At 52.7% G+C, this 72,089-nt stretch overlaps 1 protein-coding gene across 1 annotated transcript; it reads right to left on the bottom strand.

Annotated features, from left to right (window-relative positions):
• Window positions 1–35,781: 35,781 nt before the first annotated feature.
• LOC135967595 (SH3 domain and tetratricopeptide repeat-containing protein 1-like) lies at window positions 35,782–68,904 on the bottom strand. Its single transcript, XM_074018076.1, is given in 9 exon segments — window positions 35,782–36,161; window positions 36,867–36,989; window positions 40,084–40,243; window positions 41,437–41,486; window positions 41,488–41,615; window positions 45,225–45,567; window positions 45,569–46,881; window positions 48,603–48,644; window positions 68,829–68,904. Coding segments are annotated over 9 exon segments (2,472 nt in total). The 3' UTR covers window positions 35,782–35,924.
• Window positions 68,905–72,089: the final 3,185 nt, after the last annotated feature.

Below are 72,089 nucleotides of genomic sequence, written 5' to 3'. Positions count from 1 at the left end.
CGTTACATATAATTGAATTGTAAATCTTCTAAATTCAGAAAGAAAAAGTATGGAAATAATTCAGAAGCCCTTGAGTTTTTAGCAAGAAGAATCTGCAGTGAGGGGGAGACTCTTTTTATCCTCCGAATTCCCAGCGTGCTTCTTCCACACACGATCCTTGCTTGTGTCTCTCTCCAAGCCTGTCTGTGAATAATCCACTCATCCTTCCAAGCTCAACTAAAACGCCATGTGACAGAAACAGTTGGTTCAACATCCATTTCTTCCTCCTCTTCTGAACAAGGCTCTGCACTAAATGCTTCGTTTCCCAGCTGTCTTTGTGCACCCATGTGGCCATGTTGGTGCATTCTGGCCCATGTGATGTAAGTGGAATTGTTGAGTAAGACATCCAAAAGGACTTAAAAGAAGCCAAACTACTGAGTACGACATTGTTTTATTTTTTCTTTTTCCTGCTGCTTTGAATGCAGCTGTGATTGCAGGAACAAAGCTGCTCTCTTGGGGTGTGAGGTGATCTAGAAGATACAACCACCTTCAGTCAAAGTGCCTGAATGATAGGAGAAGCTGGGCTCTCTGATAAGATCACAGATCCAGTGCACAGGGGAGGACTGCCTGCCTTCAGATTCCTTTCATGTGAAGAGACAGACCTTTCTATGTGTGAGCCTCTGTTAGCTTGTGTCTTCTGTTTTATGCAGCCAAACTTAAGCCTAACTGCCACACACCGTCTACTTCTATTTTAGGATTCTCTCTCTAATCTCTTAGGTAATTGTGTCCCCCCAGAAACCTATGGAGAGCTGAAGGGGTTTTAGGATCATGGAATTCACCCTCCTCCTTTGGTAAAAGAGGACAAAAGCCAGGGAGTTATGTGATGGCTGAGGCATGCGATTGTAAACCAAAAGGTACCTGAGACCAATCTCAATCCATTTAAAAGGTAATTCTGCCAAGGTTAAGGACATGCTTGGAAGAAAAAAACACGGAATCACAGAAACAGTCTGTGGTCTGTGCCTTCCTCCCAAGATGATTTTGAGGGCTCCAGTAGTTAAAGGGGAAGGGTGGGCTGGAGGGAAGGGTGGGCTGGAGGAAAAGCGTGGGCTGGAGGGAAGGGTGGTCTGGAGGGAAGGGTGGGCTGGAGAGGAAGGGTGGGCTGGAGGGAAGGGTGGGCTGGAGGGAAGGGTGGGCTGGAGAGGAAGGGTGGGCTGGAGGAAAAGGGTGGGCTGGAGGAAAAGGGTGGGCTGGAGGGAAGGGTGGGCTGGAGGAAAAGGGTGAGCTGGAGGAAAAGGGTGGGCTGGAGGGAAGGGTGGGCTGGAGGGAAGGGTGGGCTGGAGGGAAGGGCGGGCTGGAGGGGAAAGAGGGAGCCTGTGGTCGTCCTCAGGTTGCAAGAGAAAGAGAGCAGGTGGGGAATGGTCAGTTATGTCTTCATCTCACATGCAGTAAATCAGTCCTTTACATAAGATAAGGTGAACATAGAACAGCTTCCTGTGGAGATATGTAACCCTTTATCTGTAGCTATCCGCTTAGGAACAAAAGGAAAGGCAGTTTCTTGCATGATTCAGCTTCCAGCTTAATGCTTTTTTCTTTTTGGCTGTGAATTGGGGTCCTGAGGCTTCATTTTTCCCTGCACACTATATTGTATGTGAAAATTGTTGTCCAGGACCTAAAATTGTTTACTTACTCTAGCTACATCCCTTAGCTCAATTTCCATTTGGAGTGGCTTCTGGAAGGCTGGAATTGAAATCCACCAGTGCCCATTTCAAGGTGTTCCCAACATCGCCTGGAAAAAAGGAGCCCAGATACGCTTCCCTGTGGATGCAGGTCAGTCATCATAATGCACAGAAAGAGCATTGACCTCAGCCTGGAGCCATTGTCCTGAAAGGGGATTCTTCCCAGCTCAGGCCTGAGACTGATCCCTGAGAAGCGGCCGCTCCATCCCTGAACCCTTCCTGCTTGTGTCTCCTCACTTCCTAGTCATCACGGCATTCAGGTTCAGAATGCCACAAGCCCATCCCACTGGAAGCTGCCGAGGTGCCTCCTACCACACAGGACACCCGGCACGGCAGCAGCATCAAGGGACGAGCAGGGAAGAGGCTGCAGTGATTTTGGGGAACAGCCTGAAAATCACCTGGAGCCTGGTGGCAGGTGGTCCCACCTCCTCCCCAATATTGGTTCCCAGAGAAAATGGCAATATGAGCAGCTCATGTCATCATTATTAGCAGAGTCTTTTTATTCTTTCCTTAAATTTTGCCATTAAATTGAGCTCTATAATAGGCCCATTTTCTTTTCTTTTCTTTTCTTTTTCTTTTTTTCTTTTTAAGACAGAGTTTGTTCTGTTGCCCAGGCTGGAGTGCAGTGAGACAATCTCAGCTCATGGCAAGCTCTGCCTCCTGGGTTCACGCCATTCTCCTGCCTCAGCCTCCTGAGTAGCTGGAACTACAGGCGTCCGCCACCATGCCTGGCTAATTTTTTGTATTTTTAGTAGAGACGGGGTTTCACCGTGTTAGCCAGGATGGTCTCGATCTCCTGACCCCGTGATCCTCCCCCCTCGGCCTCCCAAAGTGCTGGGATTACAGGCGTGAGCCACTCCACCACGCCTATAGGCCCATTTTCTGCTTTTGATGCCACCAATACATGAAATTCCAGAGCTGCTTCTGTAAAAAAAGTTTCATTTTCATTATTTTATAATTCATTACATTAATTCTATTCTTTTATTCTCTTTGTTTTTTTTAGAAGAACTTCAGCGAGAGAGGGGCTATCCCTGCTGCCTTGTGGCTGCAGAAGGAGAGAGAAGGAGCCTCTCCAAAAAAGGGTTTCATGAAAGCCCTGAGGCGAGATACTCACTTCAGAGGGTTCAGGACAAGGACACTCACTTTGTTCTGTGCGGTGTGGAGACACGGGTGAGCGTTCCTCAGTGGCACCAACTGGTTCCCTCTCGTCCTCAGCTGCCAGTGCCCTGGGGCATGTCATTTGGACAGAACACTTTTCCATGTCCTGCCATCCATTCCACGGAGGCCGGAGAAAAGGGTCTGGAGGCAGGAACATAAGGCTGATTCACCCTGACTTCGGAGAACCAAATCAAATGGAAACTCTTGAGCTATGACAGGAAATATCCTCTCCATTTACACAGGACATACACCGAGTACATGTCATTGTAATTGTACTTCCTCCTCTTCATTTACATAGGGTGCACACCAAGTAACCAATGGAAACCTCTAGAGGGGATTCCAACCCCACAGACTTCAGTAACGGGCTCCCTGTGCTCAGGCGCTCCCACCCTGTGGAGTGTGCTTTCCTTTTCCGTCAATCTCTGCTTTGCTGCTTCATTCTTTCCTTGCTCCATTTTTGCGTTGTGTCCAAGTCTTTGTTCAAGGCAGCAAGAACCTGGACACCTTCAACCAGTAACATTATCTTAATATCTTGTTTGAAAACTGAATTCTGTTTTTCATCTGTTCACCTAGTTTTCAGAAAATGACAGTGAAATACAACTTGGAACTTACCACAGCTTAATACGAGGGTCATTATGAGCTATACATCAGGTTTGATGTTTAAAAGTTTGCAACATTTTTGTTGCTCTTTCATTTACAAACTACAGTAAATATTTTATTTTTTATGTTTAATTATGAAATATATGACACATAAGAGTCTATAAAATTTGGGTGGGCACGGTGGCTCATGCCTGTAATGGCAGCACTTTCGGAGGCTGAGGCAGGTGGATCATTTGAGGTCAAGTGTTCAAGACCAGCCTGGCCAACACGGTGAAACCCGTCTCTACTAAAAAAATACAAAAAGTTGGCTGAGCATCATGGCAGGCACCTGTGATCTCAGCTACTCGGGAGGCTGAGGTGGGAGAGTTGTTTGAACCCAGGAGAGAGGAGTTGCAGTGAGCTGAGATCATGCCATTACACTCTAGCCTGGGCTACATGAGCAAAACTCTGCCTCAAAAACCAACCAACAAACAAAACTGAATGCATAATACCAAAGATTAATAATTGCACTGATGTCATCATCCATTAGTATCAACTGTCTTGAAAGGCTACAATATGCCCTTCCTTGATCACCTGGGTCTCCCTTCTTCACCCAGACATAGGACTAATGTGTTAATGTTTGTCTTGCTTTTCATAAGGTTTATCATTTCTGTGTATATTATTAAGCAATGTCATATGTTATGGTTTGTGAACTGTATATGGAATAGCAGTGTATTTTTCAGTAATTTCCTTTGTTTACTCTAATTTTTCATTGTTGATGCTTCTAACTGCAGTTCATTTTCACAGCTGTATCATATTCCACAATATGACTATGCCAGCTTTTTTCCTTGATAGAGGTGTGTTTGGATGGCTTTCGGGTGTTTTCTATTTCTACAATCACAGCCTAAATATTCTTGCCCCGTACGTGTCTCTTGGAGAAGACAGTGCAAGGGCATTTCTGGGGCAGACATGCCTGACAAGGCAAGTGTGAGGCCACAGAGGGGCGTGTTTACTTTTTTATGAAATACAGTCTCTTAGCAGGAGCAACAGCAGTGGATCCTTTGCCAGCAGTTGATCTTTTCCACCTTTTGGATTTTTGTGGCTCTGTTGAATTTGTTTCTTGAATTATTGCATGTATCCACAGTACTTTGTTGACTTAAGTTTTGTAACTTTTTGTACACGGACTTATCTTCCTTGGAATTTTATGTGGGGAGATGTTTTGAGGACAGGGTTGTATTGTTTCAGCAAAGATGTTCACTCACATGGGGTAGAGGTGAAGTGAGCAGCCGCCTGGTTCCATGTCGATTTGACCCATGCTCTCCAGGTCTTCCAGCATGAACTCCTGGAGGACTGTTTCTCGTCGGTTCTCAGGGTCAGGGTTTTCCCTCCACCCAGCAGCAATGCAGGGACAGCTGCTCTCCTCGCTGCTCCTGTTCTGAGGTGGGCTTTCATTTTAAGTCTAAGATGTCAGATTTCTGACCTGATTTTGGAGAGACATACAGTTTTGTTTCTGATGCCTCATCCTCTGTGGAACTGTCTAAAGGGAAAAAAAAATTCCACTTTAGTTCCTGCCAATTCTTTATTGACTGCTGTGGATTCTATCCCTCATTGCCAGCTCAGTAATGCACTTACAAAGATGCATTTTGGTAGGTTTTATCCAACATCTCAGTTGTTTTTGTTGGGAAAGCTATTTAGTGTCCCTTATGTTGAAAGTTTAAGTGCCTGGCCACACCATAGGAGAGAGAACTGCTCTTACCCCTTTTCATCATCTTCGTGCTGGGTCCGGGCCTTCTTCTCCTCTATGATTAAGCTGCCACAATGGGCCGGGTACTGTGGCTCATGCCTGTAATCTTAGCACTTTAGGAGGGCAATGTGGGTGAATCACCCGAGGCCAGAAGTTCAAGACTAACCTTGCCACCATGGTGAAACTCCATCTCTACTAAAAGTACACAAAATTAGCCCGGCATGGTGGTGCATGTCTGTAATCTCAGCTATTCGGGAGGCTGAGGGAGGAGAATTGCTTGAACCAGGACCCGGCAAGTGGAGGTTGCAGTGAGCCAAGATCATGCAACTGCCCTCCAGCGTGGGCTACAGAGTGAGACTCTATCTAAAATATATATATATATCTAGATATATATATACACACACACACATACGTATATGTATATTTGCATATATATGTATATGTATATTTATATATATATACGTATATGTATATATATACACACACACATATATTTGAAGTATTATCCAATGAGAGCAAGTGTTCCGGAAGACCTCATCTAAATACAGAATCTGAATGCGGGCCCATGTCACACCTGCCATTTTTTTATCTTTGCAGCTGGGCTTTTCTCCTCTTCTCTGCTGGACTCTGCTATTTCCCACAAGGTGTTCAGAGAGTCTGCCCTGAATCCTACAACCAGGAGATGAGAAGCACAGAGTGACACCAGCAGGAGAACATCAAGATGTGGTGACAGTTGTCCTCCTCATGCAGAGTCCAGAGCAGTGCACTCCTACTGCTGGTGACCTAGCTAAGCCTGGGGGCCAACATGCCCGATGATAGTCTGGGAGTGCTGCAGTCAGGGTCCCCACAATGGGCACCCAGCCTGTGCCCTTGCACTCTGCATGAGCGTGACCATTGTCACCTCAGAGCCCCTGGGTACAGATCAATGTATCCTACCAGAGCTGCATGTGAGGAAGGATCACGTGAGTCCCGGGAAAGAGCTGAGGCCCTGCAGGGGGAGGTGGCCAGGACCGAGATATGATGACTGTGTGGAGAATCGTCTGTGGGTGTGAGTGGCACTGTGCGGTCAGAGCCCGGGTTCTGCTGCTCTCCCTCCTCAAAGATCAGGGCCCGAGCAGGGGCTGGCGCATGTGTGGCACCTGGAACTGTAGGGCCACCACCCATGTGTGAAGCCGTCATGGGGACCTGAACACGGTGTCGTGTGCAGATCCCACCCATCCATTGGCCCCAATTCCTGGCCAGCTTCTGCCAAGGTGAGAGGGTGGAATTTGGAAGGTGGGTGTAAGCTGAAGCCTGTCCCCCGGTGGCTGACACATAGTGGTGACACTCTCTGTGTGGGGGAAAGAGAGATCAGACTGTTACTGTGTCTATGGAGAAAGACGAAGACATAAGAAAGTCCATTTTGATCTGTACTGAGAAAAATTCTTCTCCCTTGAGATGCTGTTAATCTGTAACCCTAGACCCAACCCTGTGCTCACAGAAGCATGTGCTGTATTGACTCAAGGTTGAATGGATTTAGGGCTGTGCAGGACGTGCCTTAGTGAAAATGTGTTTGCACCTCCTGGGCTCCAGGCTGCCAGCTGCCTGCCCAGGGTCTGAATGTCCTACGGTGACCTGTTTCCTCACCTGGCCCAGAGGACAGATAGGGAAGGCTTGTTTTGAGGATTAGGCAGGGTAATCCCAGTCAGCCCTCATTAGCTTGCCTATCCTCCAGGTCTTTTTGATTTCCTTTTTCTCTTCTTTGTTATGAAATTCTGGAGAATTGTCCTCCAGCATGTCTTCAGCTGGGGAGGTGGTAAGACTGGACCATGCCCTTGACTTCAGAGTCCCTTCTAGCTGCCCCCTCCTCCTAGGGTTTTTAAAAGCATATACTTAGCAACATACCCTGCACCTGAGAGAGCTGCAGAGAACCTCCTGCGTGTCCAAACCAGAACACTTTGTTCCCTGACCCCAGGCCCTCATCACACCCCAAAGCCCAAATACGTTCATGTGGCCAGTTTCACACAAGAGTCTGAACTCAATGCTGGCTTTCTGGGGTCTACACAGGCCTGTATGATGGGGCTACCTCCATTATACCCCTGTGCCTCCCCCAATCCATTAGGGGCCTCAACTCCAGTGATCCCTAACTGGGAGCAAGGTTCCCCAGGCAGGGAATGCAGCCCTCCCCAGGATGCTGGCCTGGCCATGTCCCAATGGACATCAGTCCTGGAGCAAGAGGTTCAAGACAGGGAGTTTCACCCCCATTTCACCAGGTGTGGTGACCTTTCTGAGTTCCTAGTCTTCAAGATGGGATTTTTACACTGCCACAGTGGGGGAAACGGAGACACAGGGCTGGTGAGCGGTAAAGAAAGAAAACCTCTGTGACTAGGAAATGTGTCCCTTGCCCAGCACAGCCACTCCAGGATAACACCCTTTGGGATGTACCGCTGAGCTATTCCTGGCACGTGGCATGGCACTGTGGTGGAGGTCAGCAGCTTGTGGAGTTGGGGGTGGGGGTGTTGGCAGGAACAGGTAATTTTGGACCCACCATGGGAAGGAAGGGGACATTGCCCCTTTCCCCACACCTTGCACACAGCAGCAATTTTCTTCTCTGATGTGTGTGGGCACCAATGCCTATGTGGGTGTGGGTGCGTCCTCTCCTTTTATTGAAGAACCTTCCTGCAGCCATTGGGGTGGGTATGGGCACCACACATGCCTGGCAGCAGGGTGGTGCCTGTGGAGGCTTGGCTACTATAAGTCTCACTGCCACCTCCCCAGGGGAAGAAGACCCTGTGCCCTAGTGCCCCTCATACCCAGTCCCTCACTTTCTTCACTTGGCATCTCCCTGCCTGATTCTTCCAACTCAGCCCCTGCCAGGTTTCTCCAGGCCCTGTGGGCCCTGGGATGGGATCAAAGGAGGCAGCAACTGTGCTGCCTGCCTCTGCCTGAAGTCAGGGATCCCTGGCCGCTACTGACATCTGGTGGGCAGGGTAGGTGGGGAGGTCAGGGGTCAGCTTTTCCACTCCCCAGCCTGCACTGGTTAAGTCACCAGGTGTAACTGGTCTGGAGGCTGATCTGTGTCCTCCACAGTCCCTTGATGCATTATATTGAAGCCAATCCTTGTGTGAATGACTTCACCTGTTGTTACCGCCCAGATCAAACCAGAACCGGAAGACTGTTGCACTTGGGCCCGGAGTCTGGGACAGAGACTGCCATGACCGCTCTGTTCTCTTTCTTCTGTTGCGCTTGGGCGCAGAGCCTGGGGCTGAGGCTGCCATGGCCACCCTGTTTTCTTCCTTTTGGGGTCCCCAGGAGGCTCCCAGGACTGAATGATTCCCATAAAACACAGTGGCCAGGATGGGAGGGCTGGAGGTCAACACCCCCTCACCCCTGCCACCACAACCAAGAAAACCCCATGGAGGTTGGCCCCGAGATGTGGGTCCCTGTGGGATGCAGGCTCCCACAGATACTTCAGTAGATGAGCACGGGTCGTCCTGGCTGACAGGAGCCTGGTGGGCACTGGGTGTGTGGGACCTGTTTAGGTGGGTTGGACAGCACTGGGTCTAACCAGGGAGCCAGGGACTGGTGTGGCCAAAGACGGCAGCAATATGTTGCCAGAACCAAAACTACAGTGCCGCCAGCCCAGCTGGTAGGGAGAAGGAGGCCTGGCTAGCAGGACCACCCACCCCTATCCTGGCCCCAAGCCCAGACTGCCTGCCTGTACTGGACATTGCCTGGTCCAGGAGGCCTGGGCATAAGGGTCAGGTGGTGTGTCCCTGGGTTCCAGGCCTTGGTGGTCCCTTGGGAGCTGAGCATCCTCTAGGCAGGAGGAGGGCCCGCGGTCCACTGTTTGCATCGGCCCCTGGGGGTGTGCCCCCACCCCAGCTTCTCAGCGCACAGGGGGACGTAGCCAGGGCTCCTCCCCTGCTCTGTGGCTCCAGCTCTGAGCAGCTCACTGGGTGACTCTGACAGCTTCCTCCCCAAAGCTTGGGTCCTCCTCTGTGGGAATGGGGTGTCCCAGGCCCCCTGCAGGCAGGAGCCCACCCCCAGCGCCTCTGGTGGGCCCTCCTGGGCTTTCTTACCTACTGGCTTGTGAGACCCGGTTGGCCAAACTTGGTGTCCTATTTTTATTTTGGCCTTTTTCTTAGTGTGTGTTTTCTGGAACTACTGCTGTGTAGATCTTCTATTTGACTTTTAGGTAGAGAATCTTGCCCACCCAGAGGTCCCCCACCAGAGAGCCTCCACTTCGGTCCCCCGGGCTGGTCTTGCCTGTGCTCCGCTTGGTGTGAATGTTGAGTGTGATGGATCCACACGGCTGCTTGACCCTGCATCTCCTTCCTTCTTGTTGCTGAGGCCGGTTCTGTTCTCTTTCTCCACCTGAACTGCACTTGAAGCCAAGACGAAGGATGAGAAGTGGTTGCTACGAAGGACCCTCCTGCAGCGAATCCCCTGTGAGTACGCTGCGCTGGCGCAGCCTGTCCATTCCTTCTCTAAGCTCATTCCAGAGGTCGGCAAGGGGCAGCCTGTCCCTGCCTGTTCTTGTGGCCCGTGAATCAAGAACAGATTTTACATTTCCAAATGGTTGAACAAATAAAAACCTAACACTTCATGACACTGAGAAATTTCCATGTCCATAAGTAAAGTTTGATGGGGGTGCAGTCATGCCCATCTCTTCACAGGCCACCTGCAGAAGGCAGCTGTCGTGCAGCCATGGCAGAGTTGCATCCTGGAGGCAAAGATAAGTTGGCAAAGCTGAAAATACTGACTCCTGGCTCTTTAGGGAAACAGTTTCCAGTCCCTGGTTTAAGGGCTGTGTGGCAGGACCCCAGGATCTTGGTCAGATTGTTCCTCTCTCAGGGCCTGCTGTGGCCTTTGCTAGTATGTCTGCAAAGTCTGCGTGCTATGGTGCCTCTCATGGGGCGTTGAGCTCTGTCGTGCTAGATTTCAGGGTGTCTGCCTCATGGTCATTTGTCTCACCAACAGAGACCCTGTATCCAGATTCAAACTAGCAGGAGCAGTTGGTCTTTGGCAGCAAGCATACCTTTGAGCTGAGCTGCCACCCACCCTGAGGTGGTCCCATGACACCCACTGTCTGGGTCAAGTTTGGGGCAGGGCTGGTGTCCTGAATTGCCCTGCGATGTGGATCGTAAGAGCCAGTGGGGAGAGGGGGTTGATATTACTCCCCATATAGTGGGGAGTTCCTCACCCCTTGCGATGTGGATCATAATAGCCAATTACTCCCCCCTGCAATGTGTGTCCACTACTAGCAGTTTCTTTTGTTCAGGATATTAGGAAGAATTTCACAGGTTGTGTGTACACAGCCTGCGACAGGAGAACGAATACCATCCTCTACACCTCCGGATATTAGCAACCATATCACACAATGGGTGTACGCTATTTGGGAGATTTGGGGTAATGTCCTCCTGTATTTCCCTGAATATTCGGAGACATATCAGAGGGCGGCTGTACACCCACTACTATCTTGGCAGGAACATTGTACTTTACCTACTGGAAATTAGGAGCAATATCACAGACTGGGTGTCAAGCCACTGTCATACTGGAAGTAATATCATGCTCTCCCCCACAGGTTATGAGGAACAATATTACAGTGGGGTATGTACCTCCTCCGGTAGTGGGAGTAGTATCATCATCTCTTCCTTTAGATGACAGGAACAATATCACAAGGTGGGTGTACACCCCGTGAGTTTTTGGAAGCAATGTCATTCTGTCTTCTTCTAGGTTTTACGATTCACATCACAGGCGGGGTGTACACCCCTTGTTATATTGGATGGAATCTCATCCTCCTTCAACCTGTATCTTTAGAACAATATCCCTTGGGGGCTGTACATCACTTCAATATTGGTAGTAATACCATCTTCTCCTCTCCTGGATATAAAAAACAATATCACAGGAGGGGTGTACACCCCTTGCAATGTTGGTAGTAATATCACCTCTCCCCTGTGCTTATTAAGGACAAAATCCCAGGGTGGCTGTACGGTTCCTACTTTTTTGAGAGTAATATCCATTCACCCCCTGGATATCAGGAACCATATCACGGAAGAAGTGTCCACCCCCTTCGATATTGTCAGCCATGTCATCTTCTTCCCGCTTGGATATTAGGAACGATACCCCGGGGTTGGGGGCGGTGTACACCCACTGTGATATCGAAAGTAAAATCAGCCTCTTTCCCGCTGGATATTAGGAACTCTATCACAGGTGTGTGTGCACCTTCTGGGATATTGGGAGTACTATCAGCCTCTACCCCGCTGCATATGAGGAACAACATACAGGGGGCAGGGTGGTTACACCCCCTGCGATATTGACAGCAATATTCTTCTCTTTCCCCTGTACATTAGGAACTACATCACAGGGGTCTGTACACCTTCAGTGATATTGGGATTCAGGTTATCCTCTCCCCAACTGAATGTCAAAAACGATATCACAGAAGGGTGTTCACCCCCTGCAATATGGCCAGTAACATCATCGTCTCTACCTTTAGATACTAGGGACAACATCACAGAGGGTGTGACACTGCCCCGCGGTATTGGGCATAATGTTATCCTCTCTTCCTCTGGATATTAGGAACGATATACCTGGTGGTGGGAGGTGCAGTACATTAAGAACAATATCAGGCCGGGCGCGGTGGCTCAAGCCTGTAATCCCAGCACTTTGGGAGGCCGAGACGGGCGGATCACGAGGTCAGGAGATCGAGACCATCCTGGCTAACACGGTGAAACCCCGTCTCTACTAAGAAATACAAAAAACTAGCCGGGTGAGGTGGCAGGCGCCTGTAGTCCCAGCTACTCGGGAGGCTGAGGCCGGAGAATGGCGTGAACCCGGGAGGCGGAGTTTGCAGTGAGCTGAGATCCGGCCACTGCACTCCAGCCTGGGCTACAGAGCAAGACTCCGTCTCAAAAAAAAAAAAAAAAAAAAAAGAACAATATCACTGGGTGGGTGTACTCCCCCTGCAATATTGGGTGTAGTATCATCCTCTCGTCCCTAGCATATTAAGAACAGTATCACAGGAGGGGTGTACAGCCACAGTCTCTGCGCTATTGGGAGCAATAGCATCTTCTCCCCCTCTCTATATAAGGGACAATATCCCAGTGTGGGTGTACATCCCCTGAGATATTGGGCATAGTGCCATCGTCTCCCAAAGTGGATATTAGGCATAGTGTTCTGGGGGCTGTATGCCTTCTTCGATATTGGGAGCAATATCATCCCCTCCCCTCAGGATTACAGGCAAAATATCAAAGGGTTTTTACAACTGGAGCGGTATGGGCAGTAATATCATCCTCTCCCCATCCAGATGTTAGGAACTATATCACAGGTGGCTGTACACTTCTTGCGATATTGGGAGTCATATCATCCTCTCCCATCGTGGATATTAAGAACAATATTACAAAGTAGGTGTACACCCCCTACGATGTTGAGAGAAATATTATGCTCTCCCCTTCGGGATATTAGGAACAATATCGCAGGAGGTGTGTGCAACCCCTGCCATATTGGCAGTCATATCATCCTCTCCCCCTGAATATAAGAAACAATATCACAGGAAGATGTACACCCCCTGTGATATTGGGAGTCATATCATTTTCTTTCCCTCTGGATATTCGGAACAATATCACAGTGGGTGTGTACACCCCCTGCGATATTGCCACTGGCATCATCGTCTCCCTCCCAGGATATAGGAAACAATATCACAAGGTGGTGTACACCCCCTACAATATTGGGAGTAATGTCTTCCTCTCCCCTGCTGGCTATCAGGAACAATGTCACAGAAGGAGTGAACACCCCCTGCTCTATAGGGGGTGATATCCTCTCCATCCCTGAATATTACGAACAATATCACCCGGCAGTGTACACCTCCTGCAATATTGAGACAATTTCTCTCGCTGGATGTTAGGAATCATATCACAGGGGTGGTGTACACCCACTGCGAAATGGGAAGAAATATCATCCTCTCCACCTTTGGATGTTAGGGAGAATATCACGGGGGAGGTCTACACCCACTGCGATATTGGGAGTCATATCATCCTCTCCCACCCAGAATATAAGAAACAAGACCACTGAGGGGATAGACACTCACTGTGATAGTTTCAAAAATGTTATCCTATACCTCCTGGCTATTGGGAATAACATCATAGAGGGGTGTACACTTTCTTCGATGTTGGGAGTAACATCATCTTCTTCCCGCCGGATATCAGGAATAAGTCTATTAATTATTAATATTAATAAATATAAAAATTAATCATAATTATGGATATTAATAATCATAATAAAGATATTAAAAATTAATACTCGTTAAAAACTTTAATTATTAATATTAATAATTAATACTAATATCATTATTAATAAAATAATGATATCAGCAATTAATGTCGCTGAAATAATTACTAAGAGATGTTGGTAATAAAATAATGATTCTTATTAAGAATTAATAATATTGTTAAATGACATTAATATTAATAATCAATTTTAAGCGTGCATAATCATATATATAAAAGAGTTATCCAAAATTAATAATGGTATCTTATTAATTAATAGTGTCATTGATAATTATTAAAATCGATCATTGATGTTTAATAATTCACCATATTATTACTGCTAATACCGCAAGGGGTATACACCTACCTGTGATGTCGTTCCTAATATCAAGGGACGGAGATTATGATATTAGATTTAATAACGCAGTAGGTGTACACTAACGCTGTGATAATAATCCAAATAACTATGGGGAAAGAGTATGACATGACACCCAACATGACAATGAACGGACAGCCACCTGGTGATATTCATCCTAATATTCACGGAAGAAGCGTATGATATTAATCGCAATAGCCCAGGGAGGGTACAACTCTTCTGTGATATGGTTCCTAGTATCCGGAGGGGGAGAGGATGATAATAATTCCAGTATCACAGGCTGTGTTCACCCGAAATGTGATATTGTTATTAATACCCTGGAAGGGAGAGGATGATATGACTCCCGATAGAGCAGGAGGCATACACCCAGCCTGGGATAGTGTTCCTAATATTCATGGAGAGGAGAGGCTGACATTACTCCCAGTATGGCAGGGGGGTGAGCCACCCCCCGCGAGGTGGGGACCAATAGCCACCCCCTCTCCCCCCCTTGGCTATTGGGAGCCACCTCGCAGGGGGGTGAGCCACCCCCCGCGAGGTGGGGACCAATAGCCACCCCCTCTCCCCCCCTTGGCTATTGGGAGCCACCTCGCAGGGGGGTGAGCCACCCCCCGCGAGGTGGGGACCAATAGCCAGCCCCTCTCCCCCCCTTGGCTATTGGGAGCCACCTCGCAGGGGGGTGAGCCACCCCCCGCGAGGTGGGGACCAATAGCCAGCCCCTCTCCCCCCCTTGGCTATTGGGAGCCACCTCGCAGGGGGGTGAGCCACCCCCCGCGAGGTGGGGACCAATAGCCAGCCCCTCTCCCCCCCTTGGCTATTGGGAGCCACCTCGCAGGGGGGTGAGCCACCCCCCGCGAGGTGGGGACCAATAGCCAGCCCCTCTCCCCCCCTTGGCTATTGGGAGCCACCTCGCAGGGGGGTGAGCCACCCCCCGCGAGGTGGGGACCAATAGCCAGCCCCTCTCCCCCCCTTGGCTATTGGGAGCCACCTCGCAGGGGGGTGAGCCACCCCCCGCGAGGTGGGGACCAATAGCCAGCCCCTCTCCCCCCCCTTGGCTATTGGGAGCCACCTCGCAGGGGGGTGAGCCACCCCCCGCGAGGTGGGGACCAATAGCCAGCCCCTCTCCCCCCCTTGGCTATTGGGAGCCACCTCGCAGGGGGGTGAGCCACCCCCCGCGAGGTGGGGACCAATAGCCAGCCCCTCTCCCCCCCTTGGCTATTGGGAGCCACCTCGCAGGGGGGTGAGCCACCCCCCGCGAGGTGGGGACCAATAGCCAGCCCCTCTCCCCCCCTTGGCTATTGGGAGCCACCTCGCAGGGGGGTGAGCCACCCCCCGCGAGGTGGGGACCAATAGCCAGCCCCTCTCCCCCCCTTGGCTATTGGGAGCCACCTCGCAGGGGGGTGAGCCACCCCCCGCGAGGTGGGGACCAATAGCCAGCCCCTCTCCCCCCCTTGGCTATTGGGAGCCACCTCGCAGGGGGGTGAGCCACCCCCCGCGAGGTGGGGACCAATAGCCAGCCCCTCTCCCCCCCTTGGCTATTGGGAGCCACCTCGCAGGGGGGTGAGCCACCCCCCGCGAGGTGGGGACCAATAGCCAGCCCCTCTCCCCCCCTTGGCTATTGGGAGCCACCTCGCAGGGGGGTGAGCCACCCCCCGCGAGGTGGGGACCAATAGCCAGCCCCTCTCCCCCCCTTGGCTATTGGGAGCCACCTCGCAGGGGGGTGAGCCACCCCCCGCGAGGTGGGGACCAATAGCCAGCCCCTCTCCCCCCCTTGGCTATTGGGAGCCACCTCGCAGGGGGGTGAGCCACCCCCCGCGAGGTGGGGACCAATAGCCAGCCCCTCTCCCCCCCTTGGCTATTGGGAGCCACCTCGCAGGGGGGTGAGCCACCCCCCGCGAGGTGGGGACCAATAGCCAGCCCCTCTCCCCCCCTTGGCTATTGGGAGCCACCTCGCAGGGGGGTGAGCCACCCCCCGCGAGGTGGGGACCAATAGCCAGCCCCTCTCCCCCCCCTTGGCTATTGGGAGCCACCTCGCAGGGGGGTGAGCCACCCCCCGCGAGGTGGGGACCAATAGCCAGCCCCTCTCCCCCCCTTGGCTATTGGGAGCCACCTCGCAGGGGGGTGAGCCACCCCCCGCGAGGTGGGGACCAATAGCCAGCCCCTCTCCCCCCCTTGGCTATTGGGAGCCACCTCGCAGGGGGGTGAGCCACCCCCCGCGAGGTGGGGACCAATAGCCAGCCCCTCTCCCCCCCTTGGCTATTGGGAGCCACCTCGCAGGGGGGTGAGCCACCCCCCGCGAGGTGGGGACCAATAGCCAGCCCCTCTCCCCCCCTTGGCTATTGGGAGCCACCTCGCAGGGGGGTGAGCCACCCCCCGCGAGGTGGGGACCAATAGCCAGCCCCTCTCCCCCCCTTGGCTATTGGGAGCCACCTCGCAGGGGGGTGAGCCACCCCCCGCGAGGTGGGGACCAATAGCCAGCCCCTCTCCCCCCCTTGGCTATTGGGAGCCACCTCGCAGGGGGGTGAGCCACCCCCCGCGAGGTGGGGACCAATAGCCAGCCCCTCTCCCCCCCTTGGCTATTGGGAGCCACCTCGCAGGGGGGTGAGCCACCCCCCGCGAGGTGGGGACCAATAGCCAGCCCCTCTCCCCCCCTTGGCTATTGGGAGCCACCTCGCAGGGGGGTGAGCCACCCCCCGCGAGGTGGGGACCAATAGCCAGCCCCTCTCCCCCCCTTGGCTATTGGGAGCCACCTCGCAGGGGGGTGAGCCACCCCCCGCGAGGTGGGGACCAATAGCCAGCCCCTCTCCCCCCCTTGGCTATTGGGAGCCACCTCGCAGGGGGGTGAGCCACCCCCCGCGAGGTGGGGACCAATAGCCAGCCCCTCTCCCCCCCTTGGCTATTGGGAGCCACCTCGCAGGGGGGTGAGCCACCCCCGCGAGGTGGGGACCAATAGCCAGCCCCTCTCCCCCCCTTGGCTATTGGGAGCCACCTCGCAGGGGGGTGAGCCACCCCCCGCGAGGTGGGGACCAATAGCCAGCCCCTCTCCCCCCTTGGCTATTGGGAGCCACCTCGCAGGGGGGTGAGCCACCCCCGCGAGGTGGGGACCAATAGCCAGCCCCTCTCCCCCCTTGGCTATTGGAGCCACCTCGCAGGGGGGTGAGCCACCCCCCGCGAGGTGGGGACCAATAGCCAGCCCCTCTCCCCCCCTTGGCTATTGGGAGCCACCTCGCAGGGGGGTGAGCCACCCCCCGCGAGGTGGGGACCAATAGCCAGCCCCTCTCCCCCCCCTTGGCTATTGGGAGCCACCTCGCAGGGGGGTGAGCCACCCCCCGCGAGGTGGGGACCAATAGCCAGCCCCTCTCCCCCCCTTGGCTATTGGGAGCCACCTCGCAGGGGGGTGAGCCACCCCCCGCGAGGTGGGGACCAATAGCCAGCCCCTCTCCCCCCCTTGGCTATTGGGAGCCACCTCGCAGGGGGGTGAGCCACCCCCCGCGAGGTGGGGACCAATAGCCAGCCCCTCTCCCCCCCTTGGCTATTGGGAGCCACCTCGCAGGGGGTGAGCCACCCCCCGCGAGGTGGGGACCAATAGCCAGCCCCTCTCCCCCCCTTGGCTATTGGGAGCCACCTCGCAGGGGGGTGAGCCACCCCCCGCGAGGTGGGGACCAATAGCCAGCCCCTCTCCCCCCCTTGGCTATTGGGAGCCACCTCGCAGGGGGGTGAGCCACCCCCCGCGAGGTGGGGACCAATAGCCAGCCCCTCTCCCCCCCTTGGCTATTGGGAGCCACCTCGCAGGGGGGTGAGCCACCCCCCGCGAGGTGGGGACCATAGCCAGCCCCTCTCCCCCCCTTGGCTATTGGGAGCCACCTCGCAGGGGGGTGAGCCACCCCCCGCGAGGTGGGGACCAATAGCCAGCCCCTCTCCCCCCTTGGCTATTGGGAGCCACCTCGCAGGGGGGTGAGCCACCCCCCGCGAGGTGGGGACCAATAGCCAGCCCCTCTCCCCCCCTTGGCTATTGGGAGCCACCTCGCAGGGGGGTGAGCCACCCCCCGCGAGGTGGGGACCAATAGCCAGCCCCTCTCCCCCCCTTGGCTATTGGGAGCCACCTCGCAGGGGGTGAGCCACCCCCCGCGAGGTGGGGACCAATAGCCAGCCCCTCTCCCCCCCTTGGCTATTGGGAGCCACCTCGCAGGGGGGTGAGCCACCCCCCGCGAGGTGGGGACCAATAGCCAGCCCCTCTCCCCCCCTTGGCTATTGGGAGCCACCTCGCAGGGGGGTGAGCCACCCCCCGCGAGGTGGGGACCAATAGCCAGCCCCTCTCCCCCCCTTGGCTATTGGGAGCCACCTCGCAGGGGGGTGAGCCACCCCCCGCGAGGTGGGGACCAATAGCCAGCCCCTCTCCCCCCCTTGGCTATTGGGAGCCACCTCGCAGGGGGGTGAGCCACCCCCCGCGAGGTGGGGACCAATAGCCAGCCCCTCTCCCCCCCCTTGGCTATTGGGAGCCACCTCGCAGGGGGGTGAGCCACCCCCCGCGAGGTGGGGACCAATAGCCAGCCCCTCTCCCCCCCTTGGCTATTGGGAGCCACCTCGCAGGGGGTGAGCCACCCCCCGCGAGGTGGGGACCAATAGCCAGCCCCTCTCCCCCCCTTGGCTATTGGGAGCCACCTCGCAGGGGGGTGAGCCACCCCCCGCGAGGTGGGGACCAATAGCCAGCCCCTCTCCCCCCCTTGGCTATTGGGAGCCACCTCGCAGGGGGGTGAGCCACCCCCCGCGAGGTGGGGACCAATAGCCAGCCCCTCTCCCCCCCTTGGCTATTGGGAGCCACCTCGCAGGGGGGTGAGCCACCCCCGCGAGGTGGGGACCAATAGCCAGCCCCTCTCCCCCCCTTGGCTATTGGGAGCCACCTCGCAGGGGGGTGAGCCACCCCCCGCGAGGTGGGGACCAATAGCCAGCCCCTCTCCCCCCCTTGGCTATTGGGAGCCACCCTCGCAGGGGGGTGAGCCACCCCCCGCGAGGTGGGGACCAATAGCCAGCCCCTCTCCCCCCCTTGGCTATTGGGAGCCACCTCGCAGGGGGGTGAGCCACCCCCCGCGAGGTGGGGACCAATAGCCAGCCCCTCTCCCCCCCTTGGCTATTGGGAGCCACCTCGCAGGGGGGTGAGCCACCCCCCGCGAGGTGGGGACCAATAGCCAGCCCCTCTCCCCCCCTTGGCTATTGGGAGCCACCTCGCAGGGGGGTGAGCCACCCCCCGCGAGGTGGGGACCAATAGCCAGCCCCTCTCCCCCCCTTGGCTATTGGGAGCCACCTCGCAGGGGGGTGAGCCACCCCCCGCGAGGTGGGGACCAATAGCCAGCCCCTCTCCCCCCCTTGGCTATTGGGAGCCACCTCGCAGGGGGGTGAGCCACCCCCCGCGAGGTGGGGACCAATAGCCAGCCCCTCTCCCCCCCTTGGCTATTGGGAGCCACCTCGCAGGGGGTGAGCCACCCCCCGCGAGGTGGGGACCAATAGCCAGCCCCTCTCCCCCCCTTGGCTATTGGGAGCCACCTCGCAGGGGGGTGAGCCACCCCCCGCGAGGTGGGGACCAATAGCCAGCCCCTCTCCCCCCCTTGGCTATTGGGAGCCACCTCGCAGGGGGGTGAGCCACCCCCCGCGAGGTGGGGACCAATAGCAGCCCCTCTCCCCCCCTTGGCTATTGGGAGCCACCTCGCAGGGGGTGAGCCACCCCCCGCGAGGTGGGGACCAATAGCCAGCCCCTCTCCCCCCCTTGGCTATTGGGAGCCACCTCGCAGGGGGGTGAGCCACCCCCCGCGAGGTGGGGACCAATAGCCAGCCCCTCTCCCCCCCTTGGCTATTGGGAGCCACCTCGCAGGGGGTGAGCCACCCCCCGCGAGGTGGGGACCAATAGCCAGCCCCTCTCCCCCCCTTGGCTATTGGGAGCCACCTCGCAGGGGGGTGAGCCACCCCCCGCGAGGTGGGGACCAATAGCCAGCCCCTCTCCCCCCCTTGGCTATTGGGAGCCACCTCGCAGGGGGGTGAGCCACCCCCCGCGAGGTGGGGACCAATAGCCAGCCCCTCTCCCCCCCTTGGCTATTGGGAGCCACCTCGCAGGGGGGTGAGCCACCCCCCGCGAGGTGGGGACCAATAGCCAGCCCCTCTCCCCCCCTTGGCTATTGGGAGCCACCTCGCAGGGGGGTGAGCCACCCCCCGCGAGGTGGGGACCAATAGCCAGCCCCTCTCCCCCCCTTGGCTATTGGGAGCCACCTCGCAGGGGGTGAGCCACCCCCCGCGAGGTGGGGACCAATAGCCAGCCCCTCTCCCCCCCTTGGCTATTGGGAGCCACCTCGCAGGGGGGTGAGCCACCCCCCGCGAGGTGGGGACCAATAGCCAGCCCCTCTCCCCCCCTTGGCTATTGGGAGCCACCTCGCAGGGGGGTGAGCCACCCCCCGCGAGGTGGGGACCAATAGCCAGCCCCTCTCCCCCCCTTGGCTATTGGGAGCCACCTCGCAGGGGGGTGAGCCACCCCCCGCGAGGTGGGGACCAATAGCCAGCCCCTCTCCCCCCCTTGGCTATTGGGAGCCACCTCGCAGGGGGGTGAGCCACCCCCCGCGAGGTGGGGACCAATAGCCAGCCCCTCTCCCCCCCTTGGCTATTGGGAGCCACCTCGCAGGGGGTGAGCCACCCCCGCGAGGTGGGGACCAATAGCCAGCCCCTCTCCCCCCCTTGGCTATTGGGAGCCACCTCGCAGGGGGGTGAGCCACCCCCCGCGAGGTGGGGACCAATAGCCAGCCCCTCTCCCCCCTTGGCTATTGGGAGCCACCTCGCAGGGGGTGAGCCACCCCCCGCGAGGTGGGGGACCAATAGCCCAGCCCCTCTCCCCCCCTTGGCTATTGGGAGCCACCTCGCAGGGGGTGAGCCACCCCCGCGAGGTGGGGACCATAGCCAGCCCCTCTCCCCCCCTTGGCTATTGGGAGCCACCTCGCAGGGGGGTGAGCCACCCCCCGCGAGGTGGGGACCAATAGCCAGCCCCTCTCCCCCCCCTTGGCTATTGGGAGCCACCTCGCAGGGGGGTGAGCCACCCCCCGCGAGGTGGGGACCAATAGCCAGCCCCTCTCCCCCCCTTGGCTATTGGGAGCCACCTCGCAGGGGGGTGAGCCACCCCCCGCGAGGTGGGGACCAATAGCCAGCCCCTCTCCCCCCCTTGGCTATTGGGAGCCACCTCGCAGGGGGGTGAGCCACCCCCCGCGAGGTGGGGACCAATAGCCAGCCCCTCTCCCCCCCTTGGCTATTGGGAGCCACCTCGCAGGGGGGTGAGCCACCCCCCGCGAGGTGGGGACCAATAGCCAGCCCCTCTCCCCCCCTTGGCTATTGGGAGCCACCTCGCAGGGGGGTGAGCCACCCCCCGCGAGGTGGGGACCAATAGCCAGCCCCTCTCCCCCCTTGGCTATTGGGAGCCACCTCGCAGGGGGGTGAGCCACCCCCCGCGAGGTGGGGACCAATAGCCAGCCCCTCTCCCCCCCTTGGCTATTGGGAGCCACCTCGCAGGGGGGTGAGCCACCCCCCGCGAGGTGGGGACCAATAGCCAGCCCCTCTCCCCCCCTTGGCTATTGGGAGCCACCTCGCAGGGGGGTGAGCCACCCCCCGCGAGGTGGGGACCAATAGCCAGCCCCTCTCCCCCCCTTGGCTATTGGGAGCCACCTCGCAGGGGGGTGAGCCACCCCCCGCGAGGTGGGGACCAATAGCCAGCCCCTCTCCCCCCCTTGGCTATTGGGAGCCACCTCGCAGGGGGGTGAGCCACCCCCCGCGAGGTGGGGACCAATAGCCAGCCCCTCTCCCCCCCTTGGCTATTGGGAGCCACCTCGCAGGGGGGTGAGCCACCCCCCGCGAGGTGGGGACCAATAGCCAGCCCCTCTCCCCCCCTTGGCTATTGGGAGCCACCTCGCAGGGGGGTGAGCCACCCCCCGCGAGGTGGGGACCAATAGCCAGCCCCTCTCCCCCCCTTGGCTATTGGGAGCCACCTCGCAGGGGGGTGAGCCACCCCCCGCGAGGTGGGGACCAATAGCCAGCCCCTCTCCCCCCCTTGGCTATTGGGAGCCACCTCGCAGGGGGGTGAGCCACCCCCCGCGAGGTGGGGACCAATAGCCAGCCCCTCTCCCCCCCTTGGCTATTGGGAGCCACCTCGCAGGGGGGTGAGCCACCCCCCGCGAGGTGGGGACCAATAGCCAGCCCCTCTCCCCCCCCTTGGCTATTGGGAGCCACCTCGCAGGGGGGTGAGCCACCCCCCGCGAGGTGGGGACCAATAGCCAGCCCCTCTCCCCCCCTTGGCTATTGGGAGCCACCTCGCAGGGGGGTGAGCCACCCCCCGCGAGGTGGGGACCAATAGCCAGCCCCTCTCCCCCCCTTGGCTATTGGGAGCCACCTCGCAGGGGGGTGAGCCACCCCCCGCGAGGTGGGGACCAATAGCCAGCCCCTCTCCCCCCCTTGGCTATTGGGAGCCACCTCGCAGGGGGGTGAGCCACCCCCCGCGAGGTGGGGACCAATAGCCAGCCCCTCTCCCCCCCTTGGCTATTGGGAGCCACCTCGCAGGGGGGTGAGCCACCCCCCGCGAGGTGGGGACCAATAGCCAGCCCCTCTCCCCCCCTTGGCTATTGGGAGCCACCTCGCAGGGGGGTGAGCCACCCCCCGCGAGGTGGGGACCAATAGCCAGCCCCTCTCCCCCCCTTGGCTATTGGGAGCCACCTCGCAGGGGGGTGAGCCACCCCCCGCGAGGTGGGGACCAATAGCCAGCCCCTCTCCCCCCCTTGGCTATTGGGAGCCACCTCGCAGGGGGGTGAGCCACCCCCCGCGAGGTGGGGACCAATAGCCAGCCCCTCTCCCCCCCTTGGCTATTGGGAGCCACCTCGCAGGGGGGTGAGCCACCCCCCGCGAGGTGGGGACCAATAGCCAGCCCCTCTCCCCCCCTTGGCTATTGGGAGCCACCTCGCAGGGGGGTGAGCCACCCCCCGCGAGGTGGGGACCAATAGCCAGCCCCTCTCCCCCCCTTGGCTATTGGGAGCCACCTCGCAGGGGGGTGAGCCACCCCCCGCGAGGTGGGGACCAATAGCCAGCCCCTCTCCCCCCCTTGGCTATTGGGAGCCACCTCGCAGGGGGGTGAGCCACCCCCCGCGAGGTGGGGACCAATAGCCAGCCCCTCTCCCCCCCTTGGCTATTGGGAGCCACCTCGCAGGGGGGTGAGCCACCCCCCGCGAGGTGGGGACCAATAGCCAGCCCCTCTCCCCCCCTTGGCTATTGGGAGCCACCTCGCAGGGGGGTGAGCCACCCCCCGCGAGGTGGGGACCAATAGCCAGCCCCTCTCCCCCCCTTGGCTATTGGGAGCCACCTCGCAGGGGGGTGAGCCACCCCCCGCGAGGTGGGGACCAATAGCCAGCCCCTCTCCCCCCCTTGGCTATTGGGAGCCACCTCGCAGGGGGGTGAGCCACCCCCCGCGAGGTGGGGACCAATAGCCAGCCCCTCTCCCCCCCTTGGCTATTGGGAGCCACCTCGCAGGGGGGTGAGCCACCCCCCGCGAGGTGGGGACCAATAGCCAGCCCCTCTCCCCCCCTTGGCTATTGGGAGCCACCTCGCAGGGGGGTGAGCCACCCCCCGCGAGGTGGGGACCAATAGCCAGCCCCTCTCCCCCCCTTGGCTATTGGGAGCCACCTCGCAGGGGGGTGAGCCACCCCCCGCGAGGTGGGGACCAATAGCCAGCCCCTCTCCCCCCCTTGGCTATTGGGAGCCACCTCGCAGGGGGGTGAGCCACCCCCCGCGAGGTGGGGACCAATAGCCAGCCCCTCTCCCCCCCTTGGCTATTGGGAGCCACCTCGCAGGGGGGTGAGCCACCCCCCGCGAGGTGGGGACCAATAGCCAGCCCCTCTCCCCCCCTTGGCTATTGGGAGCCACCTCGCAGGGGGGTGAGCCACCCCCCGCGAGGTGGGGACCAATAGCCAGCCCCTCTCCCCCCCTTGGCTATTGGGAGCCACCTCGCAGGGGGGTGAGCCACCCCCCGCGAGGTGGGGACCAATAGCCAGCCCCTCTCCCCCCCTTGGCTATTGGGAGCCACCTCGCAGGGGGGTGAGCCACCCCCCGCGAGGTGGGGACCAATAGCCAGCCCCTCTCCCCCCCTTGGCTATTGGGAGCCACCTCGCAGGGGGGTGAGCCACCCCCCGCGAGGTGGGGACCAATAGCCAGCCCCTCTCCCCCCCTTGGCTATTGGGAGCCACCTCGCAGGGGGGTGAGCCACCCCCCGCGAGGTGGGGACCAATAGCCAGCCCCTCTCCCCCCCTTGGCTATTGGGAGCCACCTCGCAGGGGGGTGAGCCACCCCCCGCGAGGTGGGGACCAATAGCCACCCCCTCTCCCCCCCTTGGCTATTGGGAGCCACCTCGCAGGGGGGTGAGCCACCCCCCGCGAGGTGGGGACCAATAGCCAGCCCCTCTCCCCCCCTTGGCTATTGGGAGCCACCTCGCAGGGGGGTGAGCCACCCCCCGCGAGGTGGGGACCAATAGCCACCCCCTCTCCCCCCCTTGGCTATTGGGAGCCACCTCGCAGGGGGGTGAGCCACCCCCCGCGAGGTGGGGACCAATAGCCACCCCCTCTCCCCCCCTTGGCTATTGGGAGCCACCTCGCAGGGGGGTGAGCCACCCCCCGCGAGGTGGGGACCAATAGCCACCCCCTCTCCCCCCCTTGGCTATTGGGAGCCACCTCGCAGGGGGGTGAGCCACCCCCCGCGAGGTGGGGACCAATAGCCACCCCCTCTCCCCCCCTTGGCTATTGGGAGCCACCTCGCAGGGGGGTGAGCCACCCCCCGCGAGGTGGGGACCAATAGCCACCCCCTCTCCCCCCCTTGGCTATTGGGAGCCACCTCGCAGGGGGGTGAGCCACCCCCCGCGAGGTGGGGACCAATAGCCACCCCCTCTCCCCCCCTTGGCTATTGGGAGCCACCTCGCAGGGGGGTGAGCCACCCCCCGCGAGGTGGGGACCAATAGCCACCCCCTCTCCCCCCCTTGGCTATTGGGAGCCACCTCGCAGGGGGGTGAGCCACCCCCCGCGAGGTGGGGACCAATAGCCACCCCCTCTCCCCCCCTTGGCTATTGGGAGCCACCTCGCAGGGGGGTGAGCCACCCCCCGCGAGGTGGGGACCAATAGCCACCCCCTCTCCCCCCCTTGGCTATTGGGAGCCACCTCGCAGGGGGGTGAGCCACCCCCCGCGAGGTGGGGACCAATAGCCACCCCCTCTCCCCCCCTTGGCTATTGGGAGCCACCTCGCAGGGGGGTGAGCCACCCCCCGCGAGGTGGGGACCAATAGCCACCCCCTCTCCCCCCCTTGGCTATTGGGAGCCACCTCGCAGGGGGGTGAGCCACCCCCCGCGAGGTGGGGACCAATAGCCACCCCCTCTCCCCCCCTTGGCTATTGGGAGCCACCTCGCAGGGGGGTGAGCCACCCCCCGCGAGGTGGGGACCAATAGCCACCCCCTCTCCCCCCCTTGGCTATTGGGAGCCACCTCGCAGGGGGGTGAGCCACCCCCCGCGAGGTGGGGACCAATAGCCACCCCCTCTCCCCCCCTTGGCTATTGGGAGCCACCTCGCAGGGGGGTGAGCCACCCCCCGCGAGGTGGGGACCAATAGCCACCCCCTCTCCCCCCCTTGGCTATTGGGAGCCACCTCGCAGGGGGGTGAGCCACCCCCCGCGAGGTGGGGACCAATAGCCACCCCCTCTCCCCCCCTTGGCTATTGGGAGTCATTGTGGTCTCAGAGCCTGTTTTGCATAATGTGAGTAGTATCGTCTCCTCCTGTGGAAATAGTAAACTTTTTCGCAGATGGGTTTGCACCTTCATTGTATTGCTCAGGTAACAATGATATAATTAATTATTAAACATCGAGAGTCGATTGTAATAATTATCAATAATACTGTCAATTAATATTTTCCCATAATATTGATAATTAGTTTAAGTAGATTATGATGTATGTCAAAAATTAATTTTTAATAATTATGTCATTTATTAATATTAATTTTTAATATTAATGATTGCTTTTCTGCCAGCATCAGTTAGTATTGTTTTAAGTAACATTAATTGTTGATATCATTATTTTATTATTAATAGTGTTATTATTATTAATACTAATCATTAACTTTTTTAAGCAGTGTTAATGTTTAGTATCTTTATTGTCATTGTTAATGTCGATTATTAATATTAATTATTATATATATTAATATTAATAATTAATAGACTCATTCCTGATATCCCGTGTGGAGAAAATGATATTCCTCCCAATATAGCAGAAAGTATACGTTCCTCTGTGATGTTATTCCTAATAACCAGGCGGTAGAGGACGACATAATGGAAACTACCGCAGTGTGTGTACATCCTTTCGGTCATCTTGTTCCTTCCATCCATAGTGCGAGAGGATGATATTACTCCTAATATCGCAAGGGGCGTGGACCTCCACTGTGATATTTTCCCTCACATCCAGCCGGGAAGAGGAAGATATTATCCCCAAGATCACAGGGTTGTACATCCCCTTGTGATACTGTTCCTTATATCCTGGGATGGGGAAGATAATACTAGTGGCAACATCGCTGGGGTTTTACACACCCACTGTGCTATTGTTCCAAATAACACGATATGACGCCCAGTATCACAGGGTTGGTACATCCTCCTGTGATATTGTTTCTTATATTCAAGGAGAGAGAATGCTATTACTCCCATTATTTCAGGGGTTGTACACACGTCCTGTGATATTGTTCCTAATATCCCGAAAAGGAGAGCATATTACTCTCAATATCTCAGCGGGTGTACACCTCGTTTCTAATATTTGTCATAATATCCAAGATGGGAGAGGATGATAAGACTCCCAATATGCCAAGATGTGTACAGCCGCCTGTGATATAGTTCCTAACATCCAGGTGGGGATAGGATGATATTACTGCCCATATCGATATTTAGCCTACGATCCTGAGGGGAGTGAATGATGTTACTCCCAATATCGAAGAAGGTGTACACCCCCCTGAGACACTACACCCAATATCCACGTTAGTACTCCCAATATCCCAGAAGGTGCACACACACCTGTGATAGAGTTCCTAATATCCAGCGGGAAAGAGGCTGATTTTACTTTCGATATCGCAGTGGGTGTACACCGCCCCCAACCCTGGGGTATCGTTTCTAATATCCAGGCGGGAAGAAGATGACATGGATGACAATATCGAAGGGGGTGGACAACTCCTCTGTGATATGGTTCCTGATATCCAGGGGGTGAATGGATGTTATTATCCAAATAACGTAGGAACTGTACAGCCACCCTGGGATTTTGTCCTTAATAACCACAGGGGAGAGGTGAGATTACTACCAACATTGCAAGGGGTGTACACCCTCCTGTGATATTGTTTCTTATATCCAGGAAAGGAGAAGATGGTATTCCTACCAATATTGAAGAGATATACAACCCCCATGGGATATTGTTCTAAAGATACAGGTTGAAAGAAGATGAGACTCCATCCAATATAACAAGGTGTGTACATCCCACCTGTGATGTGAATCGTAAAACCTAGAAGAGAGAATGACATTGCTTCCAAAAACTCACGGGGTGTACACCCACCCTGTGACATCGTTTCTGTCATCTAAAGGTAGAGATGGTGATACTACTCCCACCACCAGAGAAGGTACACACCCCCCTGTGATATTGTTTCTCATAACTTGGGGGAGAGCATGATATTACTTCCAGTATGACAGTGGCTTGACACCCAGTCTGTGATATTGGTTCTGCACATCAACTCTGTGCCCCTCGTTTCCCATGCGTCCTCCCCACACTTTTGGAACCTCGGGGAAGGCTTTGTCTTTGGGTACAGATGAAGAGACGAAGGGTCTGAGAGGTGAAGCAAGTTTGTTACTGGAAAGTGGTTCCGATCCAGACCCCAAGAGAGGTTTCTTGGATCTCACAGAAGAAAGAATTCGGGGCGAGTCCATAAAGTGAAAGCAAGTTTATTAGGAAAGAAAAGGAATAAAAGCATGGCTACTCTGGCCGGGCGCAGCGGCTCACTCCTGCAATCCTATAACTTTGGGATGCCGAGGCAGGTGGATCACCTGACGTGGTAAGTTCGAGACCAGCCTGGTCCAACATGGCAAAACCGTGTCGCCACTAAAATACAAAAGATTAACTGGGCGTGGTGGCAGGTGTCTGTAATCCCAGCTACTAGGAAGGCTGAGGCAGGAGAATCGCTTGAACCCAGGAGGTGGAGGTTGTAGTGAGCCAAGATCACGCCACTGCATTCCATTTCGGCCAACAGAGCGAGACTCCATCTCAAAAAAAAAAAAAAAAAAAAAAAAAAAAGAAAAGAAAAGAAAGAATGGCTGCTCCATAGGCAGAAAGGCACCAAAGGTCGCTGGTTGCCCATTTTCATGGTTATTTCTTGATCATACGCTAAACAAGGGTTGGACTATTCATGAGTGTTCTAGGAAAGGGATGGGCAATTCCCAGAAATGAGAGTTTCTGCCCTCCCTTCTTCTGAGACCATGTAGGGAAACCTCCAGATGTTGCCATGGCATCTGTAAACTGTCGCGGTGCTGGTGGGAGTGTCTTGTAGTAGCTAATTCGTTATAATTAGCACATAATGAGCCGTGAGGACAATCAGAGGTCACTCTCGTGGCCATCTTGGGTTTGGTAGGCTTTGGCTGACTTTACTGCAACCCGCTTTATCAGTAAGGTCTTTAGGACCTGTATCTTGTACCGACCTCCTATCTCATCCTGTGACTAAGAATGCCCAGCCTCCTGGGAATGCGGCCCAGCAGGTCTCAGCCTCCCTTTACCCAGCCCCCATTCAAGATGGAGTCGCTCTGGTTCTCGTGCCTCTGACAAGTTGGCCTGGGTTGAGTGTTCCCTAGTGTGTGGTGGTTGGAGCTGTTCCTAGGAGTAAGAGGTATTGTCAGTAGGAAACAGGCCTCTGTTAGCCCGGGGGCTGGCACTCTGCCCCATTATATCGGCCTCATTTTAGTGGTGACAAAACTGGGGCTCAGAGACATCAACTCCCTCATCCCGAACCCCCAGACTGTCAGTGGTGGGCTGGGGTTTGAATGTGGGGCTTGAAGACCCATCATCTCCTCTGGTCCCCCAGACTCTTTTGCCCAAGAGGAACAGGATCCCAGGATCCAGGCCCCTCATGGCACCAGCCAGGGTGGGCGTAGATGGGGAGGCAGAGGTCCAAAGCCCCCCGGACTCTGAAGCAGGTCAGGGACCAAGAGCAACCCGGACCTACGGGCCCCACCCCGAGAAGAATGGCTGCAGGCCCGGCCCAGCGGACAGGAGGTCTGTGTCCTCAGTCAACGTGACGGCGCTTCCGGCTGCTCCAGCCAGGCCGTGCTGTCTTCACGTTTCCAATCATGCGGCCTCCTCTCCAATTCCCAAGCCCAACCCACAGAGACAGCGATCTGGGGTCCACGTGAGGTTTGTCAGCAGCTCTGACCGCTGCTTCCCGCCAGCCCCGCGGCCAGTTCTGGAAAGCTCTCTGCTGCCCCCTGGTGGGGAGGCTTAGGGTAGGGCTCTGGCTGCAAGCATGGGGTCCCAGAACCTCCTGGCTCTGTCACCTCTGCTGAGTGGAAAACCAACCCAGGGCTGAACCAGTGACACCTGTGGCGCTCCCTGAACCTCCTGGCTCTGTCACCTCTGCTGGGTGGAAAACCAACCCAGGATTGAACCAGCAGATGGGTGCCTGATTCCTTATCAGAGCTCCATCCACTGGCAAGTCTCTCTCCGGGCCTCAGCTTCCCCTTCCATTAAGCGAGGGGCTTGGGGGATACCAAGGAGGGGTAACTGCTTAGTGAGGATGGGAGGTTTCTTCTGGGGAGATAAATACATTTTGAAACTAGATGGCGTGGGTGGTTGCACAGGACTGTGAATGTACAAATGCCATCACATTATTTGCGTTGAAATAGTTAATTGCATGCGATGTGAAAATCACCTCATTTAAAGTGTTTAAAAGAGGGGTCTGGGAGAGTGCAGTGTATGTGAGAATCACGTGGGACACCCACAGTCTCTGAACGTCAGTTTCCTTGCGTAAACTGGCAAAGAGACTGTGTGAACTGTATTCCCTGGGGCCAAGAGATTCCAAGAAGGAAAACCTGGGATTCCTGGGACTGGAATGACGGCCGGAGGCCGGAAGGGGAGGGGGTTGGTGGGGACAGCTGGGGGGCAGCCCAGATAAGGCTTTCAATACTGGGTAGCAGCGTCTACACAGGCGGAGATCCCTGCATATCCCTTCCCGCAGGGCTGACCAGTGGCCAGAGGTGGGACTGGCCAGGCTCGGCCCAACCAAGTCTGGGAGCAAAGGACACTGAGTGAGGGATCCCCGGGGCCACCCTCACTGGCCTTCGGCTCTCCTGACACCACGAGAGAGCTCCAGGAGCTGACCTTGGGTCCTAATGGGGGACACCTTCCTGGCTGCAGGCTGGCAGGGTGGTGTGGTGGTCAGTGTACTGGGCTCTGCGTGTCCGCCTCTACCTGCTGTGTGACGGTGGGCCAGACTCCTAACCTCTCTGTGCCTCTATTTCTTCAATGGCGAACAGGGACACTAGCAGCCCCCACATCCGGGCACAGTGGCCTGAAGGTTAAAGGCAAGGGCGGCACGAGATCTACAGCAAGAACTCTGAGCAGGGAGAGCAGGGAGCTGCCCAGACTTCAATCACCAACTCCCCTTTGGCCGCCAAGAAAACCGAGGCTCATGGTGACCTGGCCCAGGTCTGTTGGACTCACGGTCCTTCTCATCCCCAAGATCAGAGGGCTGCCACCAGGGAAGGAGCTGTCCCCTAGACACAGCCCAGGAAGCACACAGGGAAGGATGCCATGGGGACTTCGGTATGTTTTTGCAAAAAAAAAAAACCATTTATTGCTATTTGAACCCTGCTTTTATGCTTCCATTACCCAGAAAACGAGCTACGGGAGACACCAGGAGAGGCAGGAGATCATCCTCCTTGGACAAAACCCACTCCCTCGGATACTGTCCTCAGCGAGGGTGGCTGGAGGCCAACCAGGGGGCCCACCCGCAGAGTGGCAGAGGAGGTAGGTTGACCCTGTGGACGCTGAGCTCTGTGGCGAAGGTCCTGGCCTTCTGGTAGAAGAAGAGCCACTTCTCGCAGTCCAGGAGGAAGTTGTGGGAGATGGTGATCGGCCGCGTGTAGATCTTCAGCTGTACCTTCTTGTTGCCCAGGTCCACGGCGGCTGCCAGTGCCAGCTGGTAGTACCCGGCTACATCAAACGGATCCTGAAGGGGACAGGTCATGGTCAGCAAAAGGGGGACTCGGAGCCCGTCTTCCCAGAGGCCGTTCCTGTGTCCAGGTCATTCCACATGTCCATCCGATGCTGGCTCACCCCATGAGCCCCGAAGCCTGTGACACTGCTGTGGTCTCAGCTGCAGGAGGTGGGGACGACCCTGACACCCCTGGAAACCTTCCTGACTGTCCCTACGCCCCACTCACCCCAAGCCTCCTGCCCCAGTGCCACCCTCTCTGCAGGCAGTGGCTGCTTTCCCCATGGGCTGAGGTCAGGGCAGATCCTGCCTGCTCCGAGAGTTCCATGCAGGACCCGTGGCTCCAAGCCACAGCAGGGCCACTGCGTTGAGTGACCCAGGCTCCCCTCTGGCCCCTGTCCATGCTGACCATTTCCAGGCCCTCCACGGGCCAGGCCAGGTACAAAACCATGTCACAGGTGTCCTCTCTGGCAATGTTCCCTGAAATATTGACGGAGTGTGACTCCCCAGACATCCACTCCCATTTTCAATGCGTCTTTGGCTCAAACTCACCATCCCTGGGTTGGGATGCCGCCTCCCAGACCTCCTCCTTGACCCTCCCATCCCCCACCCGGCTTCTCCCCAGGCACCTCCTCCACATGGCGGTCACCCAAGGGACCTCTCTAAGACCCATGCCTGGCCTGTCCCTCTTTACCATCTCAAGATGGCTCCCAGGGCCAATGACAAAGTCCAAGATGCAGCAGTCCATTCCCTCACTGCCCCGCCCCACACACGGAGCAGGGGCGTGAGAAGGCCCCGAGTCACCGCCACCGCTCGTCCAATGCCCCCTGGCCCAGCCGAACACTGGACTCTGTGCTGGGTGCATGGTTGAGCCTAACGACCTTGCTTCCAGTCTGAGGGACCTGGGAGTGAACACTGACCACACAGGGTGGCCCGGGCTGTGGCAGAGGGAAGCCCAGGAGGCCCCAGACTCAGCCGGGTGTGGAAGGCAAAGGCTTCCTGAAGGGGTGGGGGCTTCCCAACTAAACAGGAAGGAGCCAGCCAATGCATATGTCTCTGCGTGTGCCTGTGCATGTGAATGTGCGTGTTTGTGTTCCTGTGCGTGCAATGTCCCTGTGTGTGCGCCTGTGTGCATGCCTCTGTGTGCACGTCTGTGTGTGCGCGCCTGTGTGTGCGTGTGCCTGTGCCTGTGCGCATTTGCGTGTGCATTTCCATGTGCCTGTAGTGAGTGACAGCCTGAGCCAGTAAACACCTAATCCACCCTATTCCAGGGCTCACTCTCATGTGTAGACTAAAGGGGACCCCATTTTAGAGGCAATTGGCAAAGATGCCCATTTACCCCTGCTTCTCTGCCAGCCTTCCAGGTCCCATCCAGCCCGGCTTCTTCTCCCACTCCTCTGGGCCCTGGGTCCAGAGCCTCCTATACATAGAGGAGGGTGTAGCCTTGGAAAGACACCGCCCTTGGGGAATTCCAAGGGGGCCTCCCTGTGGGAAGCTGGCCTGTGCTGACAGCATAGTCACGATGAGGCCCAGAGGGCTGTGCATGGGAAGGAGGACTGTGCATGGGAAGGAGGACTGTGCATGGGAAGGAGGGCTGTGCATGGGAAGCAGGGCTGTGCATGGGAAGCAGGGCTGTGCATGGGAAGGAGGACTGTGCATGGGAAGAAGGGCTGTGCATGGGAAGGAGGACTGTGCACGGGAAGGAGGGCTGTGCATGGGAAGGAGGACTGTGCACGGGAAGGAGGGCTGTGCACGGGAAGGAGGACTGTGCATGGGAAGGAGGACTGTGCACGGGAAGGAGGGCTGTGCACGGGAAGGAGGACTGTGCACGGGAAGGAGGACTGTGCATGGGAAGGAGGGCTGTGCATGGGAAGAAGGACTGTGCACGGGAAGGAGGGCTGTGCATGGGAAGGAGGACTGTGCATGGGAAGGAGGACTGTGCATGGGAAGGAGGGCTGTGCATGGGAAGGAGGACTGTGCATGGGAAGGAGGACTGTGCATGGGAAGCAGGGCTGTGCACGGGAAGGACTGTGCACGGGAAGGACTGTGCACGGGAAGGAGGGCTGTGCACGGGAAGGAGGGCTGTGCATGGGAAGGAGGGCTGTGCATGGGAAGGAGGGCTGTGCATGGGAAGGAGGACTGTGCATGGGAAGGAGGGCTGTGCATGGGAAGCAGGGCTGTGCATGGGAAGCAGGGCTGTGCATGGGAAGGAGGACTGTGCATGGGAAGGAGGGCTGTGCATGGCAAGGAGGACTGTGCACGGGAAGGAGGGCTGTGCATGGGAAGGAGGGCTGTACATGGGAAGCAGGGCTGTGCATGGGAAGCAGGACTGTGCATGGGAAGGAGGACTGTGCATGGGAAGGAGGGCTGTGCATGGGAAGGAGGGCTGTACATGGGAAGCAGGGCTGTGCATGGGAAGGAGGGCTGTGCATGGGAAGGAGGGCTGTGCATGGGAAGGAGGACTGTGCATGGGAAGGAGGGCTGTGCATGGGAAGGAGGGCTGTGCATGGGAAGGAAGGCTGTGCATGGGAAGGAGGACTGTGCACGGGAAGGAGGGCTGTGCATGGGAAGGAGGACTGTGCATGGGAAGGAGGACTGTGCTACTTGGCGCTTTCCTTTCTCCTGGACAGGCGGAGTGGGCGGCAGGCTTGACCAAGAGAGATAAAGGCCTCTTCTGGGAGGCCCGTCCCCCTGGGTCCCAGGCGTGCCCCTGAGCGGTGAACAGCGTCCCCCTGGGCCTGACACTTGGCACCTCCCTATCTGGCTGGGACTTGGGAGGCCACAGAAATCACGTCTGACCACCAGGTGTCGCCAGTACTGGGCGGGGGCCTCCCGGGCAGCCCCAGGCCTGCGGTGGGGTATACGGGGCAGGGTCTTAGGGCTGCCCCAGCTCCTCATGTTGTTCTAAGGCCCCCAAGATCTCGGCCCCTGGACTGGAGTGCCCTGGCGCCTCAGCCCGTAAGGAGCACTGACACGAGGCTGGTGTGATGCTAAGGAGGGGCGGTGCCCGCTGGGCAGATGGGTGGAGACACCACAGGTCTCAGTCTGCCAATCCCAGCTCTCCACCCCTGCAGGGCTGGGGGCAGAGGGAGCACAGCACCTCCCCTCGAGACACACCCGACCTAACAAGGCCTCAGCCTGGCTGGCTGGGGCCCCGCCCCACTGCACCTGCCCTGAGCTGGGGTTTCCCTGTCTGTGAACTCAATGGTAAGATACTGGTCCCACCCCACCCTTCCTGGGTGATGTGAAGATTCAAGGTGTCTCGGGACTCCAGGAAGGAATTGCTCAGTGCAGGCTGGCACCCTGGGCAGGCTTCCTAGAGGAGGCGCCAAGATTTGGGTTGGATCTTGCAACGTGGATTCAATGTGAGGATGATGGCGTCCTCTGAAATGTCACTCTCCCGACCCTGTTTTCTTTGTTAAATGCACCTTGACACTTGACTGTCAAGAGTCAGCTTTGGTGTCACCTCCTCCAGGAGGGCCCCCTGACTACAATCCCCCTTCTTTACCCAGAGGCCACCATTGCCCACTCATGTGTCAGCCTCCCTGGCTGAGACTGAGTTCTTGAGGGTGGGGCCTGGCCATCTGGGGAGCTGGGTTTTACCTGCTAACCTTGCCGGCTCCTCCAGCTGGGTGTAGAGCTCCAGGGAGGCCACTGGGCCATTCCTAAGAAAGGCTGGAACCCAGGCCTCTGGGGTCCGGATGGAGATCCCACTCCAAGGGGGCCAGGAACACCCCGAGCCCTGCCCCTCCCCACCCACCTTCAGGTCGTAGAAGATGATGTCACTGAGCACCAGGTACACCTTCACGTAGTAGAGGGTCTCCTGGTCGAACTCCAGCGGCGAGTTGCAGAGCTAAACGGCCTTGAGGTAGAAGTGCTCCGCCAGCTTGCCATGGCCCAGCCGGTGGTGCAGGGTGGCCAGCCGGTGGTAGGCCACACGCTCGTTCAGCCGGTCCCCTGGGGTGCAGGCCAAAGGGGCAGGTGTGAGGATGTGGCTCTCTGGGGCAGGGAGGGAACATGCCCCTCAGGAGCAGGTATACAGACCCCCAGGCAGCACACGTGGCTTGTCTCCAGGCACCTGTGGTCACCTGGGCAGCTCTGGCCATTCCCTTCCAGGTTCCCAGACTCACTTTTCCATCTGCAAAGCAGAACTAATAAGGCCTGCCCCTGTCTACTGAGAGGCTTTGGCAAAGTCGGACTTGGATGGCCCAGTTCTGTGCCTACACATAGCCACCTGCCTTTGCTCACTGGTTTTAACCAGGGGAGCCCAAAAGCCATGCAGTGCAGGTGCTCCCGGGCTCCCCGGCTCCAGGCAACCCACAGACGTGACATCCGACTCCTCCTGGGTGTGTCATGATCAGAGCCCCCTACCTCGGGGAGTCAGCTGCACACCTACTGTGTACTGGGCCATGGGGCACAAGGCGCTGGGGCATGTGGCCTGCCTAGGGTTCCCTGTCTCTGCAGGGGGACAGACGACCCTGGCACAGCACCAGGGGATGCACGGCCTTAAGGGGCAGACTGCTGGAAGGGGAACTGGGATTTTATCAGCCAGAGAGCCGTGTGGTTGATGACGGTGGGAAGGGCACAAGAGAAAGGGAATGTGCCACTCAGCCTGATACATACAGGGACCAACGAGATGCCTGGGATGTCTGGAAGGCAGAGGGCACACTGGGCGGCCCTTGTGGTCAGCAGCGGGAACAGGCAGAGGAAGCAGAGCTCAGTCAGGCAGGGAGCTCTGCACTGCATGAGAGACCTCGGGCTGTGCCCCACAGCCGGACGGGGAAGCCAGTTGGGCAGAGCTGCCTGCCTGGACAGGAGACCAGGAAAATCCAGTAGCTGTTTCAGCTCCTGGCCTGCAGACCTGGAGGCTGGGCTCTGGCAAAGTGTGGGTCCTGGCAGGGCGGGGGCTCAGGGGACGCACCCACAGTGATGCTGAGTGCTAGGGCCATGTAGGCAAACTCCAAGTCCTCCTGGGGCTCCTCCAGTGTGGCCAGCAGTGACACCAGCTTGTTGCACAGCTGTAGCTGCAGCTCCACCCTGCGGTTGCCCGTAGTCACTGCCAGGGGCAGGGCCCGGTCCTCAACACAGGCAGGTGGGGTCAGGTTTCCCGCAGCACCCACCTTGCCCAGCGCCCTCCTCAGAGCTCAAACATGTGCTTGGAGCTTCCCACACCCCAGCTACCCCTGCACCTCGACACAGCTCTGTGCTCTGGGATAACACACAGTTCAGACATCCAAGTTGGGGGCTGAAGAGTCACCTGAGGCCCATCCAGCTACACCCGATAGCCTCAGACCAGCCTCTCCCACCTGGGCACCGGAGGTCTGACTGGGGGGAGCCAGCACTCCTCTCTGCTCTAAAAACACCACATTGATCTGTGCCCAGGGCTGATCCACACCGTGAGCTCAGAGGAAAGGAGAAGCCGTCCCACTTCGGGGTGCATGCAGACCTGGGTCTCCCGCTGATATGCTGTGTGTCCTTTGGCATGTCCCTGTGCCTCTCTGAGTCTCAGTTTCCTCATCTGGAAGATGGGGACAGGACTTCCCACTCATGGTTGCTTGAGGTCATCAGGTACAAGGGTAGAGCCATTGTCACGTCCAGGCCCCGAGCGTTTGTCCCAGGCAGGGGCATGGTCAATATCATTCCCGGTGAGACCACTTGGAAATTAATCATGTGCATGGGTGGCCCTGCCTCCATTTGGGAGGCCTCTACCCTGCCACACCTGTGCCTCAGCCCTCCAGGTGCCCCACTGAGGCCCACCCACATCAGCCCACAGGCCAGCTCACCCGGTAGAAGGACATGCCTTCCTCCCGCTCCCAGGCCCCATTGAAGAAGATGTCTCCAGCTGCCTCAAACAGCTCCAGCCCCAGGTTGGGGTCGCCTGTGTACAGGGCCACATTCTGTGCCACCTGAAAGGAGACAGAAGTTCCCTCAAGACCCACACCTAGCGAGGTGGCTACGCGCACCTTTGCCAGGCTCCTTCCTCTCACACACTACAGGTACACTTGAGCATTTTTCAGACCCTGTGCATTAGGGCTGCCCCCACCACTGGCATGAGGACAATGAACTGATGCTCCTGAGTGCCAGGAGGTGACTGAGCAGCTGCAGCCCAGGAGCCCGACACCTGTGAATCCTACCAACAGGGCTAGCCCTAGCCCACTCCCCCTGCACTCAAACCAGTCTCCGTGGCCCCCAGATTGCTGGGAGCCCAGCCCCTGGCTCCTTTCTGTGTTGCCACATCCCTGCTACATCAGCAGTGTTTGTGGGTGGGCCTGGTCCCCTCTTGGCCATGAGCTCTTCTTCCCTCTCCTCAGCTCAAGGAGGTATATAGCAGGTGCTCAATAATGAAAGCTTCATCAGGCTTGTGGGCTTCACAATTTGTTCCAGATCACACTGTGTTTGGGAAAGCCTCTGAAAACAGCCACTATGATAGATTCATTGTATAAGGAGATGTGCCACATGTCGCTTGGAGCAAGTTCTTCTGTGTGTTAATTGAGTGGTCACATTATTTGAGCATGTGCTGTATACCAGCAGGTGCTGTGCACTGTGAGGGGCGGCGCCTCTGCCCTCAGGGAGAAGATGCTGGCCACCGGGGGAGGATGTGAGGGAACCAGTTGGAGTGAGGGAAAAGACACACAACAGGTGCTCAGCAGTGGCTTAGGAATGAGTGGATGGATGAATGAATGGATGAGGAGATGTAGACACATGGATGGATGGAAGGGTGTGTGGATAGATGAATGCTTGGATGGATGGATGGATGGATGGATGGATGGATGGATGGATGGATGGGTGTGTGGATAGATGAATACTTGGATGGATGGATGGATGGATGGATGTATGGATGGATGGATGGATGGGTGGAATGATGTGGGTATGTCTGTATGTATGTATGCGTGGGTAGATAATGTATGGATGGGTGGAGGGTAGATGATGTATGTACATGTGGATGGATAGATGGTGGATAGACGAATGTATGGATAAACAAATGGACAGATAGATGTATGGAGGGATGGATTAATAGGTAGATTGGTGGGTAGATGGATGAATGATGGATGGATGAATGGACGAACAGGTGAATGGATGGATGGGTGAAAGGATGGATGATGGATGGATGGATGGATGAGTGGATGGGTGAATGGATGGGTGGATGGATGATGGATGGGTGGATGAATGGATGGGTGGATGAATGGATGGATGATGGATGGATGGAAGGATGAACAGGTGAATGGATGGATGATGGAAGTATGGATGGATGATGGATGGATGGATAAATGGATGGATGATGGATGATAGATGATGGATGGATGGATGATTGATGGATGGAAGGATGAACAGGTGAATGGACGGATGATGGAAGGATCAATGGACGGATGGATGGATGAACAGATGAATGGATGGATAGACCGGTGAATGGGTGGATGATAAAAGGATGGATGAATGATGGATGGATGAATGGATAGATGGATGAATGATGGATGGATGGAAGGATGAACAGGAGGTGAGCGGATGGATGATGGAAGGAGGGATGGATGATGGATGAATGGATATATGGATGAATGGACAGATGGATGGATGGAAGGATGAACAGGAGGCAAGTGGATGGATGACGAAGTATGGATGATAGATGCATTCATAATGGATGAATGGATGGATGGATGGATGGATGGAAGGATGGATGGATGATGGAAGGATGCATAGATGATGGAAGGATGAATGGATGGATGGATGTACAGATGAAAAAGTGAATGGATGGATACACGGGTGAATGGATGGATGATAAAAGGATGGATGAACGATGGATGGAAGAATGGACACGAATGGATGATGGATGCATGGATGGATAAATGGATGGATGGATAAATGGATGGATGGATAAATGGAAAGATGGATTGATGGAAGGATGAACAGATGAATGCATGGATGATGGAAGAATAGATGGATGGATGGATGGATGGATGAAAAGTGAATGGATAGATACATGGGTGAATGGATGGATGATAAAAAGATGAATGATGAATGAATAGATGGACAGGTGAATGGATGGATCATGGATGGATGGAAGATGGTTGGATGGATAGAAGGATGAACAGCTGAATGGATGGATAATGGAAAGATGGATGGAAAGATGGATGAAAGGATGGATGGATGGAAGGATGGAAGGATGGATGGATGGATGAATGGATGGATGAACAGGTGAATGGATGGATGAAGAAGTGAATAGATTAATGAATGATGGATGGATGGATTGAGGGATAGAAGGATGAACAGTTGGATTGAAGATGGAAAGATAGATGGAAGGATGGATGGATGGATGAACAGGTGAATGGATGGATAAAAAGATGGATGGATGATGGATGATGGATGGATGGATGATGGATGATGGATGGATGGATGATGGATGGGTGGAAAGACGAACAGATGAATGGATGGATGATGGAAGGATGGATGGATGGATCGATGGACCCACAGGTGTATGGGAAGATGATGGAAGAATGGATGGATGGATGGATGATGGATGGATGGAAGGATGAACAGGTGGATGGATGATGGATGGATGGATGGACAGATAGATGGATGATGGAGGGATGGATGGACGAAGGGATGGATGGATAGATGATGGATGGATGGACGGAAGGATGGATGATGGATGGATGGATGATGGATGGGTGAATGGAAGGACCCACAGGTGTATGGGAAGATGATGGAAGAATTCATGGATGGATGGTGGATGGATGGATGGATGGAAGGATGAACAGGTCAATAGATAGATGACGGAAGGATGAATGGATGGGTGGATGGACAGGTGAATGGATGGATAGACGGGTGAATAGATGGATGATAAAAGGATGGATGAATGATGGATGGATGAAAGGACAGATGGATGGATGATGGATGGATGGATGGAAGGATGAACAGGTAAATAGATGATGGAAGGATGAATGGATGGGTGGATGGACAGAGAGTGAACAGCACAGGGGTCCTCCTGCATCCCTTGCCACTCACCTGGATGTACAGGTCCACCAGCTCACTCTGTCGCAGGATGTAATAGATCTTCCCTGCTTGCAGCCAGGCATGTGCCTCCTTCTCTTTCTTCTGGAGGTCAATGAAAATTCCCAGACTTCGTTTGGTGTAGTCCAGAGAGGATTTGTAGGCCCTGGAATCACTGGAATCAGACACAGGTGTCAGAACAAGGGCTCTCATCCTCCTGGAACCAGTCTGCCTCCTCTCGTGGGTCTGGTGACAGATGAATCTGGAATGTGAGGACTGGGAACGGCCCTCTTGTATGTGCAGTGTTCTGCCCTTCCCAGGCTGCTGGGAGGGCCAGGGTGAACACACACGGCATGGAAAAGATGAAGGACATCCTTCTGAGGGAATCGAGCATCATGCTGCCCTGTGGCAGGAGGAAAGTGCTAGTCCATCTCCCCTGCCTCCCAGATATGGCCTGTGTCTTCTCCAGACGCACCAAGAGCCGTTAGTGTTCAGAGGCTATCTAGGCCGATGGTTCTCAAGGTGTGCAGGCATCACAGTCACCCGGAGGCCTGTCCTTATAGCTTGCTGGCCCTGCCCCCAGAGCTTCTGGCTCCACAGGCCTGGGGCAGGCCCTAGAACTCCCACTTGCCACAGGCTCCTAGGTGACATGGATGCTGCTCTGCTGGTCCAGGGACTACACTTTGAGAAGCATGGCTCTAGCACACTGGCCCATTTTCCTTCTGTGAACCTGAGGCCAAGACTGGAGCCAGTCTCCCGGGTCCCCATGGAATCTGGCCCCTTCCCTGCTCTCTCAGTAAGTCCAACACTTGAGGGGCTGTGACTGCAGCAATGTCACCAGGCCCTCTGGGTGGGGTGGCCAGGGCCATGGTTACCCCACCAGGTCAGCATGCTCGGGGGAAGCCGAGTGAGCCACATATGGGACGTGAGACCTTGAAACCCTGCCCCGGGGAAGCAGGTGACACAATTGGCTCTGTCTTCTGTGGGAGAGAAGCCACAGGTGGCTGCTGTGGTCACATTTAAGGGGACAGATGAAGGCCAGGAGTCAAGACTCAGGGCAGGCAGAGGTCAGATGACAAAGGCCACCATAGTAGGAAGAACAGCCCAGAGTGCACGTACTGTCTCTGCTGGGGTTGAGATGACCTTTGACCCAACAAGGGAGACTCAAGCTGGGACTCACAAGCCAGCAGCAGCCCTGGGACGACCCCAGACCCACCAGCTCAAAGCATCTGATGCCAAGGAACCAAATGATCCAAAGGAAAGGGGCTGAGGAGGCCCTGGGCCAGCTTCCCTGTGCCCCCCTCCCTGCCACCCCAACCCCCTTGCTCCCCTCCACACCCCCACCACTGCAAAGCCAGTCCTCACCACTAGGTGCCCAGGGACAGGTAGAGCTGACTGGTGGTCTCCAGGAGCTGCTCTCTCCAGCACCTGGTTGGCCACCTCGCGGGCAAGGGAGAGCTGGAACTCGTGGTAGATGACACACTGGGTCTCGCTGGGCATGACGACGCTGTAGAAGTAGCACAGCCGCTGGACGGGCCGCAGCTGGCCTGGGCAGAAGGCAAAATGGAAGACGTCAGCCTCCCAACATCGAAGCGAGGCTGGCTGGGTTCAGAGGCCCCTGCTCTGTGCTTGTCTCTTTCACACCTCTGTGAACCTGGGCCCCATAGGCAGGGAGCCTGGGCTCAGACAGGCCATGCACCTGTGCAAGGGCAGGCGCCGAGCACACCGTGACATGGGCACAGCTTGGTGCACATGCTCATGGTACAGGCCGGCCTTCTTTACAACTCCCAGGGCCGAGGTCCTGGCCAGGCTCGGCCCCTGCACCAGGCCATCTATTTCTGCTTCACAAAGCCCCTCTGGCCAGGACCAGGGCCACCTTCAGCCTGAGATGATGAGACCAGGGACACAAGTAGCCCCTGTCGCAGATGGAACCCTGAGAGAGCAAAGCCAAGCATCACGTCTGCCACACACGGCATCATGTTGGGGGAATGGGGTTCAAAGCCGGCCCCTGGCATTTCCACACATGCTTCTCTCATGCAACAAGGCTCCAAACCCACAGGCTCACTGGCCTCTCCCAAAGCCTGGGCGCTGGGAACGGTGGAAAGCTTCTGATTTTCTAGTGTCAGAAACATTCCGAAGATTAAGGAAACCAGGTACGCCGAACGGACATCTGTCACACACGCCCCCCAACAACAGTTGAATACACAGTCCTCTTGAGCGCCCATGGGACATTCCCCATGACAGACCATGTGCCAGGCCACAAAATGAGCCTCAGTGAAGGGAGAAGGACTGAGACCAAAGCAGAGGTGTTCTTCAGCTGTACTGGCACGAAACTGGAAATCGACAGTGAAGGAAACGTGGGAAATTCAAAAATATGTGAAAACTACACACTCCTAAACAACCAGTGAGTCAAAGAAGAGACCATCAGGGAAACTGAAAATTAATTTGAAAAGAATACAAACAAATGCACAGCCCGGGCCAGCACGGTGGCTCACACCTCTCATCCCAGCACTGTGGGAGGCCGAGGCGGGAGGATCGCTTGAGTCCAGGCGTTTGAGATCAGCCTGGGAAACATGGTGAAATCCTGTCTCTATAAAAAAAAAATACAAAAATTAGCCGGGTGTGGCGGTGCACATCTGTAATTCCAGCTACTCAGGAGGCTGAGGCATGAGAATGACTTGAACCTGGGTAGAAGTTGCAGTGAGCCAAGATTGCACCACTGCACCCCAGCCTGGGCAATAGAGCAAAACTTAAAAAAAAAAAAAAAACACAGTGTATCAAAAACACCAAGATGTAGCTAAGGCAGTGCTGAAAGGGAAATTTATAACTGTAAATGTCTACATTCAAAGAAAGAAGAAAAATCTCAAATCAAAAGCCTAACTTTCCACCTTGAGAAACTAGAAAATGAACTAAACCCAAAGTGAATAAAAGGAAGAACATAATAAACGTGAGAGTGGAAATGGGAAGTAAAAATACAGAGAATGGAAAAACAAAAGAGATAATCAACAGAACCAAAAGTGGGTTTTTTGAAAATAATAACAAAATTGACAAACCTTTCACCAGACTGACCAAGAAAACAAAGATGGGGCACAAACGACTAAAATCAGAGACTGAGCACCATGGCTCACGCCTGTCATCCCAGCACTTTGTGAGGCCGAGGGGGAAGGATCGCTGAGGCCAGCATTCAAGACCCCCCTGGGAGAACATGATGAGACCCCATCTCTAATAAGAATAAATAAACAATTACAAACCCAAGTTTCTAAAATCAGAAATGAAAGAGGAAACATGATTGCCGACCTGACAGAAATAAAAGGATTCCATGAAAACACTACGAACAACTGTACACCAACAAACCAGACCATCTAGACACAACAGCCAAACTCTTAGAAGGACACAAACTACCGAAAGTGACTCAAAAATGACCCCAAGGAAGCATGTGGGGTATCAGCCCCGCCCTCGGTCTCCCCGACCGTTCAGCTCAGGGTGGGGAGACAGGGAAGCATGATCCCCGTTCCCTGGCCTGCATTTCCAAGTCTGAATCCCCCAGCACCCAGGGGAGGGCCTCGTAGGAGGAGGTACCACAGGCTATTGTGCCAGGAGCCACCGGAGGCTGCAGTGGGGGCTGGGGCGCTGGGTTCCTGGAGGGTCTCCTTCCAGTCACAGAATGTCCCTGGGGAAGAAGCCTGGGTCTGAACCCCCCAACCCTCCTTGGGCAGATGTGTGGGACCGGGGCCCCTTCACACGGTCCTTTCCAAAATCTCATCACTCCTAGGGCCAAGAGTGGGTGCCAGGCCTGTGCTGGGAAATGAGCAGATTCATATTTGGGCACAGCCCCTGGAGCTCTGGTCCAGGCCACAGGAGGCACCTCTGAGTGGTGTCACTATGCCATGACAAAGCACTGCAAGGCAGAGGGGACTCAGCAGTATCCCTTGTCTCAGCCATTTCCCTGCACTCAACTTCCTCATCTATTCTCTGCGGCCTAGATTTCGGACAGCCCTGCCCACCTACTGTCCGTTCACTGCTCGGTCTGCAGTGACTGTTCGATAGCACTCCGTGGCTCCCCAGTGCTCTTGGGGAAAAGGCCAAGCCACAGTCTGAGGCCCCAGGCCCTGCTTAGCTCTCCAGAAGAGCTTCTCACCATCCAGCACCCAACCCACCCCCCTCCCAACTCTGCACCTCCCTGCATAAGCCCTGTTCACTCACCCCCACTCACACCCCACTTATCTCCGCTCCCACTTCCGTTCACTCACCCCCACTCACACCACACTCATCCCCACTCACACTCCCGCTCACTCACCCCCACTCACACCACACTCATCCCCGCTCCCACTTCCGTTCACTCACCCCCACTCACACCACACTCATCCCCACTCACAATCCCGCTCCCTCACCACCACTCACACCCCACCCATCCTCACTGACTCACCCCCACTCGTTCACCCCTGGGCCTTCACACAGGCTACACCACCAGCCCCTCATCCACACCTATTACTTGACTAAATCCTCTCAACCCTCTGGTCCCAGACTAAAGAGGCTTCCCTAACCCGGGGCCAAGTTCTGCCCCGCCATCACGCCACTCACCCTTTTGTGGCTTCTCTGGCCTGAAGCTCACATTCCCATGCTCAGCACCTCCCTCCCGAGGACCCCACAAGCCCCATTTGTGGGTGGGGCCTGGCACACTCAGCACGAGCTGCTTTTGCGTGAACTGTTCTGTGGCTTTGGGCAATCACCCGCCCCTGTGTCCTCTGTGAAGTGGGATGACCGGTGCACAGGGCTGCCGAGATACCAAGCAAACACAGGAACAAGAATTGGCGTTCAGGGCCTGGCTCACGGAGGGGCTCCAAGTCCCAGCTCAGCACAACATGCCTTGATCCCAGGGTTATGTCTAGGGATTCCCAGCACGCAGGACTTTCCGTGCTCAAGGCAGGATGGTCCCTGGGCAAACCAGGAAGAGCTGCCTGACTCAGTAGGGCACAGAGCGGCTGGCCCTGCATGGGAACGGCCTGTCTCCAGGGCGTTTGCCAACATCTTCTGCTGGCCATGACTCAGCGCTTTCGATGGTGGAAAAACCACCACTTGTTTCCGAATCACAAACCCCAGGTGTGCCCTGACCCAAGTGGCCCCAGAAGGCGCACAGGAGGAACTGGGGCACTCACTCTCCACGTGGTCCATCTCCACGGCCACCAGAAGGGCCCACTCGTAGTAGCCCTTGCACTGCTGGGCCGGGCCCTGGCGGGTGAAGAGGTAGCCCAGGAGTATGTGGGTGAAGTCCCGGCCACACTCCCCACAGGGAAGCCTCGAGAACAGACGTACAGCCTCCAGGAGGTAGTGCTGGGCCAGCCTGCTGGCACCCGCGTGCAGGCACAAGGTCCCAAAGTTGGCCAGCACCACTGCCTGGTTCCTCCGCTGGCCCAGGTCCCAAGCCACCCGTAGGGCGTGGTAGTAGCCCTCGGCTGCCTGCCTCGTCTGGCCCGTCCTCTTCAGAGCCACGGCCACCAATGTTGGCAATCACACCCTCCTGGTCCTCGCTGACCACCACTGCATCCTGGACAGACTGCAGGATGTTCAGGGCCACCAGGCTCTGCCTATGAAGCACATGCAGCCAGGCCAGGGCCACCAGGAAGTCCACGATGGCACGTACTCCGGCAACAGCACTGGCTTCCACCGCCTGCGTCATGAAGGTGATGGCTGGGCCATGGTAGCCATGGTGGCTGTACGGCTGGGCCAGGCTGGCGTGGAGAAGGTCGCACAGCGCCTGGCCTGTGCCCGGGGTTAGGGAGGCCAGCGCTCGCCTGAGGTAGTGGGAAGTCTGGGTGGGGAGGCTCTGGGGCTGGAGGGCGTTCTGAAGCACCAGGTTCACGTTCCTCAGCGAACCAGCCAGCAAGTCCTGTGTCCTCAATGAGGCCACCTTGACACAGCTCAGCACCAGGTGGGGCAGGCACTTGCGGCTGTAGATGTCAGCCAGGAGTAGGCAGCAGTCTGAGAGCCACGCAGCGTCTGGGGCTCCCGAGTCCCTGTGCAAAAACAACAGCTGCTCTAGGAAGGGCAGGGCCTCCTCAGGCTGCTTGAGGTGCACGTGGTGCCTGGCCAGCAGGAAGCAGGCCCGGGCCTAGGCCTGCTGGCTCTGGCCACCCACCGCCCACTGCAGCCCCAGCTGCAGGAGCTCCCCGTCCGCCTCGGTGCTACAGATGTGGCCAGGCGTCCCCAGGAGCAGGGCCATGACTCTAGGAACCACCTGTGTACACTTCTCCCGGTTCTGCTTCCAGTAAATGCTGGCCAGGTTGGCGTACACAGCCACCACCAGGAACAGGTCCCCGAAGCTGCCCTCCAGGACCCCCAGTGTTTCCTCCAAGTACACCCGGGCCTGGGACAGCTTGAGCCTCCTGCTGCACAGCCGCCCCAGAAGGAAGCAGAGCCTGGCCAGGACCATGAGGAGGCCACCTTTCTTGGCCGCCCCTCAGGCCTGTGCCAGGCGCCCAGTCAGCTCCTCTTCATCGCTAAAGCTGCTGAACATGCTGCTCAGCCATGGCAGCGCCAGGTTGTACAGGCCACAGAAGCTGGCCTTGAATCCAGAGGTGTTCAGGAACAGCAGCAGTGAGCTCAGGGTCTCTGGATCCTCCCAGTTGTCCTCAGCTTCCAAGCAGAAGGAGGGCTCCTCGGGGTCCTGCAAGCTCACGTTGCTGGATGCTACACAGAGATCCCAGGACGCTGGCTCCTGGGGGCAGCCTGGGCAGGTCTTGCATTGTTCCAGAACATTCTTCACCTTCGGCAGGGTCTCCTGTGGCTCTAGGCCCAGGCAAGGTGGAGGTATTTCTGCAAGTCACAAAAACACCTAGAAGATTAGAGTCCAACAGTGAGTCCTTGGTCCACTTGGGACAGGATCCCCGCATCCCCGTCCTCTGTGTCCCTGGCGCAGCTTGCCATGAGCCCTTGAGAATTATGCGCAATGCAAACCCAGGGTCTGGAGCACGTACGATCTCCGGGGACACAGAGAACACGCAGGCCCGTGGCCCGACTCTCCTACAAAATCACCCTCCTGTCCTGCTTTGTCGCCACCTCACAGCATGGTTTTAGGAGACTATGTCAGCTCAGTGATCCCTCAGAGATGCCTTTCCCTTTAGATAGAATCAAAGCCTTCTAACTGGACCCATGTATATGCAGCACTACAACTACAAATTTAACTTTTGTCAGCATATTGGGCCCCCCGGTGGGGTACAGGAATCCATGAAATCCTCAACAGCCAATCAGAGCTATTGATCAGCTCAAAAGCTGCTATGCAAAGTTGGTAAAGCCACCGACGGCACAGGACAGGGGTGTTGTACCCATGTACCCAGCTCCGTGCAGGGAAACGGACCATCCCTGCAGGAAGGATGGGAAAGCTTCCAGGCCCCTGTGGCCACCTTCACCTTGGATGGTCTGAAAACCTGAAGCCCTCGGTTCCTAACAAAGGCCAGCCTGCTCAAGCAACCCACTGGTGCCTGCTGGCTTTGGTGGATTCCTAGCCAAAGCCCCCTCCCAGAGGTGAGCAAACAAGCGCATTTCCTGTTGGAAAACCTGGGATGAAAGGAGGCATTACTGGAAAGGAAAAAACCTAGATTTAAACAGACCCTCTGTTTCAAGCTCACATGCAAAAATTATTTTCAATACAAACTGCCTCCTTATTCATCTGTAAAGCCTTGGCATTAAAAAATAAATAAATATGATTTAGAGGCAAATGTGACTTGACTACACTAGGTGAGCTAAGAAATCTCCCCCACCCGGCAGAGGCCCACAGCCCCTCCCAGCCACTACCCTGGCCTCCGGGGCAGCTGGAGAGCCACGTGCCTTTGCTCCAGAGACTTTGGCAGAGGGTGGAACCACCCCCTCCCCGAGGCAAACATACAACAGCCTTCCCTTCCCCACTGGCTTCCCGGGCCTCCTCTGGGACCTTGTGCCTGCATCCCGAATGTACTGGGATGGATCCCATTACCAGGGAACTTCCAAGGGCCCTTGGTGCATTCACATCACCAGGCTGTCCACATGCGGGCCCTGTGTGAGGGGAAGCGACAGAGCCGCAGAGGGGAGATGGGAGAGCCTCCCTGAATCAGCCCCTCAGGAAGGAGCAGACCCTTCAGGGACCTCAGTTGAGGCCCCTGCAACCTAAGGCTCTGAATTCTGCTACCCGCTGAGGGCTGTGTGGCCTCCCATCTCTGAGGCAGAGCACAGGGCAAGCTGCAGCTTCTCCAGGTCATGAAAAAGGAACCCACAGCTACATGTGGGCCCCAGCAGTGGAAAGGATGCCCCACCTCGGTCGGGGACCAGGCGGGGGTCAGCATGTTCATTGGAAGAAGTGTGGGACCCCACAGCCTCCAGTGCCAGAGTAGACGGGAGGTTCAGGCCCACCTCAGGCGACGTCCCCCAAGCCCCCAGCCCGCACCACAGAGGGGTGACTGTCGCATCCAATGCCCACTGTACTCAGCTCTGTCCCCTCCCCCGGTGTTACTCCAAGGCCCAACTCATAACCAGAGGAAGCCTGAGCCACTGGCAAAACCCACCTTGTTCCTGCGGCTGCTCGGTCACAGCTTCCTCTACTGAGTCTGCCAAGGGAGAAAAGAGAAGCAATGAACACCCCCAGCCAGCACCTCTGCTCCCATGTCAGGTTGAGCTGGTGTCGGTGTTGCAGGGTGAGAGCATTGCAGGGTGCAGGGGTTGAAAGTCACATCATCCTCTTCCCTCCTGGATCATGGGAACAACATCACTGGGGGGTGGACACTTTCTGCGATACTGGGAGTAACATCGTCTTCTGTGCCTTGGAATATTAAGGGCAATATCATGGGGGGCCGTGTACATCTTCTGCAATATTGGGAATAATATTATCCCCTCTCCCCATGCATACTAGGAAAGATATCAGAGTGGGTGTTCACCTCCTGCGATATGGGGATTAATACCATCTTCTCCCCTTCTGGATATCAGGAAGAGTATCACACGGGGGTGTACGGTGTCTGCGATACTGGGAGTAATATCAACCTCTCAGCCTTGGAATATTAAGAAGAATATCACAGGGTGGATGTACACCCCCTACCATATTGGGAGTAATATCAGCCTCTCCTCTCCATGGATAATAGGAACAATATCCCAGGCTGGATGTACGCCTCCTGCTCTATGGGGAGTCATATCCCTTCCAGGGTACTCATAACAATATCACAGGGCGGGTGAACACAGCCTGCGATACTGGAACTATTATCATCCTCTCCCCATCTGGATACTAGGAACCATATCACAGAAGAGCTGTACCCTCCCTGCGATATTGGGAGTAATATCATGTGCTTCTTCCATGAATATTAGGAGGAATATCACCGGGTGGCTGTCCATTCATTGCTATGTTGGGAGTCATGTCATACTCTACCACCTGGATATTAGGATCAGTGTCACAGGGTGAGTGCACACCTACTGCGATATTAAAACGAACATCATGTTCTCTGTCCCTGGATATTAGGAACAACATCACAGGTAGGTGTACACCCCCTGCAGTATTAAGAGCAATAATATGATTAATTAGTAAACATCAATGATCGATTTTAATAATTACCAGGCTGATCTCGAACTCTTGACCTCAGGTGATCTGCCTACCTCAGCCACCTAAAGTGCTGGAATTACAGGCGTGAGCCACCGCGTCCGGCCAACACTTCTTGACATCTCTTTTTGGACCTCAAATTTAGCATGCCGAAAACACATTTCTGATTCCCCCTGCTATAACCCACTCCTCCCATAGTCTTCCCGATCCCAATAACAGCATCTCTAGTCTTCCAGTTACTCAGGCCAAAATCCTTGACATCATCCTTAAAACTTCTTTTTCTCTCTCTTGTCATCCAACCCATTTAAACTCTCCTTTCAAAATATATGCCAGACCTAACCACTTCTCACCTTCCTCATCATTTGCAACCAGGTCCAGCCCTCATCATAGCACTTTGAGTTACTGCAAAAGCCTCCCAATCGCCAGGCACAGTGGCTCATGCCTGTAATCCCAAGCACTTTGGTAGGCCAAGGCAGGTGGATCATCAGAGGTCAGGAGCTCAAGACCAGCCTGACCAACATGGTGAAACCCCTCTACTAAAAGTACAAAAAATTAGCCGAGCATGGTGATGGGTGCCTGTACTCCCAGCTATTCGGGAGGCTGAAGCAGGAGAATCACTTGAACTCAGAAGACAGAGGTTACAGTGAGCCGAGATTGTGCCATTGCACTCCAGCCTGGGTGACAAGAGCGAAACTCCATCTCAGGAGGTTAAAAAAAAAAAAAAAGCCTCCCAACCCACCTCTCTCCTTCCGCCTTTCACCCTGCCCTGCATTCTACCTTCCTCTCTCAAACATTTCAGAAAAAAAAAATTATATCCACAGAGAGAGAAAGTACAAATGGGGTGAAATGTTTGGGGAATCTGAGGGAAGAGTATATGGGAATTCTCCGTACTATTTTTGCAACTTTTCCATAAGTCTGGATTATTTCGAATTGAAGAGTTAAACAAAGAAAAAACAAAAAACAAAAACACTATCTCCCTTTGTGAATCCATCCTGTGTTTCCCCTGGCAACTTAACGACGCTCTCAACTAACACATCTATTTTTTCATAAACACTAAAAGAACTGTTACCTAGTTTTGATTTTCTGTGCTTGGCAGTAGAAGTGTGTGTGTGTGTGTGTGTGTGTGTGTTTCATATATGTTTGTGTGTATATATATGTGTGGGTTGTATGTGTATAGAGGGAGAAATATATATGTGTATATATATAAATATATATTGTATATTTACAATGGTAATGTGTATATATATAAATATATGTGTGTGTGTAGATATATATAATACATACCCCATAGCCTGTCCTTAACCAGTTCTAAACTTAGTTGGAAAAATACATACCTAAGCAGAGAATTTCAATTTAATATAATGAATATTATGATAGAGGAATGTGTTGCTATGGAACACGCTGCTAAGACACAAAACCTCCTAGATGGGGCAATGAATGAACGAAGTTTTCCACCTATAGGCACCCCCTCTGATATCCCCTCAAACCTTTATAGTTATATGCATTTGCTTCACCCAGGACCCTCATTTCATAACGGTTAGTCCTAGAGCCTAGCAAGTTCCTACTACAGCTGGCACACATATGCCCTTCAAGAAACAGTGGCGGAGTGAATGGCGAGTTAAGAACCATTTGTCAGCCCGTTCTCAGCAGTACAACATGCACTGGTATGCAAATTATATTTTTGTTGAAAGCAACAGCAGGATCACAAATTATCTTTCCAGAGAAAGCAAACCTCAAAAGCTTCTTTACCCTACTAAAGCACATTATAAGAAGCTCCGCTTATATAAAAGAAAACCTCCTCATTCGTTATCAATGGCATGTAAACCTAATAAGCCTCCGTCTCTGATGACATCTCTTCCATCCCCAGGGCTAGATAAAGGAGGTTCCGGAAACCCTGGTAGTTGTGAAGGTGGCTCCCAGCTCTGACAGTCTTGAACCCTGCGGGCGCGGAGGTCACACAGCAGAACAACAACAGAGGGAAGCATCATCAGACTTCGAATATGTTTGAACCAGAGATAGCAAATAGGCTGCAGCCAACCGAAAACACCAGAGATTCATGGTGGCCACCTGAGAGGTTGTGCTCTTAAAAAACAAAAATAAAAAATAAAAATTAAAAAATTAAGAAAGGAAAGGGTCAAGAATCCATCAGGTCTGACTGAGACGTGTATCAGTGACTAACACCCCGTATGGCAAAAGTACTGCGGTGCGCTTTGGGTACTCACAGCTTCAGCAGTATTCAAAGGCGTTTGCTTCCCTAAGACTAAGCCACGGGAATACCCCCAGCAACACTGCCGGGAGAAACGTCTCCCATGGATTTGGCTAGAAATACAGTTGTCTTTAACAAATTAACACTGAATAAATCCTGACTTATTAGAGCCTATGAGAATGACATTCTCAATGATAACAGTTATCACTACAATCTCCAAACATCTGCGATCCTGCAGGGAGGAGCTGTGACAGTGCAGGCCACATGTCCAGAATGCTTCCCAGACTGCCTGTTACAGAATAAAAGAAATGAATCCCCCCCCCAAGAATGTCTTCACTCACATTTAGCCAGTTGTTCCTTTGTGTGCATCTCTGTGCTAAAATGGCCATTCTTCCCCACAGCCTGAAGTCATATGCTAAAATAAATGAGACTCACATGAAGTCAGAACCATGCAGATGCGAGGAAACCACCACAAAGGAAATGGGCTGGAGAGTGTGGCCAGGAGGATGGTACTTCCCAGGAAGCAATTACTTCATCTCTGCCCATGAAGCAGGCAGCTGTTATTGTCCCCCAGGCCCACGCCAGCCACTCAAAGTAGGTTCTAACCAAACTACCTCCAACAGTCAATATAAATACACCACACAATTGGCTTCTGAAAGGACACCTTGCAACCAACAAGAAACTGTTAGCACAACTTTGACAAATTGTACAACTAAAAACCTTGGAAAGGGATAAACACTGCCACATTTTGACTCAAATACTGCTTCGTGGTAGCACCGCAATAATTCACTGAAACAAAAGAATGAATGAGGAATACGTTTATATAGGAATCAGAGGAAGCATGACTAATCATTTAAAGAAATAGGTCAAGAAACTGCTAGGTTCAAATGCTACCATGTGACATTGTCAGGGTCTTAGGCAAATTCACTTTTCTTGGTCCTGTTTCTAGGTTCATCAAAAACCACCTTTGGACTAGGGAATCTGTTGCTTCCCAAAGCCTTCCTTCTGTGATTCCAGCCCAGATTTTAGGACTGCTCTCCCACTTGGTATATGAAAGCACTTTCCATGTATAATAGCAAGAGTGCATTTCTGTGTTGAATGCGGTTTGGGACCTACTCTATGAGGCAGAATATCATCATGTAACTTTAAACGTGATGACAAGGCGCACTCTAGATAAGGATAACACGTAAGATGTGGCCATACACCTGTGCATGCCTGGCAGGGAGATGGGGAAGTCTCATTTAATGAAGCCAGGGTGCCTGTTGCACCTGAACATCCTCAGTCCACGTCAAGTTCACAACGTCCTTCTGACATGAAACCACAGGTGTCACATACTTTTCCATACTTTCCACCCAAGATTAAAATATGCAGAGCACCGTGATAAAGACGACTCCATTCACAGCATGTTGGCTCTCATTCCGTAGAATTACATACTTTCAGTGCAAAATGATGACCAGGTTCCAGCGGCAAGCAAGACTGGGCTCAGTGGGGACAGCAGGCCCTGCAGGAGCCACCACTCCTGTCGCCACAGTCTGATGCAGCTGCAGAGAAGCTGTGGCTGAGGCCATTCACTTTGTGAGAGAACCGCACAGGAGGGAAAAGGTAGGGAAGGTCGGGAAGAGGACAATGTCTTGCTTCTGAGCCCAAGCCGAGCCATCGCATCCCCTGTGACTTGCATGTATACACCCAGATGACCTGAAGTAACTGAAGAATCACAAAAGAAGTGCAAATGCCCTGTCCCACCTTAACTGATGACATTCTACCACAAAAGAAGTGAAAATGACCGGTCCTTGCCTTAAGCGATTATAGTATCTTGTGAAATTCCTTTTCCTGACTCATCCTGGCTCAAAAAGCTCCCACACTGAGCACCTTGTGACTCCCACTCCTGCCCACCAGAGAACAACCCCCTTTTGACTGTAATTTTCCTTTACCTTCCCAAATCCTATAAAACGCCCCCACCCTTATCTCCCTTCACTGACTCTCTTTTTCAGACTCAGCCCGCCTGCACCCAGGTGATTAAAAAGCTTTATTGTTCACACAAAGCCTGTTTGGTGGTCTCTTCACACGGACGCGCATGACAGGCAGGTGCAGAGCCAGGGAAGGACCTGTGATGAGAACAGAAAGGAATGCGTCTCCCTGTACACACACTCGGATTTTATGACAATGTGCGCAGGGGGCTGAACTGGATGCCTGAGAACATTCCTCCAAGTTCTTTTGCTGATTTTCTAAATATTGGTGTAAAATCTGAACTCAGACAAAATTTTTTTAAATCGCTTCAATCAACGTCTTTGTCTAGTGCTACATGATCATCTAGAAAACCAACTTCTGTTCTAAGGCTCACATCCTCCTATAAAGTCCCAGGGATTTTACAAGGGAATGCACCTCTCATTCGCATCAAGAACACACACAACTACTGTTAAAGAAATGATTAAATTGCTTACATAATTTTTTAAACACCCAGATTTGAAATACAACAGAGACAACTTTTTGATAGCTCTGCTTTCCAACTGCAAACTGCGAGTGGAGAAAATAACCTACCATGATTTCTAACCAGTCAACAACCTGTCTTCCCTGGCTGCAGTAGGAGCAGTCTTTCTGAGCTCAGGAGGAAAAAGAACCCAGCTGGTTAGCGGACAGATAATCATCAGTTCTCAGCGGGCTTCCCCGGTCCCAAATCCCCATGTGATACATGGAAGTAAACAGCTATCATTGACCAAGCATCTGAATGCTTATCTCACCTTGCCATCTGATTCTCCTGCCATGCAAATTTAAAATTAATAAGCCTGCTATTAGAGAACAGAGTTGGTGCTACATCTGTCTTCCTAAAATTATGGATAATTACCAGCCCACAATGGCTTCTAATCAGATTTGAGTAGTCCCTTAGACAGGAAGCTAAAGTGCCTCAGCCCTAAACTGAGAAGAAAACAGAAACTGGAATGCTCTAGGTTTGATTTTTTCCCCCTTGTTCTAAAGTTGCTGTTCACGAATCTCCTTCTACTGTCTTGTTTATAAAATTTATGAGAAACAGGGAAAATCAAAGACATGATAGAAATGGCCACGTTTTCTAGGTACAAACTTTGTGAACATTATTTTTAGGTGCTGGGCTTTTTCTCCACAAATTGTGAGCCTGGAGGACATTTTCTCCCTCGTGGTTACACATTCAGAGTCAGGGAAAGTGGCTTTAGGAGTAAAGAGGGGAGTGCAGTGAGAAGTGACTGGACACTGAGAAGGACAGACAGGGACTCTACCTCGGTGGCCTACAGCATTCCTGGGCCTCCGCCTTTACTTTACTATCTGTACAAGGGATCCAAAGGCCCGTGATTCTAGGCCACGACAGCTCTTCATACACACATACACTAACATCACACGCCTGTGTGAAAAGCTGTGACACTTGGCTGATTTCCTGCAGAAGTTATCTTGTATCATTTCTACTCAAGTACTCCACCTCCTTCCAGACAAGTATCTGAGGATGATGGGCTATCCCACAGCCATGTGTGTAACCTCTGCTGCTTATGATCCCTGTACACATAGCATTTTCCAAAAGCATTTGGTGTGAAGGGACAGAAGAAAGAAGAATAAGGTTCTTTCAGCCCATTCATTCATTCATTCATTCATTCAACAAATATTGACTATCTATGTGCCAGGCACTGGTGATATAACAGCGAACATATATTTTTGTAGGTAGCGACAGACAACCAAAAAGTATGTTAAAGAGTGATCAAGACTGTAGAGGAAAATACACCAGGAAACAGGAAAGAAGAATACCCCTAGCCACCCTACACTGGGGTGACGCTAGTGTTACAAAATGGAAACAGCGGCTGGGCGCGGTGGCTAACACCTGTAATCTCAGCTCTTTGGGAGACTGAGGCAGGCAGATCACCTGAGTTCAGGAGTTCAAGATCAGCCTGACCAACACGACGAAACCTTGTCTCCACTAAAAACATAAAAATTAGCTGGACGTGGTGGCACACGCCTGTAATCTCAGTTACTCAGGAAGCTGAGGCACAAGAATCACTTGAACCTGGGAGGCAGAGGTTGGAGTGAGCCGAGATCGTGCCACTGCACTCCAGCCTGGGTGACAGAGTAAGACTCTGTCTCAAAAAATGTAAAAAAAAAAAAAAAAAAAAAAAAAAATGTAAACAGAGAATAAGATACCAAAAGAAAGAACATGAAGGATTAATTGTAACAAAAGCCTTTGTAAGCTGATACTTTCCTTCCTGGATCCTTGTCCCTTACAAATGGAAAAAAAGGGCGGAGAGGGGGTAGCATCCAAATGATGTTGTAAGATGGCTTCGGGTTTCAGATGTCTGACAGCCATACTCATGTACTTCAAGGAAAAAGCTCTAGCTCTATAAGCAATCTGGGCAATGGTTTAATGATCCTGTAAGATCAGTACCATATTCTCTCATTTTTCATAGATGAGGAAACTGAGGCATAGAAAGGCTAAGTAAATTGTCCATGGTCACAGGTGATTTAGAAACTTTTCTTCAAACTTTCAAAAGTTAACTACTGCCACTATTACACATGGGTTTTTGTTTGTTTGTTTTTGTCTGTTTTGAGACAAGGTCTTGCTCTGACCAGGCTGGAGTGCAGTGGCGTGATGATGGTTCACTGCAGCCTCGACTTCCCAGGCTCAAGTGATTCTCGCACCTCAGCCTCTCCAGTAGCTGGGATTACAGGCATGAGCCACCACACCTGGCTAATTTTTTAATTTTTATTTTTTGTAGGGATGGGCTTTCTCCATGTTGCCCAGACTGGTTCCAAACTCTGGGCTCAAGAGATCCTCCCAGGTCGGCCTCCCAAAGTGCTGGGATTACAGGTGTGAGCCACTGTGCACAGCCCTACAAATGTGACTTGTACAAAGTCAGAGCAGTGAGCAGGAAGAGAACAGAGACTTCAGCGAGTCTCCTGGCTGTGGCAACGCCATATCCCTCCTCCATACCGTAATGTGTCTACACCCACCAAGCTCCTAGACGTTGAAGGCAGGCCAGCTCAGAGACGAAACAGCAGTCAAGAAAGAGAAGATGCAGACATGCGTCTTGATTTCGGCTGGAGCGTGCCTCTCTGCCCTGCAGCTGCACAGGCAGAAACCAGGGGCCGTGAGTCTCAGGCAGCGTGTTTGGTTCCTGGCTGGTTATCTTTTGGGAGACCATCCCATACAATTAGTGTTACACTTCTCAAAAAGGAAGTGTGAGTTTTATAGAAAAATCGATTCCATTTGGGAGAAAGGTCTAATAAAACCACAAAAGGATAACACATTCATACAACAACAAATTCAATTCATCTGTCACAAACTGAAATCCCAAAGCCCTCGGCACACAGCCGCTTTTCTGAGCTGAAATTCAACTCCAGTTGAGAAACAGGTCAACTTTTCTAAAGAGATTTCTTTTTCACATGCCTTCAATAAAAATTCCTTTCCCTCACTTGTCATTTTCCAGATTTAATGGCTCTGTTGGCCTTTCTCTCATTTAGGCCGTGAACACTGACTGCATGTCTAATACGGCCAGGACTCCAAGGGAGGCACCCTAGGGAACACAGATGACCGCAGCACAGCGACAACCTCAAGGAGCACACACGGGGAAGGCAAGATGATACAATCGCAGACTTCACACAGAAAAGAACTTGGCATCCATACCCCGTCCCATTTCTAGAAAACAACGATGCTGACTTAGGAACATTTACCGAACAGCCTGCAGTGTGGAGGCAGCACGAGGGGGCTCCATGCGGGGAAGAGCCCCTTCAGAAGGCGGCGTGCAAGCAACGTGGAGGCAAGAGACGTCCCCACGCACAAGGGCCAGCCTGGGGGCCTGCAGAAATGCCCATGCATCTGGGAAGAGGGAGAGAGGACAAGATACTTAAATGCTCCAAAATGAATAGAAGCCTCCCAAGAACCTCCCCCGAAATGGGGCAGGGATTTAACGAAAGACCAAACCGAGCATGCGCAGTTACCTGAACATAGCGCCACCAGAGCGAGCTATCAAGGAAGAAACAGGGTCACTAGAAGCCTGAGCCTCTACTCCCAGCTCTGCAACTCATTCACCCGATGACCTTGGTGAAGGCTCTTAGCCTCTGTGAGCCACAAGAGAATCACGGGAAAACAGAAGATATGAAAACTGCTCTACCTTTTTCACAGAACTGCTGAGGGAATAAAATCAGATAACGGATTTTTAAATTCTCTGTGAATTACAAAGCAAAATGCAAACGTATGAAATCATTCTTAGCATTAATAACAGCACTGTAAAATTAAGAGAAGAGTTAAGACCACAGCATTTTCCATCCCCCGACTCCCGAGACAAATAGTGAGTCCAGCTGACGTATTTGGGCAACCCCAGTATCTAGGCTTTGAGAGTCTCAAACAGCTCATGAACTCTGCCAGTATCACTCCAGCCCAGTGCTCATTAAGTTCTCCAAGACAGCCAACTGACCTAAAAAACTACAGCTTTTTCAGCTGGACTTGAAGCCCTCCAAGCTCACAGCACAGCTCAACAATGAAGAAGAGGTTTTCTGCCACTAGACTCAAAAGCTGGAACATTCAAGACCAGGCATGGCGGCGCATGCCTGTAATCCCAGCAATTTGGGAAGCCGAGGCAGGAAGATCACCTGAGGTCAGAAGTTCAAGAACAGCCTGGCCAATATGGCAAAGCCCCATCTGTACTAAAAATACAAAAATTAGCCGGGCATTCTGGCGGGCACGTGTAATTCCAGCTACACAGGAGGCTGAGGCAGGAAAATCCCTTGAACTCAGGAGGTCGAGGTTGCAGTGAGCTGAGATCACACCACTGCACTCCAGCCTGGGTGACAAGAGCGAAAGTCCATCTCAAAGAAAAAAAAAAAAGAAAGAGCATTCTTTTTTGCTGATGTTAAATTTCCTGTGCTTAACACAGAGAAATCATACAACACTGAAATCCCGAAAAACATATCATAAAAAGCATTTAGTGACTAAAGACATTCAATATAACCTGTAACAGTGAGTTCCCCTCCTCTTTCCAGCCAGCTCCACTAACGCTGTGACCCTTAACAATGTTTTCACGAACAAAGAGGAAAATTAATAGGACCGCTTACCCCTCTCAGCTGACAGCTAAACCACTGTTTCTCCCTGGGCTCACTAAAGATGACCTTTACCCAAAACCAGGCTGCAACGACCCTGTAGATGTTGACTAACAATTTCAAAATTCCCATATTCTTTGTCCACTCCTAAGGAAGATGAACTGAAGCCAGGTGTCTCCAAGTCAGAACTAACAGAGGCCTTAAACATCAGATGGCCCATTCCCTTCTTTGACAACCGGGGGATCTAAAGCTGAGCTTATGGAAGAAAACAGCCTGTTTAGTAACAAAGCGAAAACCAAACCCTAGTCACCCAACCTCTGGTCCAGAACTCCTGTGACATTCCAGCACCCATACAGGATGAGTCTCCCTAACCAGAAACTCTGAAATCTACAACTTTTGAGTGCCGACGTGACGCTCAACGAAATGTTCATTGGAACAGCTCAGACTCTGGATTTTTGAATTCAGGAGGCTCAACCAGCAAGTATAATACAAATATTCAAAAATCCAAAAATGTAAAGAAATCTGAGACACTTCTGGTTCCAAGCAGTTTGGACGAGGGATATTCAACGTGCATTTTTTTTTTCTCTAATGAAGGAAATTAAAAACGAGGCCCAAGCAAAGTCATTCAATCCATACTAAAGTCATTCAATAGTTTAATTAGTACCCATTTAAAGTGAAGTTCTACCCGCAGATATTTAAAAGGATGAATACATACATGCCTATAATTCCAGAACTTTGGAAGGCCGAGGTGGGAGGATCACCTGATGTCAGGAGTCCAAGACCAGCCCGGCCAGCATGGTGAAACTCCATTCCTACTATAAATGCAAAAATTAGCCAGGCGTGGTGGCACACACCTGTTATCCCAGCTACTCGGGAGGCTGAGGCATGAGAATCGCTTGAACCTGGGGTAAGCACGTTGCAGTGAGCCGAGATCACATCACTGTACTCCAGCCTGGACCACAGAGCAAGACTCTGTCTCAAAAAAAAAAAAAAAAAAAGGAAAAAGAAAAAAGAAAATTTAAATTGTGTTCTCACATGGAGCCCATGTTCCCAGAACACAAACCCTGCTCTGTGCTCCAAGAGCACACAGGGTGCCCCTTTATCTTAATGTTCACCATATTCCATGACAGCCATTGGCACGTGTCTGTCCATCGCACTAGACTTCCTGTGCATGAGGCAGGGATCATATATTATTACCTTTCTGTCCCCAGTGTCTGGCCTAGAAGACACTCAGTAAATGATTCCTGAATTAAGTCAGTTACTAAAATATGTTAAACTTGTATTAACAAAATTGATTTAATAAGTTTGCCAATGCAGCGTTCATACCACACAGCTTAAATCTCAACCTGTGGATTTATCTTGTGTTCTGCTAGATTATCACCTATTAACATTCAGGAAGCACCTAGTATGTGATAGGCATTACTAATTGCTGGAGACCTAGCAGTGACAAAACAACATTCCTTGTTCAAAGACAAGTTCTAGTATAAAGAGGAATAGAAGGAACAGGCTAGATTGATGAGAGAGCTAAGAAAAGGACAGGCTGCCATGGGAAGCACCTGGTCTTGTCTGGATGGTACACAGTCAACAAAGTCTGAGTGCTTCATATAGCATAAGATCATCTCCTCCAAAGAAGCGAACGAAGCTTTGATTCCCCAGTACCAGAAGTCACCATAAAGGTGTGCACAGCCACATGCTTAGTGTAGGAAGTGAAACCAAACGAACAAACAAAGCTCCAACTTCCAGAGGCAATGGTCCAATTATGAAATCCTCTGGCTACGTTCAATTGAAATTCAAGGTATTCAAGAGGCCAATATTTAAGGGATAAATTAACCCAACCACTTAAAACTAAAGTAGTCAAGGGGTAAAGGTATAGTACATTTTACAAATTTATTAGCTCTTAATATTTACATTTAAATATGACGACGATGGTGTAATAACTTTATTAACTAGTTATTATGTGTTAGGCACGAAACTAAGCACTTTACACACACATTTGCACGATCCTGTGAGATGATAATGACCCCTTGTCATCCCATTTCATAGATGAAAGTCAGGTTTATATAAGCTTAAAAACTTACCCCAAATGACACAACTACTTAGCAAAACCCAGGCAGCCTGACTCAATAGGCCTTGTTTAAAGAAGTAATATTTATAAACTGTCCAGCACAGCGGTGGTACAAACAAGAGTTCAATAAATGCCTAAAGAGTACTTCATACCCAAAATCGTTTCCCACCAATCAAACTAGACTTACTCTGGTTCTGCATAACCAACTGTCAAATTATTGTTCCATGAAGAAAAGGTGGAATGGGTAGATATCAGGAAAGAGTGAATAACTGCTAAATATACTTGATGGCAGGTAGTAACAGGAGGTGGCATTTAGGCTGTTTCCACATTTGTTTGGGCAACACTTTTTTTTTCACAATTCTAAAGCACAAGAGCCATTCTAAGCTGGTGAAAGCATAAGGCATGTCTATGATCCAGGACTCCAATTCACTGTGGATCAGTGGATCTCAACCTTTACGGTATATCCGAACCACCTGGGGGTTTTTAACAGCAATAGAGCTGCCCAGGCTCCATTCCTGCAGATTCTATTTCAACTGGTCAGGAGTAAGCAAGCATGCTTTTTTCACAACCATCCAGATGCAGCTAGGTTTGGAAACCACTGTCCAAGATGCTCTCACACTTCCACTCAGTTCAACACACACTTACTGAGATTCTAAGCACTATGAATCGGGCTATGTTAACAAGTCAGTCTCCACTCCCTAATAATATTGGCAAAGAAACCAACATCAGAGATTTATTCCAGTCCAAACCAAACAAATTGCCGGGTGAAAAAAATGCCCTGGCATCGTTTGCCATACAGAACAGCTCCCAGTCTCCTGTTCCACTGACACCAGCGTCCACTCACCGCAAGCCTACTAAGTGCCACATGTGCTAGGATGCTCCCTCATCTCATCACCATAGACATCCCTGCTGGACGTGAGTATGTGACAGACGAAAATCACGGAGGCCTAGGGAAGTTGAGATCCGCATTCCCACTGCGGTGAGGGCGTGCTTGAGAGGGACCCCACGGCTGGGCCCTCCATGCTGCTCTCCTCAGTAATCACTCCCAGACCAGAGCAGCGAGGGGGAATTTTCTTCCTCTCACTATTTTCAGCCCCTTGGCTGACCCAGCATTCCCCAGAAAGCTATCGAGTTCTGGCAGCTCTGAGGCCACAAAGCCACAAAGGCACGGGACACACAGCCCATCTGTCTCTAACGGGTCTTTTACTTTGTCATGCTGATCATTTCTAAGAGCAGATGGGTTAAAAAAGACTTGGCAAGTTACCACGAAATGACCCCTCCACTCCTTCCTGGGGGAAGGCTCACTAGTTAGCAGTCAGGCCGGCTTTCTGCTATGAACACAAACCTGCTGCTATGAACAGATACATACAGGCTTTTGTGTGAACATAAGTCCTCATTTCTCTGGGATAACAGCCCATGAATGTGAATGCTGCCTCCTACGGCAATTGCACATTTAGCTTTTTAAGAAACTGTCAAGCTGTTTTCCAGAATGGCCCTACCATCTTCCATTCCCACCAGCCAAGTGTGAGTGATCCCGTTTCCCTGCATCCTCACCAGCATTGGTCTTGTTACTACTTTTTATTTTAGGCATTCTGATAGGTGTATAGTGACATGGCTTTAGTGTGCATTTTTCTGATGGCTCATGATGTTGCACATCTTTTCATGAGCTTATATGTTATCTGAAATGTCTCTTCAGGTCTGCTATTCATTTTCAAACTAGATGATTTGGTTTCACTGCTGAATTTGGATAGTTCTTTATATATTATAGATATGAGTCCTTTATCAGACATGTGGTTTGCAAATAGTTTCTCCCAGTCTCTATCGCCTCCTTTCATCTTTATTTTGTATTTCACGTTTTAATCCATGATCTATTTTGAGTTAATTTTTGTACGAGGTATGAGGTTTAGATCAGAGTTCAGGGTTTTTTTCGTATGAATAATCAGGTAGTCAGTAACTTTTTTAAAGAGACAAGGTCTCACTCTGTCACCCAGGCTGGAATGCAATGACAAGATCAGAGCTCACTGCAGCCTTGACTCCTGGGCTCAAGTTATCCTCCTGCCTCAGTCTCCTGGAGTAGCTGGCACCACAGGCAGGTGCCACCGTGACCAGTTCATTTTTTTAGTTTTTGTAGAGACAGGGTCTTGAGCCATGTTACCCAGGCTGGTCTGGAACTCCTAGGCTCAAGTCATCATCCCACTTATATGGGGCCAGGCAGTGGCACGTGCCTGTAATCACAGCACTTTGGGAGGATGAAGCAGGAGAATCACTTGAACCCAGGATTCCAGACCAGCCTGAGCAACAGAGGAAGGCCCGGTCTCTGCAAAAATTTTAAACATTAGCTGGGCATGGTGTTGTACACCTGTGGTCCCAGCTACTTGGGAGGCTGAGGTGGGAGGATCTCTCGAGCCTATGAGGCTGAGGCTGCAGTGAGCCATGATCGGACCACTACACTCCAGCCTGGGAGAAAGTCAGACGCTGTCTCCAAAAAAAAAAAAAAAAAAAAAAAAATCCTAGAGCATCACCCATATTAAAGACAGGTATTGTCTTTTTCAAATTTAATTACTGTTATATAATGGACATATAAAATGTCCAGTTTGAAAGTTTGAAAATATGTAACTCTAAGTATTCTTACCTTAAAATTCTGATTCCTACCTAAGATATTGCATACTGTTTACATAAGTATCACAATGCCTGGACAACAACTAAAAATGTGTAAGAGTAAGAAAAATGAGCATGTATGCCTATTAATTAAGGTATATTTCCCCCTTATTACATAAAAAAGTCATCACTGCAAATCCCTATGACCGTATCAAAAGTAAACCTACAGTTTTACTTCTCCATATTATAAAATGCAAGGTTAAAACTCGAATACTAAACATTTCCTGAAGCCAAGGGTAGTTTACTTAAAATAAATGCCTAGGGTCTATATCAAAAATATGAAAAAGCTAGCTACTTCATAGCCATTCCAATCTAAGTTCAGCTTTTTTTTAATTGACACATAATTGTGTACTGTACATATGTATGGAGTACACAGAGTGATGTTATAATACATGTAATGTATGTGATCAGCATAATTAGCATATCCACCATCTCAAACATTTATCATTTCTTTGTGTTGGTAACTTTCAATACCCTTCCTCCAATTATCTGGAACTATATATTCTTTTTTTTTTTTTTTTTTTTGAGACAAAGTCTTGCTCTGTTGCCCAGGCTAGAGGGCAGTGGTGTGATCTCAGCTCACTGCAACATCTCCTTCCCAGGTTCAAGCTATTCTTCTGCCTCGGCCTCCCTGGTAGCTGGGATTACAGGCACCCACCATTATGCCCAGCTAATTTTTGTATTTTTAGTAGAGATGGGGTTTCACCACGTTGGCCAGACTGGTCTCAAACTCCTGACCTCAGGTGATCCACCCACCTCAGCCTCCCAAAGTGCTGGGATTACAGGCATGAGCCACCGCGCCCAGCCTGAAACTACATGTTCTTGTTGACTATAGTCATCCTATGATATAGAACACTAGAACTTATTCCTATCCAGCTATAATTTTTTTTTTTTTTTTTTGAGACGGAGTCTCGCTCTGTCGCCCAGGCTGGAGTGCAGTGGCCGGGTCTCAGCTCACTGCAAGCTCCGCCTCCCGGGTTCACGCCATTCTCCTGCCTCAGCCTCCGGAGTAGCTGGGACTACAGGCGCCCGCCACCTCGCCCGGCTAGTTTTTTGTATTTTTAGTAGAGACGGGGTTTCACCGTGTTAGCCAGGATGGTCTCGATCTCCTGACCTTGTGATCCGCCCGTCTCGGCCTCCCAAAGTGCTGGGATTACAGGCTTGAGCCACCGCGCCCGGCCTCCAGCTATAATTTTGTATCCTTTAACAAATTTCTCCCTATCTTCCTCTTCCCCCACCCTTCTCACCCTCTAGGATCCTCTGTCTACTTTCAACTTCAATGAGATCCACTCTTTTTTGCCTTCCACATAAGAGAACATGTGCTGTGTAACTTCCTGTCCCTGGCTTATTTCATAATATCTTCCAGTTCCATCCACGTTGCTGAGAATAACAGGACTTCATCCCATGTTATGGCTGAATAGTACTCCATTGTGTATAAACACCACATTTTCTCTATCCATCATCTGCTGTTGGACACCGAGGCTGATTCCATATCTTGGCTATGGTGAACAGTGCTGTAGGAAACATAGAGGTGCGGATGCCCCTCCGACACTGATTTCCTTTTCTTTGGGTATCTACACTGTAGTGGGACTGCTGGATCACACTGTAATTTCATTTGCAGTTTTCTGAGGAACCTCCATACTGTTTGCCATAGTGGGTGCTTTAGCTTACTCTTACTCTTTCTCTTTTTTCTCTTCGAGACAGTCTCACTGTGGCCCAGGCTGGAATACAGTGGTGCAATCTCGGCTTGCTTACTGTAGCATCCGCCTCCAGGGTTCCAGTGGTTCTCATGCCTCAGCCTCCTGAGTAGCTGGGATTACGGGCACCCGCCACTACACCTGGCGAAGTTTTGTATTTTTTAGTAGAGATGGGGTTTCACCACGTTGGCCAGGCTGGTCTTGAACTCCTGGGCTCAAGTGACCCACCCACCTCAGCCGCCCAACAGTGCTGGGATTACAGGTATGATCCACCGCTCCCAGCTAATTTTTGTGTTTTTAGTAGAGACGAGGTTTCACCATGTTGGCCAGGCTGGTTTCCAACTCCTGATATCAGGTGATCTGCCCGCCTCGGCCTCCCAAAGTGCTGGGATGTCAGCGTGTGCCCCACGCCCAGCCAGCTGCTCTAGTGTACACCCCCCTACAGTGTGTAAGAGCTCCTTTGTCTCCATATCCTCACCAGCACTTGTTACTTTTTGTCTTTTTGATAATACTCATCCTAACAGGTGAGATGATACCTCACTGCGGTTTTGATTTGCATTTCTCTGATTATAAGTGATGCTGAGCATTTTTTTCACATATTTTTTGGCCATTTGTATGTATTCTTTAAAGAAATGTCTGTTCGATTGGGTGTGGTGACACAAACCTGTAAGCCCAGCACTTAGAACGCTAAGGCAGGAGGACAGCTTGAGCCTTGACCAGCCTGGGCAGCATAGCAAAACCCTAGCTCAAAAAAAAAAAAAAAAAAAAAAAAAAGGAAGAAGAAAAAAGAAATATCTGTGTCTGTTCAGCTATTTGACCTCCAAAAACTAAGAGCCCATTTTGTAATCTAACAACCTCCCTGATTCAGAGACAATCTGTGTTTGGTTCTACTCTGCTACTTCTTATGGGACTTTGGGAAGTTCCCTTAGCCACTTTGAGCTCAATTTTCTCAACATTAACCAAGAATAAGTACCACCTGCCTCTGCTGGTTAACGCTGAGGACTGAAAGGAGAACCTCCACAACACCACATGACAATGCCGCCTGGCGGAAGCCCCTCAATGCGGGACTGGTAGGATCATCTGAAGCTAAGTACAACTTTCCTTTCCACTGTCCCAGGCTCACTCTGCATACGATTAGCAAGGAATAGAGAATAAAGGAAACAGAAATAATTGCTTAATTTTTAATAAGAAATTTTTAAAAAGTTGAGGTGGTGGAAAAATAGGAGGGAGAGGAGGGGAAGGAAAAGCAGTCGGTCACAAGTTTTAGTCCAGGGCTCATACCTGGCCTCCTCACTCACGCAATCACCAGTCCCCACCACCTGGGGAGGGGTACTTTCTCGGCTGGCTTCACCCACATGGAAGGCACTGCCACAGGTGTTCAGAAACCAGGAGCACCTTGAAATGGGCAATGTGCTTTGGGTAGGAGACCTACAACTTCCCCAAAGAAACCATGGCATAAAAGTGACCCACATAGGAGGTACCAAGGGCTGTAAATACTTGGTGGCAAAAACTGATGTCATACCTGCTGTACAGGAGACACACACCCAAATTAAACTTGCCAAAATAGCAGAGAAAAAAATACAGCAGACATCCAGTGCCATTCTGTTACAGAAATATTTATATCCCAAAGCCAGGGACCTCTCTGAAACACTGTTTATTTCCACGTTTCATGGAAGATGTTTGAGTGCGCTCACGTGTGTGTCAACAAACTTCCAGTCCCTGCTCTAAACCCTGTGGCTACTCAGCAAAACCCAAAAACAAATATCAGTTTTCCTTCCAAATGAGAAGTTTCCTGACTTAGCGAAACCAGCATCAAATCCACTTATTATGAGATAGCTGATTACAGGCGAAGCCCTCTAGTCCCAGGATGACTCCCCTCCTGCAGGAGCGGGAAGGATGGCCATAGCACTGGCCTGCCAGACCACATCTCCAGGCAGTTTGAAACCATGGCTGCTCAGCTGAGCCATGATAAAAATCAAAACCAAGTATCTCTGAAAAGTGTACATGTCAAGAACCAGACCTCGGACCGGACTCAGCAGAAATGGATGTTGCAAGGTTTGTTCAGAGACCTCCTCTCCATGCCCCCTTTCCCCGGGACCTCCCTCCTTGCACTAGGGGCCCAGGGCCAATGGACCTCTCCTTTATCTCTAGCCCAGTGCATTTTCAGGAACAGCTCCCAGACTGTACCAGATCCTGAAATGTATTCACTGAATGCACTATTTCTTCAAATGATCATAAATCATCTGACTATAACAACAATTGTTTTAAAAGTGTTCTCTCTCTCTCGGGAATTCTGTCATGAGTTTGAGCAAGCAGCTTTGCTTCTCTCTACTGCAATTCTATCATTTGCAACATGTTAACAATTACTGTGTTCACCCATAGCATTGTTGTAAAAAGCCTTGAGACCCACTTCATGTAGCCTGCCTGGAGCACAGACACTGTCACATGGTAAATGCCCACTGAAGGTGAGTTATCTGTAGCTATTATTACCCGCCACTCCAGCGAACGAAAGGAGTCGATCAGGTCTCATCGTTTCACCATGAAAGGATGTCCATGTAGACTGCGCAGTGGGAGTAGGGGGACTCAGTGTTTATCAGGTACTATTTTGTTTTTTACAAAGTGTACATATATATTTGTAGGTACACTGGAAAAGATCTGGAAGGAAATACACCCAGTGTTAATAGTGACTACCCAAAAGACACATTCATCCAAACACACAATAGAAAAACACTCACTATCTTTCTGTCTTCCATATCATTGGAACTATTTTCAATAAGCATCTATGGCTTTTGTAAAGTTTTTGAAAGGAATTTATTGCAATTTTTTCTGGAGAAACAAGCAGGAGCATGAAAAAGGTGGAAACAGAAGGTAAAATGGAATGGGACTCAATGGAATTGAGTCCAAGCCAGGCTCAGCAGGCACACAAACCACGCACCTCTCACTACAACTCAACACCAGCTCTCTCTTCTCTTGGTCCAATGGCCCAAGACTTAGAGATAAAATGTTTATTGTGATCACATCAATCACACCAAGGAGCTTGGAACCACCCTTCCAAACTCCTCTGGTTCTGTGTACCTGCCCGGGGCTGTTAGCTTTTCTCCTGTGTCTTTGCTGGACTGTAATCCCCTAGTGGTGGAAATGCACCCTGACACTTAGCCATCATCCCCACAACACTCAGCACCGCATAGAGACCAGGGCAGTGATGTCCACTCGGACTGTGATTCCACTTATAAAGCAAAGGACCAGGGACCAGATGCGACTTGTCTTTGGTAACTCACCAGCTGTGGCTTGAACCAGAACAAAGTCAGGTCTCCTGATGCCCAGAAAAGAGCTAGTGCATGGCCCACTAGAAACGCAGTAAAAATGTTTTGCTTGCTGTGAAAAGATGCACTACTGGAGAAGATGGGTGCAACTTCTCATGGAGGCATTCAGCCCAGATCACCAGGAAACAGAGCTGCCGGATGAGACACTCGGCCCAGATCACCAGGAAACAGGGCTGCCGGATGAGACACTCGGCCCAGATCACCAGGAAACAGGGCTGCCGGTTGAGACACTCGGTCCAGATCACCAGGAAACAGGGCTGCCGGATGAGACACTCGGTCCACGTCATTAGGAAACAGGGCTACCCGATGAGACACTCGGCCCAGGTCACCAGGAAACAGGGCTGCTGTAAGAGACACTCGGCCCAGGTCACCAGGAAACAGGGCTGATGGATGAGACACTAAGCCCGTCCACTGGAAAGGAAATCTGGCTGGGCAGTGGAGGGAAATTCACACAGCCCAATGGCAGCAACAACATGAACAAAAAATACCTGCCTGGAAAGCCATAGCCTGGCTAGCAAATTCGAAACAGAGCCACAATCCTAGCAGCACACATCACTGCAACACAGGGCTTCAGTCAGTGTGAGCACACTTTAAGTAGAAATGTAAAATGTCCATGTTTTATGGAACAAGGGGGCTATTTGTGTGTGTGTGATGTCAAAGAAAACAGCTGAGAAGAAACTGTTGGCAAGGAAATAGAAATAGGCGCCCTTACACATTGACAGTGAGATAACGGTATGGCCCTAACAGAAGGGAATCCAGCAACACCCATCAACATTTAAAATGCGCAGAACCCTGGATCCCACAATTCCATTTCTAGCAATGCATCCTGTGAACATATTCACGCAAATATGCAAGAATTATGTACAACTCAGCATTGATTAATCCAAACGGTTGGGAACAACCTAAATACTTACCGGTGGACAACCGTGTTTATCTTATGCCAATATCTGTGTTTTTAAAAACAAGACACATAGGCTGGGCACAGTGGCTCATGCGTGTAATCCCAGCACTTTGAGAGGCTGAGGCAGGTGGATCACTAGGCCAAGATATCCAGACCATCCTGGTCAACATGGTGAAACACCGTCTCTACTCAAAATACAAACATTATCTGGGCGTGGTGGAGCACACCTGTAGTCCCAGCTACTCAGGAGGTTGACACAGGAGAATCGCTTGAAGCTGGGAGGCAGAGGTTGTAGAGAGCTGAGATCACGCCAGCCTGGTGACAGAGCAAGCCTCTGCCTTGGAAAAACAAACAAACAAAAACTGGCAAGAGTGGTCACAGAGCAGTGATGGGAGTAGGACTGCCTTTCACTCTCCAGGACCTTTTGAATGTCGCTCATATTACGTATTCAAAATATATGACTATAGCAAATATTTTCAAAGTAACTATGAAAAACTGAGAGAATAATAATATCTAACACACAGGACTGCTGTATAATTAAAGGATGAAAAACATTAAGCACTATCAGAGTTCGAAGGAAGAAGGATTAATTCTAGCTTGGATGTCAGAGCGGGGATCATGTAAAGGAAGCGAGTATTTCAAGTCTTGAAGGATGGAGAAGATTTAAAGAGGCAGAAGTGTGGAGACGATGTCTCAGATGGAGATAAGAACATAGGCGAAGACGATGGCCCAGATGGAGATAAGAACATAGGCGAAGACGATGAAGAGATGAGAAGGTACAAATTCTAAGTGCAGCTCTCAGGCTGGGTTTCAGAACAGGGCTTAGGAAACAAGCTGGAGTGCAAGGCTCATGGCGGGAATGGAAACACTGAAACCCAAACTTGCATATCACGACCTGATCATGAGCCTTGAATGCCAAGCCAGGGAACCTGTCCTTGATCTTAACAATGAAAAATCACTTGGCCGGGTGTGGCGGCTCAAGCCTGTAATCCGGTGCTTTGAGAGGCTGAGGCGAGAGGACTGCTTCAGGCCAGGAGTTTGAAACCACTCTGGACAACACGGCAAGACTCTATCCTTACAAAAAATTTAAAAATTAGCTAGGCAGGATAGCACACCTGTAGTCCCAGCTACTCAGGAGGCTGAGGCGGGAGGATCACTTGAGCCCAGGAATTTAGGGTTACAGTGAGCTGTCATGGCACGCCTGCATTCCAGCCTGAGCAACAAAGCAAGGGCATGTCTCAAAAATCAAATAAAATGAAATAAAATCACTAAAAGTTTGTATAGACATAAAGTATAAAATCATACCCTATATGATTTAATCCAGATATATAATATAAATTAGAGGGGGAGAAGAGAAATTAGGAAGCTATTATAAGAAAACAAGACACAACTAAGACACAAGCAAAGGCCCTGGGCTCACAGCGCTATCTTTATATAAAGGAATGAACTACCACATTTATTTTCATGGCATCACCAACTCTGATACAGGCTACAGTATTCTGGAACCATCTCTGTATCAGTCAAATCAGATGGCCATAATACCGTAGGCAAATACCATCAAAAACACCATAGGCTGTGTGGTTTAAACATTAGTTTATTTCTCACAGCTCTGGAGGCTGGAATTCCAAGATCAAAGTGTTGGCCAACTCAGTTCCCGGACAGGGACCTCTTCCTGGCTTGCAGACAGCCACCTTTCTTCTTGTTTCCTCACACCAGGGCAGTGGGAGCTCTCTGCTTTCTCCTCTATTTTTTTTTTTTTTTTTTTGAGACAGAGTCTTGCTCTGTCACCAGGCTAGAGTGCAGTGGCACAATCTCAGCTCACTGCAACCTCCGACCCTCTGGTTCAAGCAACTCTCTGCCTCAGCCTCCCGAGTAGCTGGGATTACAGGAACGTGCCACCACACCCAACTAATTTTTGTATTTTTAGTAGAAACACGGTTTCAGGATGGTCTCAATCTCCTGACCTTGTGATCTGCCCACTTCGGCTTCCCAAAGTGCTGGGATTACAGGTGTGAGCCACCACACCTGGCCTGGTTTCTCTTCTTCTAAGGTCACTAATCCTGTCAGACCAGGGCCCATGCTCATGACCTCATCTAACCCTAATCACCTCCCAAAGGTCCTACCCCCTAATACCATCACACTGGCAGTTAGGGCTCCAGTACAAGAATCTGGGGGAGACATAAACATTCAGTTTATAACAATGTCTTTTCAATCCTGTTGAAAAAAACAACCAAATGAGTAGGCAACAAAGTACCTTATATGTAAACAAGTCGGGACTTTTCATATTTCTGCTAACACATTTAGGTCAATTTAAAATGTCTGATAACAAGAGTCAGAAGCAGAGATAAATGAAAGTTAGTTACTCTGCATTTTAGGCCCACATTGAGCTGTCTTTCAATGACATTGTGGTACAAGGAACACTGCTTTCTATTCCTGGTTTTGTCACCAAAAAAGCTGGAACATTTCCCTGTATTTCCATTTATCTTGAAAATCACTGGGCTGACCTAGCAGACCTCCAAGGTCCCTTCCATTCACAAATTCCACAAATAACTTCCTACCAACAGATACTAC

The sequence above is a fragment of the Macaca fascicularis genome, chromosome 15 (genome assembly GCF_037993035.2).
Source record: "Macaca fascicularis isolate 582-1 chromosome 15, T2T-MFA8v1.1".
In the NCBI taxonomy this organism is placed as follows: Eukaryota; Metazoa; Chordata; class Mammalia; order Primates; family Cercopithecidae; genus Macaca; species Macaca fascicularis.
The sequence above is the reverse complement of the archived record's forward strand: the minus strand, read 5'-3'. Positions and strand labels throughout refer to the sequence as shown.